A 58,194-nucleotide genomic window follows, 5' to 3' on the forward strand; every position below is an offset into this window, starting at 1 on the left:
GACCTGTCGTCGGGAACATTTTAGAGTCTGTCGACTATCGGGGAGGGTCGTTTAAAGTCCATTAGACTACGTAAGGAGGCTCGCCAGCCATAAGAAGAGACCATACCTGAGACTTCTTCTCGAAATGCTTCCGGGGTTGCGTAGGAGCTATGGTTAAGACCTAAGAGCTAAGGGTGAGACCTAAAAGATAAGTAAGGATTGGTACTAGGGTGTGGGACCCTAAAGGTAAGCATTGACGGGAAGGAGGCCTAAAGTAGGTTCAACTTAAGGGTAGCTAAAGCTTGGGTATAGGAACTCTATTGGTTTAGGAACTTCTGGAGAACGACACCTTTGTCGCACTCCGCGGGGAAACAAGAAATATTGTGAGTAGCAGGACACAGGCGGGAACTGCTGAGGAGAAAACTGTTTGGGTAGTCTTCAGGAAATAATTGCGAATAGCAGGACATAGGCGGGAACTGCTGAGGGGAAATCTGTTTAGGTAGATGTCAATCCTTGTGTCTTGAGAGAGACAGTACGTCTGCTTACTCTCGCTAGAGACACGATTGAGAATTATTCTTCTTGTCATGAGAGGGAAAGTATATCCGCTTACTCTCGCTGGCGACATAACGAAGGTGTGTCGAATTCTGTGAAGGAATAAATGCTCGTTGCGACAAGCAAAAGGTCTTGGAAGGAATAAATGACGTGCGACAGTCTGCTGCGGTCTTGGGAATGCGGGCCGGAACGAAAGAAAATCGCCAAACGGACCAAAAGAATGAAATAGCATCGGGGAAGAGGCGCACCAAAGATGGGCCCACAATTAACGGATTCATAACGAATTTTTGAAAATCCGTATAAAGGGAACAAAAGGAAGAGGCGCAGCAAGAGCTGCGTCTCTTGGAAGAGGCGCAGCGCCTGCTGCGTCTATTCCCCAAATTGATTTTCCTGCGTAAAAACGCGAAAATCAGGAGGCTTTGTATTCATTTGCTCGAAACATAAATCACACATTTCTCTCTCAAATCTTCACCATTTCCGCCAAGGTTCGATCCAAAAGCTTGCATTAATCATGACTAATCGATGTATGTGTCTCAATCTTGCATTAATCGTCTACATTTGTCCAATTTTGAGCCGAAAAATGTAGGGTTTATGACCCATTTGATCGAAAATTTGGGGCTTTTCCCCCAACCGCATTTGCCTTGTCAAATTGACATTAGAAATGGATGGTAGGTAATATTAGAAACATAACCATGTATTTGTTTCGAATTTTCATCAAGTTTTGAGCCTTTGAGTGAATTTTGAGACGGATTTACAGCTAAATCGTAAATTGCTTCAAAAATAGCCTTAGGATTGCCCATTTGCGATGAAACTTGATATTTGGGATCCTTGAATGATGGGTAAACTTTCTACCATTTCGGAATTTTGGTTTTTGACAGCTTTTTCAGGGCACTTTTCTAGGGCATAATCGCCATTATAGCGAAATGCTGCCGAAATTTCGGCTCGAACCCGGAACTAGGCTTCAAACTAGACTTGACTTGACCCTAATTACCACATGAGTGATCGGGTAGGTGGGGATATGGCCAAAGATGGCGAGAAAAGAGTGGTTTCAGGGCTTTGAAGGCTCGAAAATCCCTTAACCAAGGCTTGTCGTCATGTGACGCGGCCTAAATTTGCCTTAACGTTGCAGGTGATGAGGCTTCTACTTCTGGGAGAGCTCCCATGGAGATCGACGCTGCCACTGTCGAGGAGGCTTTAGAGCAGGCCTTCACCGCTGCGGTGATGGCTGCTGGAGACGAGTTTCACGAGGAGGAGGCCGTTGAGGAGGAGGAGGCCCCGAGACGATTCAACGTCGGACGAGGAGGTCGTCAGCTGAGAGGGGCTCCCGCGTGGGCTGAGACTTGGGAGAGCAGGCACCTGGTGTGGGCTGCAGAGGGTCACCTGTCCTACAGGACGGTGAAGAGTCTGGTAAATAGGAATTCACTACTCATTACCCATCCTCTTTCATTCTTTTATTCGAATTTCTTTCAAACTTCATTCAAAACTAAAGATGGCTTTGTTTTAAATCATAATAGGAGGCCGGGAACATCAGGTCGTTCTCGGGTTACACGACAAATATGGAGCACTACGAGCGGCTGTCGGCGGAGGAGAGGGCCATGATCGAGCGCGGAGCGTTCGGTCCTTTGGTTCAGGTTTGGAGAGATATCGCGAAGAGGAAGTTGCGGGCTAACCTTAGCCTGGTCCGCGCTTTCTTGGACCGATTTTGGGATACGACTTCCACGTTTCACATGCCTTTTGGTGAGGTGGGAGTCACTTTGGAGGATTACGACATGATTTCAGTCCGCCGTGTGGGGCCGAGGAGGTGGTGTGGCCGGAGACTTCCATGAGGGCGGACTCGGCCGAGGCGAGGAGATTGATCGGCTGGAACTTGTCGCCGAAGGTGTTCACGATCTTGGGTTTGATACCCACTTCCTACGTTCGAGACTACTTTGCGGGGAAGACCCCGGCGCTGGCGACGATTGACGGGAGGGAGACGGCTTCTCCTCCCTGTACAGCTGAGCAGAGGGCTCGTCTGTGGCTTTGGTGGTTTCTGTCTTCGATTTACCTCGGAGACAAGGGCGAGAGGCTGTCGACGAAGCTTCTCCCCTTCCTTTCTGACCTGAGCTCCCTAGGACGTTGGGACTGGGTCACTGCTGGTTTTGCGGTCCTCATCCGCTTCATGAGGGCCATGGTTCGTCCGGAGTTGATGGAGAAGGGGACTTCTCCTGGTGCTGTCGGACCTGGATTACTGTTGGAGGTATGAACCTACCTTTAGACCAAAGTAAATTCCTTTCTTTATCAAATCACGAAAGATCGTCATTGATTATTTTGTTTTGCAGGCGTGGGTGTACTCCTACTTCCCGAGCCTCGCGCCCAAGAGGACGGAGCCGCTGGAGAGGGCCTATCCCGTGGTGAGGGATTGGGTGATGTGCCGAACGAAGAGCAAGCGTTCTTCTCACAACGTCTACCGGCGGGACGTGAACGCTCTTCAGCTGAGCAGCATGAGTATCTCACTTATATTCACTTGCTTCTTGCTTCTTATATTCGCTTTTAGTTGATCATAGGAATGATCCTTGTTTTATTTTGTCACAGTGGGTGCCCAGACCTTGGGCGGAGTACGCTGGAGCGCCTCCTTTTGTGGCTGAGGTCCTTCGACCTAGGAGCTCGAGCCGCCGCCGCTGAGGACGTCGATGGGTCTGTGTGGTACTTGGGCGAGCGTTTGGCTCGTCAGTGCTCACGGGACGTGTTGACGGTGCCCGTCGATCCTCCCAGGACGATGTTCAGGGAGCCTTCTGAGGCTGAGAGGGAGGCGGACTTGGCTGGTGCCAGTGGTGACGACCTTCTTCTCTTTGGCGAGGACTACTCGGCGTTCCTTTACGGGAGGTTGGCGTACTGGCCAGTAGTGGTGAGTATCTTTATTTTGATTTGATTTTTGAGAATCATGATGAAAGATCATCGATTGATGAGAACCATTTGTCTTTGTAGGAGGTCGAGGCGGCGGGCATCGAGCCCCCAGAGTACCCCGAGACCCTTGAGTACACTGACGCGACCGGGAGGACGACGATCTCCGAGCCGCGTGACTTCGACGTAGAGCCGTGACGGATCTTGGCTCAGGGCGATCGGCGATCATCGATTTGGAGGGTGAGCCTCTAACTTGTATAACCTTTGTGTAAGAACACATTTGATTGAGTTTGTTCAATTGTTGAGAATTTCTTTTTGAAAATGCAGGTTGCGCCGTCTCGGTTTGTGGCGTTGTGGAGGGTGGCCAACCGGCTGCGAGCTACTGCCGTCGAGGCACTTGTCGGCGGTCGAGGTCGTCAGGTATGAACCTTACGCCTATTTCATTTTTGATTTTTTTGATTTTCTGATTTTGCTTGAAACGATTGACATGAGCCAATTTATTGTTTACGGGGGTGGCCGCGAGTCGGAGAGAGTTGGCCCAGGATCCGGAGGAGACGGCTCGCTTGTTGAGGGAGCTCGAGGTTCGGGACGCCGAGATCGCCGTTCTGGTGGCGAGAGTTGCAGAGTTGGAGGGCGCCCATCAGTAGTTTTGTGTAGCTTTTGTCGTATTTTGCACATTTGTAGATTGATTTTGAACATTTTTGGACTTTGTTTGGGGCTCGAGCCCCCAGTTTGTTGTACATTTCCTTCATTTGGTATATATACGATGGCCTGAGCGCCTTTGCTGCGGGATTGTGTTGCTGGTACCTGCAGGTTAGTTTCGAACAGGTTTGGTAGATGACGGTTTACGTCGTCATGCTGCCGAAAATTACATGGAAAACATGCAAAACTTACATTTGTATATACGTATGGCCTTGATTAGCGCAAAATGAGAGACTCGAGAGACTGCAAAAAATGCAAAAATTTTACCGAAAATGACCGGACGGTAGGGAGGGTTACCCCCTAAAAAAAAAAAAAGGAAATTTATAAGTTAGAAATGTAGAAATGAAATTAAGGAATTAATATGTACATGTTGAGCTTCGTTAAAATAAACGAATTAAAATAAAAAATTATTTCCTAAAAACGAAAATGAAATTTATAAAAAAAGAAAATGAAATTTATTTCCTAAAAATGAAAATGTGCACATGTGGTAAAATGGTGAAATATCGATGTCGTCTCGAAATGCGTGCCCGCGGAATTAGGAAACTTGAAACATGGTAATCTTCCCGTATTTACCAAAATAATAACCCGTAGGAATAGGAAATTATTCGTCATGGAATTAGGAAAGATCCAACGCGGGAAATCACAGAAGTGAAACTGAGGAATAGGCGCAGCATGAGCTACGTCCCTTTGAAGAGGCGCAGCACGTGCTGCGCCTGTTCCCAAAGTGATCTATTCTGATGGATTTTTGGAAACAGCAATTTGTATAAATAGAAACGTCGATAGAGCTTTTATTCACAAAAATCTTCCGTCTCTTCTTCGTCTAAATACATAAAATTCTCAAGACAAAATTTTCATCATGAATACTTTGGAGATCCGCTTGAAGGAATGGACCAATGAATTTTCAAATATGGAGAAGCATGATATGGGCTCTTATAATTTTGGGTCGTTGTTGAGTTTGAAACTCATTAAGGTTGTGAAACCGTTCTTGGATGCTTGCCTTGACTACTGGGACCCGAACTACCATGTTTTTGTGTTCCCTGGGGGTGATATTTGCCCCTTTCCTGAAGAAATTGCCGCTATTGGTGGATGGGACCCCGAACATTTGCCTGCTATTTCTTCTACTTCTCAAGGGTACAAAAGCAAATTTAGAGATTTGCTCGGATTGGCTAGGCTTGAGGTGGACCGTCTAGTTACCTCAAAACGTGTGAGAATGTTGGACTTCATAGATCGATTCATCAACAGGGCCGACCCCACCGTTTCTCATGTTGCTAGGCGGAGGGCATTTGGCTTTTTCTTGTTGCATGTATATGTCTTTCAAGGGCATGTTGATGAAGACTTGAGAGGTGATCCCCGCCTTCTGGGCCTTGTTGAGCAGATGGAACTGCGTAGGAGCCCAGCTTGCTTATGCTTAGGAGAGATTATTTTGGGCTTGGATAATAGGAAATCCAACCGTGATCTGCCATTCTTGGGGAGTCCCGTCATTCTGCAGGTAAAAGACATCTTTTTTCTTCTTCTTTTTCTTTTTCTTTTTCTTTTTTTTCGTGTTTTTTGTTTTTTGTTTTGTTTTTTTTTTTCGATGTCTAATTCCCGCTTTTGGTAGGTTTGGCTTATGGAACGGCTCCGATTGATCGAGCCCCCATTTCATGCGCTTTCCTATCATGCTCGTTCGATTGCGATGAGGACGCGGTTGTACATGGTGGACTTCACCCGGGTCTGTGATTATTGGAAGAACAAGCTGAAGAGCGATGATGGCCCGTTGATCAGGTGGGTCGTACCGTGGTGGCACCTTAAGTCCGTCACTGGAGTGTCTTCTTTGGATCCCACTAGGTCCTTGCGCATTCCTGGATTGGAGTTTATGGTGTACATCTTCCCGGAAAGGCTAATGAGGCAAGTTGGGTTGAAACAGACTATCCCGAGGCTTGATACTGTCCCGCAGACTGCCATGGCACTTACTACAGAAAGCCGAAGAGAATGGGCTATTAAATGGGCCCAAAGAAACATGTGGTTCTTGAATTTCTCTGCCAATGCTTTATGGGTGTCGGATTCTTATCTGAGATGGAGAAAGGCTACCACTCCGGAAGAGCGCGAGAAATTGAGGTAGCGCGAGCCCATCGACTACAAGGTGCGCGAGGGAGAGAAAGAGAAGGAGAAGCATCTGACAGAGGGAGAAGAAGAAGCCGAGTTTCAAGTCATTCATCCTTCGAAGAAACCAAAGACTACTCCTGTCGCGGAAATGGTGATTGGCAAGAATGGAAAAGCTAGGCCTCGAGAAAGACCGTTGGTGATTAGGTCTGAAGTGGCGCAAGAGCGTCCGGCTCGAGGTCGTGACAAGAAGTATGACACGAATGACAAGGGCAAGGGGAAGATGGAGGAATAGCCCGAGTCTTTATTTATTATTTGATTATTATTATTATTGTTGTAATAAAAAAAAGGTGGGGTTTTTAGAATCCTAGCCTACTCTATTTTTATTATGTAGCGTAGTATTATTATTAGAAAATGAATGAAAAAAAAAGGTTAAATGGTTATGAAACCGTTGTGATTTTCTTTTTATTATTCTTGTCGAATTTCAAATGCAATGCAAATGTCCTTCTATTTACATTTTAGATATGATGGGTTGAATCCTGTGAAGGATTGCCTACGTATTCACTTAAAAAGCAAAATCAAACCCTTGCGCGTAGTTCGAGTAAATGTAAAAGAATAATTGTTCTAAGCAAGAGCTTGTAATGAACTTAGAAAAGAAGCATGAGCCTTTGCTTACTCTGAAGGTGCGAATTTAGCTTATTTGATGATACGAGGATGAAATGCAAGAGCATAGTGACATTAGCTTATTTCAGCTTGGCCAGGGGCCGTTTATTTAGTGCCACAAGAGCGACACGTGGGGTTACGCGAGGCGCGTTTTTTGTTCCTATTCTAGGCATAGTATCGTTTCAGTTGGTCAAGGTTTGTTGGGTTTGAAAACTCATTCCCGTCTAGGTCTGTTATTCTTACCGCACCCCCTGGGAGTATGGATTTGACTAGAAATGGTCCGGCCCAATTAGGTTTGAATTTTCCCCGTGGGTCAACTGGTAAGAGAGCTTTAACCGATTTGAGCACTGAGTCTCCTTCTTTGATGTTCCTTGGCCTAACCCTTTTGTTGAAAGCCCGTTTGATACGTGCTTGATATGTTTGGACATTATGCAAGGCGCGCAGCCTACGTTCATCCAAGAGGATGAGTTCTTCATATCTATCCCTTTTCCAATCGGCTTCCGGGATTTGACTTTCGAGTAAAATACGCAAGGATGGTATTTCTAGCTCGACTGGTTGTACAGCCTCCAAGCCGTAGGTCAAATAGAAAGGAGTAGCCCCAGTGGGCATCTTGACAGATGTACGATACCCCCATAAAGCAAAGGGTATCTTGCTTGGCCAATCTCTATAGTTGTCGATCATTTTCTTGAGGATCGTGACAACATTCTTGTTTGCCGCCTCTACCGCGCCGTTAGTCTGTGGTCTATAGGGCGAAGAGTGGTGATGCTTAATCTTGTATTTGGCTAGCAATTGCTCGGTCTCAGCTTGGAAATGTGATCCATTATCGCTAATGATCTCATGTGGGCATCCATACCGACAGATGATGTTGTTTTGTATGAACTTTGCCACATTTTTAGCTGTAAGACTAGTGTAGGAAGCCGCTTCTACCCATTTGGTAAAATAGTCGATTGCTACTAGAATGAAACAGTGGCCTCCTGTTCCGGCTGGGGTTATCATCCCGATTATGTCAATTCCCCATGCAGAAAACGGCCAAGGAGATGTCATTGTATAGAGCAATGAAGGAGGGATATGTTGCACATTCCCGAAGATTTGGCAATTGTGGCAATGTCTTACGTATTTGATGCAATCGGATTCCATTGTGGTCCAATAATATCCCAAACGTGTGATTTTCTTTGCCATCATGGGCCCGCTCATATGAGGACCGCATTCTCCGTCGTGGACTTCTTCCATCACCTTTCGTGCCTGAGAAAGATCGAGGCAACGTAGGACTACACCAAGAGGTGTTCTTTTGTATAATTCTCCTTGCATGAGGACGTATTGGGAAGCTAGTAGGCGTATAACAGGTTGTCCCCTCTTGTCCATATCTGGTGCATAGGTACCATTAAGCTTAAAATTCAGGATTGCTTGGAACCATGGTTCCTGTGCGATTTCCTCTTCATCGGTGATTTGGTGGACATAAGCCGGCTCTGACCGTCGTTCGATGCACAAAAGCATTTCCGCCATGTGATCTGGCATATTAATCAATGATGCAAGTTTCGCAAGAGCGTCTGCAAATTGATTTTCTTCCCGAGGTAGGTGTAGGTAGGTTACGTGATCAAAGAATTGAGCGACTTGGTCTATTCTAGCCTGATAAGGTGCGAGGCTTTCGCTTCGGATTTTCCAAGATCCTGTAACTTGGTTGATGATTAGTGATGAATCCCCATGCACTCGGAGGTTTTTGATGCCTAAACTCACTGCCGCCTGTAGTCCAATGAGACAAGCTTCGTATTCTGCGGCATTGTTTGTCACCTCGAAGTCGAGTTTGACAGCAATTGGTGTATGCTCGCCTTCAGGAGAAATGAGCAACACACCTATTCCAAATCCTCTTAAATTCGATGCTCCATCAAAGTACAGGTCCCAGGAATCTACATCAGTTTGGAGTATATCCTCGTCTGGAAATGACCAAGTATCTATTGTTTGTGCGTCATTGATAGGATTTTCTGCGAAGAATTCGGCGACGGCGCGACCTTTTATTACTTTCAGTGGCATGTATTTGAGGTCGAATTCTGAGAGCGTCAGCGTCCATCTTGCTAGACGTCCATTGAGGACGGGTTTCTCGAAGAGGTATTTGACTGGATCCATTTTAGAATATATCTTGACGGAGTAGCTAAGCATGTAATGGCGTAGCTTCTTCGTTGCCCACACAAGAGCGAGGCATGTCTTTTCGAGTTGTGAGTATTTGCACTCGTACTCCAAGAACTTCTTACTAAGATAGTAGATAGCTCTTTCTTCACTTCCTACAGTTTGAGCCAGCATGGCTGTTTCAGTTACTGTGAGATATAAACCAAGAGGTTGATCTCGTTGTGGTGGCATGAGCACTGGTGGTTTAGCTAATATCTCCTTGATTCGATCGAATGCCTTTTGACAATCGTTATCCCACATGGTGTGGTCTGTTTTCTTGAGTTTCTTGAAGATAGGCTCACAAATCATCGTAAGTTTCGATATGAATCGACTTATATATTGCCCCTTTCCTAGGAATCCTCTGACTTCTTTTTCTGTTTGGGGTTGTGGCATTTCGATCAGAGCTTTGATGTTGGAAGGATCTATTTCTATACCTCTTTGACTAACGACGTATCCCAGGAGTTTGCCAGATATTACCCCGAATGTGCATTTCTGAGGATTGAGTCTCATGTTGTACTTTCGTAGCCTTGCGAAGGTTTGCAATATGCCCTTCTCTTTCCTTGGATTTGACAATCATGTCGTCTACATATACCTCAACTTCTTTGTGCATCATGTCATGTAAGAGTGTAGTTGCGGTGCGTTGATATGTAGCTCCGGCGTTGATCAATCCGAACGGCATTACTGTATAGCAGTAGGTTCCCCATTGGGTGACAAATGCGGTCTTATGCATATCTTCTATGGCCATTTTGATCTGGTTATAACCCGCATACCCATCCATGAAGGATAGTAATGCGTGGTCTGCAGTATTGTCCACCAATATGTCGATGTGAGGTAGAGGGAAGTCGTCTTTTGGACTTGCTTTGTTTAAGTCCCTAAAGTCAACGCAAACGTGGATTCTCCCATCCTTTTTGGGTACGGGTACTATGTTAGCTACCCAGTCAGAATACTCGGAAACTTTGATGAACCCGGCTTTGAATTGCTTGTCAACTTCTTCCTTAATCTTTAGAGCCCATTCCGTTCTCATTCGTCGAAGCTTCTGTTTCACAGGTTTGAAACCCGGCTTAATCGGAATCCTATGTTCAGCGATATCCCTGTCGATTCCTGGCATATCTTTGTAGGACCAAGCAAAAACGTCTTTGAATTCATTTAGGAGGTCTACGAAATCGGCCCTTTCGGTAGAGCTCAAGGTAGTCCCTATCCTAAGTTCCTGGGGTTCTAGTTCGGTTCCTACATTGATGGGTTCAGTGTCCTCTATTACTGGTCCCCCTTCCCCTTCCTGTAGTATTTCTTTGGCTACGTAGGGAGGTATTTCGATTGAGTCTGGGTCTTGGTCATCCTCAGTATCATCGTAAACAGAATTGCACTCAAGATAACACAAAGAGTAAGCAGAACCTGATTTATTCATATTAAAATTTGAGTAAAGTTGAAACAATGAAGCCAACTGATCCATGGTCAGTGGCGGCAAAGGGACAGTGGTTGGGGCATTTCCCGAACTACTGTGACTACTCGAGACTAAGCTAGGAGAAACAAAGGGAGTGGGGATGACGACAGGAGTAGACTCTCTAATGACTTCTCTAGACTCTGACTCTGACTCCGACTCCGACTCGAACTCATCGTCTTCTGATTCTCCTTTGAACATCTCTCCTTCTCCAGTGGTGAGCTTGAAGAGTCTTCCTTGACTGTTGGTCCATTTGATAGATTTTCTCCATCCTTTTGCTGTTTTGTGTCGGTTTCTGTGATCAACGCGGTGGGGTTGAAGCGATCGTCTTGAAGTATCATGGTAATGATCTCATCCTGCGCGGCCCTAACGAATCGATCTTCTCCAAACTGTAGGCTAACAGCTTGTTCGTCTAAGCAAGGTGCTTGACAGGTTTTAACGGTAGGAACCGTTTCTGGAGGGATGAAGTAGCAATCGTGAAAGATCTCGATTCCGGCTAACTTCCTCTCGAGATAATGCCAAGGTTCGGGAAATCCGTGAAAGAGTTCTAGACTTCCTTCTTGAACAAAGTACCCATTTAAATTAGGGAGATAGGGCCTCATTTGGACTCCTACGTGCTTGCAGTTTTGGACTTGGGCGAGCATTTCGAGAACCTCCTCTTTTGTGGGTTTGTACCCTAGTCCAAGTGGTATCCTTGTTGAGTTGCCTTCCTTGTATGGTGCGAAGGTATTCTTTCGAATGGGGTTCAAGGGCATTCCAGGGAAGTATCCCTGGGATTTGAGTGTGTGGTTGACCACCAAGTTAGAGTAGGGATTGTAGTATAAGGGTGCCAACTCACTTTCTATGACACTTACACTTTGGAAGCTCCCAAGTTCGTATACGGGATCCGCAAGGACTTGATTGTTCGATTGTTTTTCGATTATTGCCTTGATGGGTGACGAAGTGATCGTCACTACTTTGCCATTTAGTGGGATCTTGATCTTTTGATGAAGGGTGGATGTTACCGCTTTGGAAGCGTGAATCCATGGCCTTCCCAGAAGTATGTTGAATGAAGCTTCAATGTCCACTATTTGGAAATTAACCTTTCGTTCGATTGGCTCTGTAGCTATGGTTAGGTTAGCAAGTCCTACTACTTTTCGTCGTGTACCGTCATATGCACGCACACCTTGATTGGTAGGGGTCCAATCCGACTCTTTTATGCCTAGCTTGTATGCCGTTTTGAGGGGTATGATGTTGACCGCGGAACCATCATCCACCAAGGTCATTGGCACATTCTTCTTTAGACAAACGACAGTGATGTATAGAGCAAGGTTGTGACTAGCGCCAAAGGGTGGCAAATCTTCGTCCGAGAAAGTAATAGGATTACTTAGCTTTGGTGACTCTTGGAAGACCAAGTTGACTACATCTTCAGGAGTGGAGTTATGTGCTACATTTAACTTGGCCAGAGCTTGCAGTAAAGCTTGGCGATGTGGGAATGAGCTTGCTATTAATTGCCAGATTGAAAGATCAGCCTTTGTTTTCTGTAATTGCTTGAGCAAATGGTCAGTGGAGTCATCTTCGTTGTCATTTGGCGTGACAGCGTTGGTTGGACCGTTTTGAGTAGTGTTTTGATATGGACGACCCGAACGAGTTAGGTGGTCCACATCTTGGTCTTCACTATTTTGGACTATTTCCTTGACTAGGGAGTTTTCAATGAGATACTCGTCCTCATCATCATCGGCCCAAACCCCATTGATTGCAGCTAGTTCCCTCATTCTCATGATGTCATCCTCTAGTCGTATGATTTGATCGACTAGTTTATCAACCACGGTGATTATTTCTTGCATAGTGGAATTTTGAGAGAAGATTAGTGGCACATGTTCTTCGGGTATTGCGTTGGGATCTCGTAGAGTTGTCACCACATTTTCTAGTTCCCAAACTTGTCTATCCACACTCCTTGCCCATGTGATGAAGTCGGAAATGGTAGGGGAGATAGTAGAGTAGAGCCCTTCATTCTCGATTGCATGAATTTCATTTTCGATGGGAGAAATGAGGTGTGAGCAATCTAAGGTAGATTCCTCACTTGTGATCACTAGAACTCCAAGAGGATTCTGAGTGTTGTTGGGCTTACCTCCCGGTGGTATTGGCAATCGACCATCTTCAATCATGTCTTGAAGCACGTTTTTCAACTTGTAACATTTTTCTGTGTCGTGCCCTTTGCCCCTATGGTATTCACAGTACGAATTTTCATCCCAAAACTTGGACTTCCTTTCGGGTTCTGGAGTAGGTCGAATGGGTTGGAGTTTACCTTGCTTCATTAACCTCTTTAGAGCGTTGGAGTAAGTGTCCCCAAGGTTTGTGAACTTCCTTGGTGGGGTAGTTTTCTTAGATGGCTCGAGAAGGTTAACTTCATCGGTCTTGCTAGTAGAGCCGTATGAACGACTTGTGGACCCTTGATACCCTCGACCTACCGTTTTGGACAAGAGTCCTTTACGGATGTCATCTTCAATCCTTGTTCCTAGTACGGTCAAGTCTTTGAAAGTCTTGATGTTTTGGTATCTCAAATGATTGGCATAGATGGGCTTGAGATTATCCACAAACTTCTCCACAAGAGTAGCCTCATCCGGGCGTTCAACTAGTTGAGTGCTAGTTTTCCTCCACCTACTTAGGAAGTCGGTGAATCCTTCTTTGTCATTTTGGGTAAGAACCTCTAGAGTACGCATGTTGACTTGGATCTTGGCATTATTCGCATATTGCTTGGAGAACTCGATTACGGCATCTTCCCAAGTAGCGACCTTCTTGTGATCTAAAGAGTAGAACCATTGTCTCGGGATGGTATCAAGAGATGAAGGAAAGATCCTTAAGAACATCTCGGGTTTGATGCCTTTGATAGACATGTAATCCTTGAAGGCACGGATGTGGTTCAAAGGGTTCTCGTGTCCCTTGAACTTAGGGATATCCGTCATACTAATGTTAGTTGGCAATTTGGAATTGACGGCCTCATACTTGCGATTGTTCTCCCTATAAATGTCATCCCCCTTAAGGTACATCAATTGCTCCTCTAGGTATTGGAGTCTTTTCTCAGCTACAGTCATCCCTATGGGAGGATTCTCATCCCTAGATTCATCATCGGAGTTATGTAGTACTTCATCTTCAAGAGGAGGCAACCTTCCCTCTACGGCATAGATACGGCCTTCGATGAGCACAAGGCGGTCATAGGTTTGTTCTTGAGTAGCTTGCATTTGGGCTAGCGCGGCTAGGATTCGATCATTACTATTTTAAAGTTGGTTGAAGTTCGTTTCATCACTTGATCCGGGCATCTTGAAAACTGGATAAGAGATCGGCGACGAATCAAAACGCGATCGACCATTCTAACACACTTGCTAAAAGAAGAAATGTTTTGACTCGTGAAGTGGGTGTATGCCACTTGTGTTGAGTGGGTTTTGAAGAAAGACAAGGTCTTTGAAAATGTGTGTCCTAGTCAACTATAGTGTAGTTGTAGGAGTGGACTCGAAGTGAGGTTTTGAAATGGGCTTGTGACCCGAATTTTGACACGACAAATAGACAGAGTTTTGACCGGATTTTGCGCTAATTAAAAGCCTTTTTCGAAATTTTTGTTTAAAAAAAGGTTTTGATTTTTTGAAAAATCGTCATGGTTTTGTTTAGAAATGGTGATCACGTAACGTATACATATTTATACAAGCATTATAACGGGATCCTGAGTGCATTTAAAAGGGATTTGGTTTAAAAGGTGGGTTGCCATACCGAACCATCAAACCCGAAGTCTGTGGAGAGGCTCGTACCAAACAAGAGTAAGGCCGATTCCTAGTCCATTTCCTCAAGTAGTGAAGGCCCTTGATACAAACAAGAGTAAGCATCATGGTACGGATGACGTCAATCGCTATCCATCCTTAGGCCCAAATAAGAATTAGGACCGTTTAGACAGGACGATTGGTCGAATGGGTTGGGTTGGGCCTAGGAAGGCCGAATAAAACGGTCTAGGAAGACCGAGTTATGAAAACCGAAAATTGTCTTGTACAAACTATTCCCTAACCTTGTTCAAGTTTCACCATTGCTACACATAAGTGTATTATCCCCAGCGGAGTCGCCAAACTGTGGACAGCGGGCCGCCCACGGGGGCGCTTGGGTTGGAAAAGAGGAACAAGCGTTTGCATTTTTGTATGGAGTCGACACCAATTTTTATGGGAAATTGGAACCGTTCGAATACCTCGTGTCATGTCAAGACACAAAGTAAAGACATGAACACTAAGCAATCGTTACCCTTAGCATTCTATGTCTAGAATAACTCTCGTGGATGCCAATGAACACGGATGCTCACAGATATCTGGAGTAAGGGGTGAGGGTACGTATTGGGAAGCTCTTTTGATCGAACACCTAATCCCGCCCGCCTCGATAGTGGCCTCTACTAATGATTAGGGAAGTTATTCGTACTTGATATATCGTCGGCTATATGCATGCAATGCAACATCCAAGTTTTAATCCTAGCATGTGAGAATTAATACTAAGTCGGTTGACAATTAGTTTAACATACAATTAGGTCGAAGTAGGATTTAATGCTTATTTACATGTGAAAACATACAAGCAATGAAAGAAATACAATAATTATAAATTACAATAATGAAAATTACAATAATTACAACGGAATAGGCGATCTATGTCGAAAATACCTTTAAAACGGATAATTTGAGAAAAAGGAATAAAAGAATAAAAAATTAAAGGAATTAACGAACAGATCAGTAGGTGATAATACGGATAATAGTTGATTAAACGTAGACTAATTAAACTAGGTCAAGGCAGAAACGGAGTTCAGAGACATAACTCAGCCAGGAACAGGCGCAGCAGAGCTGCGTCCTTTGGAATAGGCGCAGCGCGACGCGCTCTTGCGTCGTGGCTCGATTAAAGGCCGTGAAGCCGTAATTGCAAGCCGTTAATGTTAATTGGTGATTTAATGATTAATTAAATTATTTACTCGGATGAAAGTGATTAATAGGTTATTTAACATATGAATGGGTCATGAAAGCAGTAAAACATGAGTGAGACGGATTGAATGAATTAACACAAGATGGAATAATGACAGAAGTGAAAAATATTAATGAGTCAAAACAAATTAATTCAATTGATTAGGTTATATACGATGGATTAGTGACGAATATGCGACGATCATGTGAATAAACAGATGAAAACTATATCAAAGACGAATTCCAGAAACTCAATATGAACAAATTGAATCTCCATAACCCGGAATTGAATTTAATGACGAAAACCCGCAAATATTGGATTATTAGGGATTTAAGTCGGATCTGCGATGAATTAAACATGTTAATGATGATGATAAATATACATGTGAATTATATACTGTTATGATGGAGAATTAACAAACAAAACGAAACAATACAAAAGGACGAATTACAGAGGACAAACGAAGAAGAAAGGAAGCGAGAATCTGGCGGCCCTCACGAAGAGGCGCAGCGAACTCGCTCCTTCCTTCAAGAGGCGCAGGCGATTCTTTGCGTCCTTTCTCGACGGTTATCTACTGGAAATCCGTAAAGAGAGGTTTTAAAGCATGGTTTTAGAAATCGGTTTTAATGGTATTCTCGACGTAAATCTTACAATTGTGATACAAAAAGTAAATACAATAAATAAAAGAGAGATTATACACCCTCAGACTTACATGTTGACGAAACGAGAAGGACTAAGTTATCGATTAGTGATGCTCGACGCGAATGCAAAGAAAGTGCCCTCGTAAGAGGAAAACGATTAATTAATTAAGTTGATTATTGTGTAGTTGGTCAAATTGGTCGGTCATGCAAACGAGGCTGGTACTCGAAAGATCCGAGCTTACGTGGTCGAATGTTCAAGCACGTAGACGCCAAAAAGTAAGAACAAAGTCTAGAATGCAAAGGGAGAAGAGAAGGGCGGACACTCGCGTGAGAAATATGAGGAGCGAAGGCTCCTATTTATACTAATCACGTGAAGGAATTAGGGTTTCGGAGACTCTTTGGAAGTGAATCTCGGAAAGATATGAAAAAGATACGAGAAACATGCAGAAAAGGGCCTGGGAAGAGGCGCAGCAGCCATCGTCTTTGGAAGAGGCGCAGCACCTGCTGCGTCTGTTCCCAAGTGGTTTCCTCCTGCAGAAGAAAGATCTCCGTGTTTGAGTTATGGTAGGACGGAAATAATTCGGTTTTCCTTAATATCTTATGTGAATATTACGGGAAATTGCTTACTAAAAGATAAAATTTATGAAATATGGAATAGAAATATCCGGAACATTCCAGAACATTCTGACTCAGGATTTAACGGTTATCAGAAAATGGAGACGGTTTTAGGCCCGGACTCCGAATGTACTCTAATTACTGTCAAAACGACCGTATCAGGACGTAGATGACAACTAAGAGGTAGACATTAATATTTGAGCAATCACTTGACAATAATCTTACGAATTGTCACAAATCGTTCCGCGTATCAAACATGCGGCCCAATCATCACCGGGTGGTTTGCGGGAGGTGCAGAAATGAGGTATCTACACCCTTCGACTTTCAGTAGTAAGCACCACAGCGGTCTGCGGGACGGTATCAAGCTTCGGGATCGTCTGCTTTAGTCCAACCTGTCTCATTAGCCTTTCCGGGAAGATGCACACCATGAATTCCAAGCCAGGGATGCGCACATATCGGGTAGGATCCAAAGAAGACACTCCAGTGACAGATTTGAGGTGCCACCATGGTACAATCCGCCTAATCAAGGGGCTATCATCACTCTTCAGTTTATTCTTCCAGTAATCGCAGACTCGAGTGAAGTCCACCATGTACAACCTGGTCCTCATTGCAATCGAACGAGCATGATAAGAAAGAACATGAACTGGGGGCTCGATCAATCGGAGACGTTCCATAAGTCAAACCTACCAAAAACTGGTATTAGACATAAAAAAAAAGAAAAAAAAAAGACGAAAAAAAAAGAAAAAAAAAGAAAGAAGAAAGTGTTCTTTTACCTGCAAGATAACGGGACTTCCCAAGTACGGTAGGTCACGATTGGCTTTCCTATTATCCAAGCCCAACAGGATCTCTCCTAAGCATTAACAAGCTGGACTCCTGCGCAGCTCCATTTGCTCAACAAGGCCTAAAAGACGAGGATCACCTCTCAAGTCTTCATCAACATGCCCTTAGAGGACATACACATGCAACAAGCAAAATCCAAATGCCCTTCGCCTAGCAACATAAGAAACGGTGGGGTCGGCCCTGTTAATAAGTCGGTCAATGAAGTCCAACATTCGCACTCCTTTCGAGGTCACTAGACGGTCCACCTCAAGTCTAGTCAATCCAAGCAAGTCTCTAAATTTGCTTTTATACCCTTGTGAAGTAGAAGGAATAGCAGGCAAGTGTTCAGGGTCCCACCCACCAATCGCAGCAATTTCTTCAGGAAATGGGCAAATATCGCCTCCAGGGAACGCAAAAACATGATAATTCGGGTCCCAGTAATCAAGACAAGCATCCAAAAACGGTTTGACAACCTTGATAAGCTTCAAACTCAACAATGATCCAAGATTATAGGCGCCCATGTCGTGTTTCTCCATGTTGGAAAACTCGTTGGTCCACTCCTTTAGGCGAATCTCCAAAGTATTCATGATGAGTGCTTGTTTTGAGAAATTTTATGTAATAAGATGAAGAAGAGACGGAAGAATTGTGTGAATAAAAGCTCTATCGACGTCTCTATTTATACTAATTTCTGTTTCCTAAAATCTGTAAGAGCAGACACACCTGGGAACAGGCGCAGCACCTGCTGCGCCTCTTCAAAGGGACGCAGCTCATGCTGCGCCTCTTCCTCACCAAGGTTTCTGTGATTTTCCGCGTTGGATCTTTCCTAATTCGGTGACGAATAATTTCCTATACCTACGGGTTATTGTTTTGGTAAATACGTGGAAATTACCATATTTCGTGTTTCCTAATTCCGCGGGCACGCATCTCGAGGCAATATCTACATTTTCGTCATTTTATCACACTTGTACATTTTCATTTTAGGAAATAATTTTCAACTCAAATTTAATTCATTTCAAAGTTTATATATTTATTTCATTTATATATTTCTTTTATGTCTTTTTCACCATTTCATTTCTGACTTATAGGGTTCTATTTTTCTTTTTTTAGGGGGTAACCCTCCCTACCGTCCGGTCATTTCCGGCAAATTTTTTTGCATTCTTGCATTTACTTTTGCATTTTTGCGTTCCTTTGAGTCGTTCGTTTTGCGCTAATTCAGGCCATATGTATATACAAATGTATGTTTTGCGTGATTTCTATGTAAATTTCGGCAGCATGACGGCGTAAACCATTATCTACCAAACCTGTTCAAAGCTAACCCGCAGGTACAAGCAACACAACCCAACAAAAAAGGCACTCAGGCCGTCATATATACATTCAAAAAGGGAAATGTACAACAAACTGGGGGCTCCAGCCCCAAGCAAAGTCCGAAATGTCCTAAATAAAGGTCTAAAATGTACAAATGTGCAAAATACAAACAAAAGCTAAACAAAACTACTGCCGGCCGCCCTCCAGCTCCGCAACTCTTGCCGCGAGAACAGCAATCTCGGCGTCTCGAACCTCGAGCTCCCTCAACAAGCGAGCTGTCTCCTCCCGAGACTGGGCCAACTCTCGCTCCAGCTTGCGGTCACCCTGTAAACGAAAAAATTGGCTCATGTCAATCATTTCAAGCAATTACAAGGAAAATCAAAATTCAAAAATGAAATAGGCACAAGGTTTATACCTGACGACCTCGACCGTCGACAAGTGCCTCGACGGCAGTAGCTCGCAGCCGGTTGGTCACCCTCCATAACGCCACGAACCGAGAAGGCGCAATCTGCATTTTTAAGAAAGAAGTTCTCAATAATTGAATAAGTTCAACCAAATGTGTTCTTACACAAAAATTATGCAAATTAGAGGCTCACCCTCCGAATCAGATGCTGCCAGTCATCCAGGCCAGCATCCGTCACAACCACGTCAAAGTCACGCAGCTCGGAGATCGTCGTCCTCCCGATCGCGTCAATGTACTCGAGGGTCTCGGGGTACTCTGGGGGCTCGATGCCCGCCGCCTCAACCTCCTGCAAAGTCAAATATTTCTCATTAATCGATGATCTTTTATCGTAGTTTTAAAATCAAGTAAAGAAGAAGATTAAAGATACTCACCACTACCGGCCAGTACGCCAACCTCCCGTAGAGGAACGCCGAGTAGTCCTCGCCAGGAATAAGGAGGGCGTCACCACCAACGCCAGCCAAGTCAGCCTCCCTCTCTGCCTCGGAAGGCTCCCTGAACATCGTCCTAGGAGGATCGATGGGAACCGTCAACACGTCCCGAGAGCACTGACGAGCCAAGCGCTCGCCCAAGTACCACACAGGACCCATCGACGTCCTCAACAAAGAAATGCCGGCTCGAGCTCCTAGGTCGAAGGACCTCAGCCGCAAAAGGAGGCGCTCCAGTGTACTCCGCCCAAGGCCTGGGCACCCACTGGGACAAGACAAACAAGGAATCATTCTTATGATCGATTAAAAGGAATGAAGAAGCAAATGAATATAAGTGAGATGCTCATGCTATCCAGCTGCAGAGCGTTCACGTCCCGCCGGTAAACACCGTGAGAGGAACGCTTGCTCCTCGTCCTGCACATCACCCAATCCCTCCCGATGGGATATGCTCTCTCCAGCGGCTCCGTTCCCTTAGGCGAGAGGCTCGGAAAGTAGGAGTACACCCATGCTTGTGAAGCAAGATAGTCAATAATGATCTTTCGTAATTTGATAAGAAAAAGAATTGATTTAAGTCTCATTGAAGGTTCATACCTCCAGCAGTAGTCCAGGTCCTATAGCACTAGGAGAAGTCCCCTTCTCCATCAACTCAGGGCGAACCATGGCCCTCATGAAGCGGATGAGGACCGCAAAACAAGCAGTGACCCAGTCCCAATGCCCTAGGGAGCTCAGGTCAGAAAGGAAGGGAAGAAGCTTCGTTGACAGCCTCTCCCTTGTCTCCGAGGTATATCGGAGACAGAAACCACCAAAGCCACAAGTGGGCCCTCTGCTCAGCAGTACAGGGAGGAGGAGCCGTCTCTCTCCCGTCAATCGTCACCAGCGCCGGGGTCTTCCCCGCAAAGTGGTCTCGGACATAGGAACTGGGCACCAGACCAGGCACTGTAATAGCCTTCGGAGATAAGTTCCAGCCGATCAACCTCCTAGCCTCGGCCGAGTCCACCCTCATGGCAGTCTCCGGCCACTCCACCGCCTCAGTCCCACACGGAAGACCAGAAATCATGCCGTAGTCCTCCAGAGTGACTCCCACCTCACCAAAAGGCATGTGAAAAGTGGAAGTCGTGTCCCAGAATCGGCCCAAGAAAGCGCGGACCAGGCTAAGGTTAGCCCGCAACTTCCTCTTCGCGATATCCCTCTAGGTCTGCATCAAGGCACCGAACGCTCCACGCTCGATCATGGCGCGCTCCTCCGCCGACAGCTGCTCATAGCACTCCATCGTTGTCGTGTAACCCGAGAACGACCTGATGTTCCCGACCTCTTGTTGTGATTTGAAACAAAAGCTATCTTTAGTTTTGAATGAAAATTGGAAAAGATATGAGCAAATGAAATGAAAGAAGGTGAATGATGAGTAATGAATTCAAAATTACCAAACTCTTCACCGTCCTGTAGGACAGGTGACCCTCTGTAGCCCAAAGCAAGTGCCTACTCTCCCAGGTCTCAGTCCACGCGGGTGCTCCCCTCAGCTGACGACCTCCTCGTCCAACGTTGGCCCGCCTCCGGGCCTCCTCCTCTTCAACAGCCTCCTCCTCGTGGACCTCGTCCCCAGCAACCATCACTGCGGCGGTGAAAGCCTGCTCCAAAGCCTCCTCGACAACAGTAGCGTCTATCTCCATGGGAGCTCTCCCAGGAGTATAAGCCTCATCATCTACAACATTAAAGCAAATTTAGGCCGCGTCACGTGACGACGAGCCTTAGTTAAGGGATTTTCGAGCCTTCGGAAGCCCTGAAATCGCTCCTTTCTCGCCATCTCTGGCTATATTCTCACAAACCCGATCACTCATGTGGTAATTAGGGTCAAGTCAAGCCTAAGTTGAAGCCTAGTTCCGGGTTCGAGTCGAAATTTCGGCAACATTTCGTTATAACGACGATTATGCCCTAGAAAAGTGTCCTGAAAAAGCCGTCACAAACCAAAATTCCGAGATGGTAGGAAGTTTACCCATCATCCAAGGTTCCCAAATATCCAGTTTCATCGCAAATGGGCAATCTTAAGGCTATTTTCGAAGCAATTTACGGTCTAGCTGTGAAACCGTCTCAATTTCACTCAAATGCTCAAAACTCAACGAAAATTCGAAACAAATACATGGTTATGTTCCTTATATCACCAATTATCCATTTCTCATGTCAATTTTACAAGGCAAATGCATTTGGTGGAAAAGCCCCAAATTTTCGAATTAATTGGGTTGAAAACCCTAATTTTTTCGATCCAAATTGAGCAAATATAGAAGTTTAATGCAAGAATGAGACACATACCTCAATTAGTCATGATTAATGCAAGCTTTTGGATCAAACCTTGGCGTAAATGGTTAAGATTTGAGAGAGAAAGGGATGATTTATGTTTCAAACAAATGAATTGCAAACCCTCTGTTTATCGCGTTTTTACGCAGAAAATACACCCTTGGGAACAGACGCAGCAGGCGCTGCGCCTATTCCAAGAGACGCAGCTCTTGCTGCTCCTCTTCCTGGTGTTCCTTCCATACGAGTTTTCAAAAATTCGTTATGAGTTCGTTATTTGTGGGCCCATCTTTGGTGTGCCTCTTCCCCAATGCTATTTTATCTTTTTGGTCCGTTTGACGATTATTCTTTCGTTCAGACCAGCATTTCTAAGCCAACAGCAGACTATTATACGTTATTTATCGCTTCCAAGACCTTGCTTGTCACAATGACCAGATGTTCCTTTACAGGTGTTTCGACACGCCTTCATTATATTTCCCAACGAGAGTAAGCGGATAGACTTTCCCTCTCGAGACATGGAGATTAGTTCCCGATTATGTTCCCCAACGAGAGTTCACGACCGACAGTCACTTCCTCTCGAGACATGGAGATCAACATCGACCCCGAATTCTTCTGATGTTTGTTTGAAGCTAAACACAAGCAAATTTCTCCCAACAGTTCCAGACTGTGTCCTGCTGTATTTCCTCAGAATCATCATTTCCTCATATCATTCAGATACCCCTTTTCAGGAATAAGCCTTCGTATCCAGCAGACACCAAGTTATATTCAGACCTCAAAGAGTTTTGCTGAAGCGCCTTCAGTCCCGTTTCGTCCAGAAGTCTCAGGTATGATCTCTTCTTATGGCTGGCGAGCCTCCTTACGTAGTCTAATGGACTTTAAACGACCCTCCCCGATAGTCGACAGACTCTAAAATGTTCCCGACGACAGGTCCTTGGCTCAGACCCCTTGAGCCGCCTCGCGTCGCCGTAGTCGTCAGGTTGTAATCTTCGATTGACCTGATGGCTATACTTTGACTTTCGCCTTGTCCAAGCCTCAGTCAAAGTGGGGGCTCTGTAGATACCTCATTTCTGCACCTCTCGCAAACCACCAGGTGATGATTGGGCCGCATGTTTTGTACGCGGAATGATTTGTGACAGTTCGTAAGTTTATCGTCATGTGATTGCTCAAATACTAATGTCTACCTCTTAGTTATCATCTACGTGCCAATACCGTCGTTTTGACAGTAATTAGAGTACATTTGGAGTCCCGGCCTAAAACCGTCTCCATTTTCTGATAACCGTTAAATCCCGAGTCGGAATGTTCTGGAATGTTCTGGAATGTTCTGGATATTTCTATTCCATATTTTATAATTATTTCACAATCTTTATTCTTTGGTAAACAATTTCCCGTAATATTCATACAAAATATTAAGGAAAACCAAATTATTCAGTCCTTCTATAACTTAAACACGGAAATCTTTCTTCCGCAGGAGGAAACCACTTGGGAACAGACGCAGGCAGTCTCTTTGCGCTCTTCTTCCAAGAGACGCAGTGACTGCTGCGCCTCTTCCCAGGTCCTTTTCTGCGAATTTTTCGTATCTTTTTTCATATCTTTCCGAGATTCACTTCCAAAGTCTCTCCGTAAACCCTAATTCCTCCACGTGATTAGTATAAATAGGAGCCTTCGCTCCTCATATTTCTCACGCGATTGTCCGCCCTTCTCTTCTCCCTTTGTATTCTAGACCTTTGTTCTTACTTTTTGGCGTCTGCGTGCTTGAACATTCGACCACGTAAGCTCGGATCCTTCTGAGTACCAGCCTCGTTTGCATGACCGACCAATTTGACCAACTCCACAGCAATCAACTTAATTAATCTAATCATTTTTCCTCTTACGAGGGCACTTTCGTCTACATTCGAGTCGAGCATCACTAATCGATAACTTAGTTCTTCTCGTTTCGTCAAACATGTAAGTCTGAGGGTGTAAATCCTTCTTTATTTATTGTTATTTACCTTTTTTGTATCATCATTAATGTAAGGTTTATGTCGAAAACACCTCTTAAAACCGATTTCTAAAACCGTGCTTTAAAACCTCTTTTTACGGATTTCCAGAAGACAAACCGTCGAGAAAGGACGCAGCAACTGCTGCGCCTCTTCGAAGGAGCGCAGGTCCTGCTGCGTCTCTTCGTGAGGCTGCCGCAGTTCCTGCTTCCTTTCTTCTTCCTTCGTCCTCTGTAATTCGTCAATCTTTTGTTTGTTTCGTTTGTTTTCTTTAATTCTTCGATACAATAGTCCAATAATTTCATGTATATTATCAATCATTCATATGTATAATTCATCACTTAAATCCGACTTAAATCCCTTATATTCTCATATTTGCGGGTTTTCGTCACTAAATTCAATCCGGGTTGTAGGAATTCGATTTGTTCATATCGGGTTTTTGGAATTCGATCTTTGATATATTTTCGTCATTAATTTGTCATTAATTCATCATGTTTAGCCTAATTTATTCACCTATGTCACTAATCAATCGTTCATTCATGTAAATAATTCGTTTGCATCCGTCTCATCCATGTTTTATTGCTTTTATGACCTTTAATCACATGTAAATAACCTATTAATCACTTTCATCCGAGTAAATATATTAATTATCCATTAAAATCCCCAATTTACATTAATGATTTGCAGTTCTGGCTTCACAGCCAGAACTCATCCTTGGAACAGACGCAGCAACTGCTGCGCCTCTTCCAAAGGGCGCAGTCCTGTTGCGCCTGTTCCAGGTTGAATTCTGTCTCTGACCTCCGTTGTTGCTTAACCTAGTTTAATTAGCTTACGTATAATTGACTATTACTCGTATTATCACCTACTGATTCGTTCGTTAATTCTTTCTCTTATTCTTTTTTCTCAAATTATCCGTTTTGGAGGTATTTTCGACATAAATCAATGAAACCCGATGTAATTATTGTAATTTTTATTGTAATTTTCTATCATTATCGCATTTGTATGATTTATTTACGTGTTTTCACTTGTAATTGAGCATTAAATCCTACTTCGACCCAATTGTATGCTAAATTATGTGTCAACCGACTTAGTCTAATTCTCACATGTTAGGATTAAAACTTGGATGTTGCATTGCATGCATATAATTGACGATATATCGAGTATAGATGATGTCCCTAATCATTAGTAGAGGTCGCTATCGAGGCGGGCGGGATTAGGTGTTCGATCAAATGAGCTTCCTAATACGTACCCTCACCCCTTACTCCAGATCTCTGTGAACATCCGTGTTCATTGGCATCCACGAGAGTCATTCTAGACATAGAATGCTAAGGGTAACGATTGCTTAGTGTTCATGTTACTACTTTGTGTCTTGACATGACACGAGGTATTCGAACGGTTCCAATTTCCAATAAAAATTGGTGGCGACTCCAACAAATGCAAACGCTTGTTCTCTCCTCCCAAGCGCCCCCGTGGGTCCCCGTTGTCCACATAATGACGCTCTAAACTTTTCCAATCATCTTAATCTCTTCCTAAGCCACAGGTGATCGATTGTGAGCTTTTAGATCTCGTTGTCTGTGTCGTGTATGTTAGTAAGTCTCTGGTATTTCTAATCGGTTTATTATTGTTATTGTTAGAATTGTGCAAACCTTAATTTGGTTAGTTTGGGGGAATGCTTTATAGTGATTGTATGTGGTTATCTGTTGTTGTAGGTGACGATGTGGTATTTGTTATGCATTTGTATGATTGATTGCAGCGTCGCGGATTGCAAAACGATAGGGTTTCCCTACTCAGTTTATTGTTTAATTGAATTAAGATGTGTGTTGTGATTGATTGATTCAATTGATATTGTTGATTGATTGTTGTTGGTGGATTGGATTATGGGTGTTGGAGTTGTGATGATTATTGATGATGTTCGCGAGGTGCGTCCTCGGCTGAGTGGAGTCACTTGCGGGAGTGGCTTCACGCCCTAATTTCGCCCTCTATGGAACCCGCCACATGCGGGGATGTGCACATTAATGGACAGGGTTATCTCTCGTTGATGAGCGGGGCTTAGGTTGGGATTAGCTGCGGTCCCTCACAGGCGGCGAGGATTACCTGTTGCGATAGGTAATCTGGCAGGGCTACACACTTTAGTGTGTAGTCGGTTACTGTGTGAGAACGGGAGACGGAGGTGGATGTTGATCAGCTGGTCATGTTTTGTACTTGTCTTACATTGATTATGCAGGAACTGACCCCGTTGTTGTTTTATAAAATCTGTAGTGATCCATTAGGGGATGGTGAGCAGGTTGTGACAGGTGATGCAGTTGTTTAGCTATGGGGCAGTCATGGGGAGTCATCACACGAGTTTAGCTTCCGCTGTCAAGAGACTTAGCTCTTAGTTTAGTTGTTTGTTGTAACGACAGTACTTATGTTTTAGATTTTGAGAATATGTAAACTTTAATCTTTCATACTTTAATAAATGTATTTTGGATTGTTAACTTTGATATACTAATCTTGGGCAACCGAGATGGTAACAGCCTTTCATGCTAGGGTAGTCCTTGGTAAGGCACCTTTGTATGAGGAGGTGTTATAAAGTGGTATCAGAGCGACGATTCTGGCACGTAAAACTAATGAACCCAATGAACTTAGGGAGTCTAAATAAAATGAACCTGGGGAGAGTTGTTTGGAGCTACCGCAAATACTTAGGAGACGTCCCGAAGTCGCATTGAGGCCCTTACGATCTCTAACCGGGCACATGGGGGAGTCTTGGAAACTGTTGTATGTCGAGTCATGTATGTGTAGTACTTGTAACTTGAATTTTGTGAAATGGTTGGATGAAATGGTGAAAGTGATAGAACATGGTAGTATATGAGGGGTGAAATATGAATTCGTATATGATAGATCTTCAGCATGAAGTATGTTGGTCATGTTACCTATTTAATACGATATTAAGCATGAAGTATGGTAGTGGTACATGTGCATATGAACATGATGATGTTAATGTTTGGTTGTTGGTAGTAGCATGTGGTTACGGTCATGCGTCTATATACATGAATGTCATGTTTAATTTTCATGTGGGTATGATAAAGGTTCATTTATGTACTGGTTTCTTGAAGTATTGGGTCGTTATTATTTGTTTTATTTATGTTTAAGTTGTTTTGTTAAGAAAAATTGATTTGTATAAAAACCGATTTTGGAAGGGATGTCTTAAAACTGTCATAAGTTGAGTTCTAGAAATGATATTGCCGTAATTCTAATTGGAGGTGATAGCTTGTCTTCTTACGATAGGTCAGAAACCGAAAATGACCAAGTAACAAGTGGGATATGACTGTTTTACGAAAACTGGATGATGCTGAGAACTGTGTTGGTACTCGACCGAGTAAGGGCTACTCGGACGAGTATTCCCAATAGTCGACCGATTAATCCTTCTGTGACAATTGGGTCGACTTCTGGAGTCTGAGACTCGTCCGAGTAATATAGTTACTCGACCGAGTATCCTATACTCGACCGAGTATGTCATGTACTCGACCGAGTACCTCTTTGAGCGGTCATATTGAGTCGGTGGCTATGTTCTTACATTTGTTCTGAGTTGTGGGGTATGTGCACACGTATGTTTTGAGTATTAACGAATTATTTTATATAGGTAACGGTCTTGATATGTAAGTTACCAGGTGCTATGATATGAAGAATGCCGGCTTATGAGGGACATGTGTTGGATAGGGAGGATATGTGTTATATGTGGTTATGAGGGATAGTGGAAAAAGAAAGGGAAGATTGATGAGCTAATCAAGGCATGGAGCATGTTTTGTGAGATATGGTGAGTGATATAGTCGTGTGTTGAGTAATATAAAAGTAAGTGTATATGGGCAAAAGTGATGTAAGTGCAAAGAAATGTGAGAATGAAAGATTGAGATGAGGGATGCGAATAGTGGCAAATTGGAAGGTGTAAGGATTTATGGAGGGAGACGGTTAGGATTGTGTTGCTTAAGGATATATGTAATGAAAGGTTGTTGTAGTGGGATGGAGAAGAGGGGGTATATAGTGAACTTAGATGGAGTTATGTCGCGACGTGGATTTGCAGATATTGACTGAGTTTGGGAGTTTGGATTATCAAGAGGTGAGTCTAGTGTATAATTCTTTGGGCAATTAACAGTATGAGGTGAATTGTGGGTTTTCTAGGGATATATACGAAAGGGAGATACAACTAATCAAAGGGTAACCGCTAGTTGTGGGGACTTGATGGTGACAAGTGTGAGTGAGTAATATGATGAGAGAGGATCGGTGATAAAGAAGAATGGGAAGATATTTATATGAATTAATGGAATTTGAGTTGTGAAGCAACAAGAAGGTAATCGGATAACTAAAAGAGTTAGGTAGAAGAAGGAAGGAGATGAATTATTAGTTGGTATTATTGGATGGAAGTAAGTTGGGAAAACGTTGATCAAAGTTATGGGACATGAAAATAAGGAATCATGGAAAGGCACGATAACATCATGAGCGGCTGTGAGCTAATAGTTATATAGGAGTTTAGGACGATATGTTAGCCGTGAGTTTCGAGGTATTAAGGGAGTAAGAAGCTGGCAGAATGTTTGCACGATGAGATTTTGGTGGAGAGTTAGGTGGCGATACAATAAAGGATAGAATTGAAAATAATGTTAAGGTAAATTTTGTTGATGAATTTGATGTTCGTTATTCGGGATGACAACAAAAAAGCGGAAATGGATTGTTATATAAAGAAGTGATAGTAAGAGAGCGGTCACATGAAGGATGGTGGTGTCGTATTGTTGTCACTAATGGTTGAGGATGGTGTTACATTAAAGAAGTTAGTTGTTCTAAAGGGGTTGATTTTGTGGAGACTGATTGGTATGTATGGTTGTGAGGGAGTATAAGATGTAGATATATGAGGTGTTCGCTCGTAGTTGGGTACTGATGATATGGTTACATTGTCAGGAAGTGATAGTTATGCGAATGGGAGAATGTAATAGGAGGGGCATACGAGTTAAGCACGGGTGAGAGGTAACCTTTTTCAGGTGGTAACTTACGTAATCAGGCTTGGATAGTTAGATTTAATTATGGGTCTATGATGTGTGTAAGTAATTGTGTGAGGTTCTGACTAGGGGTGTTCAGAATAAACCGAACCGCAATAACCGAACCGAAAACCGTCCATTTTTAAGGTTCGATTAACCGAACCGTTTCGACAAAGCGGTTCTTTGAACCGAACCGTTAACTTTATTATGGAAAAGGTTCGGTTAAGGTTCGCAATTTTAGATAACCGGTTAACCGCGAACCGAACCATTTCACAAAAAAGTAAGCAAAAAATTAAAATATTATATAAAAAACAGTTCGTTCATTTAATTTTCTTAGTGTATCCAAATTTAAAATTTCTTAAATTGATTAATGCTAAAGTTTAGCTTATTAACTTTATTGTTGGGTATAATATATAATGAAAAACTAATTAAACTATCAGAAAAAATTCCTAAAAATTAACGAAAACTGAAAAAAAAAAAGTAATATAGAACGATTATCGGTTAACCGGTAATCGAACCGCTAATAACCGTTTAAAGTGGTTAACCGAACCGTTTATAACCGTTTCTAATGGTGCGGTTTAGGTTCGGAGTTTTGCTGAACCGAACCGTGTGCGAACCAAATTAAATTAGAGGTTCGGTGAACCGAACCGCGAATGAACACCCCTAGTTCTGACCTCATGAGTAGTCGTATGGTATGATGTTCATAAAGTTGTTATCTAATTATTCTGTGTAATAAGTTGTGTTTTGGTGATTTAATAAGGCGATATTAAGAAAGTTTTCTTTTATCAAGGAAGTTGTACTGGGTCAGTGTTATGAGATTGTAAAAGTTGCGATGACTATCGATGTGGTTGTTATGCACTGGGCACGTTAATTCGTGTTGTGATACGAGTATTTTCGTGTTGTCATAGATTTTTGTTTGTTTACTGCTGTTTCCTGTCAGTGTCGGTCGGGGCATATAGATCGTTGTTTTGTTTCCCGATGTTTCTTACACTCCAAGAAAATTTGTATTGTGCAACAAAACTTTTCGGCGCCCAAAGTGAGATTTTCGTCGCCCATACACTTGTGCGACAAAATCTGGGTCGTCGTGGCTTCGACGCCCAAAAGTCGACGCCCTTTCATCTTTGTGCAACAACAATACCTTTCGTCGCAATTAAAAACTTTGTTCAACAAATTGTTGTCGCCGCCTATTAGAAACATTGTGCAACGAACTGTTGTCGCAGCCCAAGATGTGGTTTTGTGCAACAAAATTTTTCGTTGCCCAATAGCTAGTTTGTGCGATGACATGTCTTTTCGTCGCCCATTATAAATTTTATCCAACGAATTAAAGCTATGCAATTTCCAATTTAAATCGCATTAAAGATGCAATTTGCAATTATAGACACAATATGTAATTCCCTACCTGACTTATAGTCAACCCATATTTCTCTTGAGTTATAGTTGGTTCAAATTAATGAAAGAGATGACTTTGTTAAAATTAAAAAATTAACATTAGTAAGGTTATTACATACAACAAGCTTCTTATACATATTTGATGCACCTCACAATAACTTAATAAACCTCTAACTTTGCATCAATGCACTAGACTTCAGCAAAAAGGCTCTTAATGCATCGGTGGTAAACCAAAAAAGGGCTCCAAATATGTAAAAACAACCTCCTTCAACATCTCGTTTCTCCAAAAAATATCTGAGATCAACGACGCGTTTGTGTGATATCGTTCATATTAGCATGCCTCCTGTACGGAAAGATGTAATATATTGTAAAGCAAAGTTTGATAGCGCATAAAATTGCAATGTAAGGTATTTTAAAATGTTTTCTTCATGATGGGGTGGGACTTGGGAGTGCTAAACCTGTTTGGTACTAAAATTAAGCTACAATTGACAAGCAGTTATCAGTGTACTGCTCGTTTTGTTTCTAAAAGACTAAGCTACTGTGTTGTAAGTTTTGGTTCAGAAATGGCGTAAGAAAAAGACACAAGGAACAAGTCTTTCCTCATTTCGTCCAACATTCTTTGCATCATCTCTAAGCTTCTGCAATATTCAATTGCGCCTAAGTTGATTTTAGTGACCGATGCTTTAAGCTCTAAGTTTCTCCGATAAAATTTGTCTTTCTTCTGCATGAAGGAGGAATATGACACAAAATTGCACAAACGTAACCTAATAAATAAAGATGATATTAAGACAAGCTATAACATATTCATAACATAACTTGGATGTTTCAGTGCACAAATCACTTCCAAAATATTACAAGAACAATCCAACTCATATTACAATGGCTTGATCTGTCCAACTACGGAAAGAGAAGTAACATAAAAATTGAGAAAACAAATTTCAATTGGTAATCGCAAGAAAATGTCAAACACAGTAACAATTTCATGTTCATACATACAAAATTGAGACAACAAATTTCAGTGCACAAATCACTACAATTTTATGCACACATAAATGTCAAACACAGTAACAATTTCATGTTCATACATACAAACTTTGAGCCTTAATATGGATGATATGTTTGGGCTTACAACTCCGAAAGGGACTAGGCTGATCGTTGTGCCCACATATCGGCTAAAACACTCGCTGACATGAAACCATGAGTATCTGTAACAAAGCAAACATTCCTATAAAACTAAGCACACGGATGAAATATGAACACATTGAAAGCTATATATGAAGTCAGTTTCACTTTTCTATTTTCCAAATGGTTTTCTCAATTTGATGTTTTCCAAGTTCGACAACAAGATAAACTATTTTGAATTACAGAATATTTGCACTTAAAGTTTTACATAAGCATATTGTAGAATGATGATTTTACAGCCACGATAGTCAATTAGTCATCTTCAGTTTCACTAATGCTATAAAATGATGTATCTATAACAGGATTCTGATCATAGCAAGACTCACTACCGAAATGGATACTAGTGAACCAATGTAATATTTGATGACTAGATACTTTGCAACTTCTAGTTGAGCCCCTAAGGCATGAATTTCATGAAAAATATGTTTTTAAACCAAGTTATAATAGAAAACATAGGTAAAAATCTAACGGAGAATTTTCACTTGAGCGTTAGCCATCACATCTCATAATATCAATACTATAATAAACTTATCTGACATGGTTTTTAGATGTGTGACCAACCCATTAACCCTTGTAGACATGTGTGTTTCATACAAGATTATAGGAAGCCAGAAAACCATCGAAATACATTAATCAAAATATCCAATTCAATTACACAGAAAAATTAGGTTGTTCAAAACAAAAATATTAGCATAATAAGAGTCAAGACAACACATTTAACATATATAGAATCTTAAAACAGTCTTCAAAATTCCTTAATTAATGAGCAATTTAATTAATGAAAAATGAAATAAAACCTTAAAAATTACAAAAATTACCTGAATTGAAGCTTTGTTCAAAAGCACAAATACAATGAACCTGCAAAATAAATTGAATTAGAGTACCAAAAAGAAAGGGTAAAGACTTAATCCAAAGACTATACTATCGTTGCAATCTGGGTCATATGTTGCTAACTTGCTACCATTGTTGTATGAAATCAAATTCAAAAGAATTTTAGTAAAATGGAAAAAAATACCCGATTTTTGAGATGGTGAGCGAAAAATCATCAAAGCACTTGTTTATTTCGTTCGATTTCCTTCGATTATGCACAAAATCACTGAACATATTGAATTTTTAGGGTTTATGCCAGTACTTGATCGAAGAGAGAGATGAACAATTTGTATGCAGATGACATTGATAAAGATTGATATGACAATTCAATTGAATTTGGAAGAATATTTGAATTCACAAAAAGATGAAATTTCAATCTAGAGCATTTGATAAAAAAGAGAGAAAATTAGGTTTACTGGGGAAATAAGAATTGGGGATTTCTTGGTTTGGGCGAAAATTTTAAGCCAAATTTTTGCGCCTTTTCTTTAATCAAGGGCGACGATATGAGTGGTGTAAGAGCACCAATTTATTACTAGTTTTATACCCGTGCAAAAAAAATGCACGGGTTGTAACAACAGATATTAAGTGTTCAATGTCCTAATAATATATATTGTTCATAAAGACGGTATTGAATTTAATCGGGCCTCTTATTTATTATTGTAACCACATATAATGAATCGAGCTTCGTTATTCAAATGTTAAATTTAAATGGACGGTATTGAAATTGTAAATATGATATTGTTGACGATGCCTGATTACTAAATAAATGTTTTTGTCTCATAATAATGTTTTGTAAGACTTGTGGTTTTTTTAAAATAAGAAAATTAGTGCTGGTACTTTTTTATAATCATTAAAATCTTTACCATGTGTATTTTTTTTAACATTATAATTATATGAATCTTCTTTAAATTTTGCTAAATTTTGTATATTTCTTAACATTATGAATTATAATTATATGAATGTACTTTAATTCTTATCGAGACTTGCATTTTTTTTGTATAGGAATGTTATTTGGGTACATATCAAAAAGAAAACCAGCTCAAATAATTTGTAGTAATTTTGTTCATTTTGTAATTTTTTTAATTGTTTTAATTAAGATGTATTCCTAACATTTTAGGAAAATATATATGTATAATATGTTTATCAAAAAAGTTAAAACTAAAATTAAAATATCGTAAACTCAGTAATTTGAAAAGGAGAAAAAGAAAAGCAAATCAAGTGAAATAAAGAAAAGCAAATCAAGTGAAATATAGGAGAGATGGTAATTAAATGTGTAGGATGAACATGGGGGGTCCTACCTAATTTTTTTCTTTTTAATCTTTAAAAACCATGGACCAATAGGAGGACTTTATTGGCTTCAGCTTTTGTAGATAAGGAATTTCGTTGCTCCAAAATCAACGCTTGGGCGACAAATATCAATATTTGTTGCACAATAGAATATTGGGGCGACATAAAATTGTTTCGTCGCACAAAGGCTACGCTTTAGCAACGAAAAATGGTTTGTCGCCCATGTTAATATCATTGTGCGACAAGTCTAAAATTTGTTGCCCATATTAAGTTGTGTTGTCGCCCAAACCAATTTTTCTTCTAGTGTTACCAGTGTCGGTTTGGGAGTGAGAATAGAGTATGATATGAAAGAGAGTTAAGTATGGTTCTGTTGATGTCATGGTATAGTAATATTGTGTTAATGGGACACAGTTGTGAGAGGTTGTTACAGTACTTTTAATCTTGTTTTAGATAAGGCGTTGGTGGACATAGTTGTGGCAAGAGAATTATGGAACATGTGTGGTATCGAACTGGAACTACAGGTGGTTTATAACCTCTTTTATTGGGACCTAGTATCATGTTGAGTTATGGAGGAGTTTTCGGCGATAAACAGGAGAACTTGAGGATCTAGCATGAGTGTGTGTAACAATTGTGGATCGTGAGTTATGATTGTGGGATTAAGTGCATGTATAAATAAGTATGTCATTTGGCGGTAATGTTGAAGAGATGGAGTAGTGGTTATACTGAGGATTTTATGATAAAGGTTAGATGGAGTGCATAATAATTGGAGGCGCGAGAACTGTTAGGAAAAGAGAGCCCTGGATATAGGAATGGTTGTAAGTGTTGAGGTTATAGTGGGTTATCGTTGACACGCGGTGGTAATGGGGATTATGGGAGGTATAGCAAGGACCTAGTATTAGTGAGTTACGAGGACGTAACATTTATCTTAATAGGGTAGGATGCGACAAGAGAGTCTGATGGTCATAAGGTTGCAACTGGAAGTTTGAGTGTTGGTTTACAAGGATGGGTTGTGTGATGGACGATTTTATTACAGGTAATGGCCGTGCTTGTAGTAGTATGATGTTTAGGAGTGTGAGTGAATTTTGATAGTGATTGGGTGATGATGTTTATGCGTGTGAGTAAACTTTGAGGACGAAGTTCGTTTTAAGGGTGGTAGAATGTAACACTCCGTTTTGTGGTTGATCTTGTTTGGTGGTTTATCTTGGTACTGAGTTCTCTAGTGAGCGTTAGGGACGTAAGACAGAGTTGGCAACACTTATGATATAGGTATTCTATGGTATTATAGAGTTAGGTGAGTTATTCTACGGTTGATGTTATGTTCTGAGTTGCGAGGTTTAGATAGGCGTTGTTAAGCGAGTGAGCGTCGAGAATGTAGGATGAGAGTTGAGTGATGTTGGTTGGCTGAGTGGTATGTGTGTATGCTTTGTTTTGTGTATGGTATGAACTTCGGGGACGAAGTTCTTTTTAAGGAGGGAAGACTGTAACACTACGGTTTTCCTAAGCTGGTACTCGGCCGAGTATGGCCTACTCGGTCGAGTAAGGAGTGTCGTGTTTTCTGGAAAGTTTACTGCCAAGGAATACTCGGCCGAGTATGTGGAATACTCGACCGAGTAGAGGGTACTCGGCCGAGTATACTCTATACTCGACCGAGTATCTGGTCTGACGGAGATTATTTCCGCGGTTTGATTAAAATGATTAGGGAAGAATAAATAGCGTGTTAAGCAGTTTCTAATCAGTTCTATAGCATTATTTTACAAAACCTAACGACGTTCTAAACTTCTCTAATCATCTAAATGTCTTCCTAAGCCAAGGGTGATCGATTGTGAGCTTTTGGATCTCGTTATCGGTGTCGTCTATGTTAGTAAGTCTCTGGTATTTCTAATCGGTTTATTATTGTTATTGTTAGAATTGTGCAAACCTTAATTTGGTTAATTTGGGGGAATGGTTTATAGTGATGGTATGTGGTTATCTGTTGTTGTAGGTGACGATGTGGTATTTGTTATGCATTTGTATGATTGATTGCAGCGTAGTGGATTTCAAAAAGGTAGGGTTTCCCTACTCAGTTTATTGTTTAATTGAATTAAGATGTGTGCCGTCATTGATTGATTCGATTGATATTGTTGATTGATTGTTGTTGGTGGATTGGAGTATGGGTGTTGGAGTTGTGATGGTTATTGATGATGTTCGCAAGGTGCGTCCTCGGCTGAGTGGAGTCACTTGCGGGAGTGGCTTCACGCCCTAGTTTCGCCCTCTGTGGAAACCGCCACAGGAGGGGATGTGTGATGCGTGTCTTTTATATGATGTTTTACATTCCATTTTACACGCATTTCAGAGCTCATTCATGTAGTTTATGCTACATTTCTCCCTATTTCCGTCTACTTCCGTATTTTTGTACATTATTGCAGAAATGTGAAGAATCCAGCGGAAATCGAGCTAAATCCGTCCCCGAGTATCCCGCATTGCATTTGACGTGAAGTATTCGCTTAAGGAACAAGCTTGTGCGCAATTCAAGGCCCAAAAACAAATCCACGAGATTATAGAAGTCAAGTAGCAACTCAGCGATCGATCGACCACTACCATCGGTCGATCGACCAACCAACTGCGGTTCCGAAGCTATCAGACATCAAGAGCGATCGATCGATCGCCATGCTTAGTCGATCGACCAAGCTGCTATCCCATTTAGAATTAAAAGATCGAGGAACTTGAAGCCCATTATGTTTAGGTTTTGTTAATAAGTGTTACGTATGTTTGCTATATAACGTAACCTAGAACATCGATCTGACATCCGTTTTGATCCGATTTTTATCTAAGTTTTACACAAGAATATTCGATTTCTATTAGGGTTCGGAATATTTTTTTAGCATTGGAATTTCGTTCTTATTCTTAATCATTCCTCTGCAATCTCGGTATTCTTCTGCCTTATTTCGATTCACTTTTATTTCGTTGTTAGTATAGAATTGCTAGTTAGGTTCCCGAAATCGTTTTATCGTTGCATGTTAATTATTTATCTTACCGCTTTAATTATGAATTCATTACTTTTATGCCCTAGTTTTATTGTTGTTATCACCCTCAGCATGAGTAGCTAAATCAATTGTGTTAGGATGTAGGGGAATTGCAGTGTAGGCGGCAATATAATGAACACGGCCTGATTCGCGTGTTGGTCGATCGACCACCCTACCCGGTCGATCGACTGACCACGTGAGGTTTTATTTTCGTTTTAATTGTTTTAATTCTTTATTCGACGAATCGAGTGCACACGACTAGTTGAATGCTTAGGATATGACTGACCCATTAGATCGAGAGATAGGGACAGTTGCTAGATCACCAATTAAAATGACTAAACTATGCTGAGATCGAAAGATAGGTAAAGTTTAGACCGTAAATCACTTTTCAGGACGAAAGTTAGTATTAGTGATATTAGGGACCTATAGCGAGATCGAAAGATGCTATTTGTTAAGAGTGGACCGAGAGGACCTCTTTATTTCCCGCCTCATGTGTTTGATTTAGACCTGTTTAATATGCTGCCGTCGAAACTATAACGAACCGATCATCCTAGTACCTCTTTTATACTTGATTTTATATATTTCATTAGTTTACTTTTCTTTTATTGTTATTAGCTATAGACCAAACCCAATCAAACCCCCACCTTTTGTTACCTTAGACCGAATTTAAACAACTAGAAATTACGTCCCGCCTCTCGTGGTTCGACCCGACTGCCGCTAGCTATAGTTGTAGTTGGAGTTTATAAATATTATTTTTGACACCTCACGACGGGTATCAAATTTTGGCGCCGTTGCCGGGGAGGCAATTGTTTTAATTTTTAGTTGTTTTTATTCAGTCTTTCTTTAGTTTAAGGGACTTCCGTTCCTTAAACTTTTCTTATATTCTTTTTGTAGTTTCTTCTTATGCGCAGGTCACAGGGTGGTGAACTAGTACCATTAAATCCTGAGATCGAGAAATCCTTGCGCGATTTGCGACGATCACAAAGGGTATTACTGACAGAGGAAGAGCTGAGTACTCTGTCAAGCTACTACGAGAACGCTCTGTTCGAAGGAGATCCCCCTACATCTCCCGCTTCAATTTCTTCAGCGGAGACAGTTACTTCTCCAGAAATCCCAGTCATGGCTGAAGAAGAAACCATTGCTAGTCACTCAGAGCCTACAGCTGCGAATCTCTACAAAGGATTCGAACTACCTGGGGAGGCGATAAAATTCGAGCCAAAGCCTTCCTATATTAACCTGGTTGAGAGAAACCAGTTCGGGGGAGCTGCAAATGAAGATGCAGCCAAGCACATGGAGATTTTTATTGACTATTACTGCTCTATACCCCCGCCGGCCGGTGTGACCCAAGACCAGATCAAGGAGACCATGTTCATTTTCTCCCTTCGTGATGCTGCAAGAGAGTGGTATAGAGATATGGACCGAGCCGCCCATGGGATCACCGACTGGAATTCCTTAGCCCTGGCATTCTACAAAAAGTACTTCTCTGCCTCGAAGACGAATGCCATTAGAGCTCAGATCACGAGCTTTAAACAAGGGCCTGATCAGAACTTTCATGAAGCATGGGTCCGTTTCAATAAACTGGTGCGAACCATACCGCACCATGGGTTCGAAAAATGGAGTCTTTGCAACCAGTTCTATAATGGGTTGTATGACGATCAGAGGGCTATTTTGGATGCTGCAACCAATGGCCGATTTGCTGAGAACATGGGAGAGACTAAGGGGTGGAAGATCATCGATGATTTGGCCACTCATAAGGCTGAAAATGGGAATTCGAGAGGAAACCAGAGGAGAGCTGCTGAATCTTCCTCTGTTGCTGCACTAGAAGCTCTCACTGCAAGGTTTGACAAATATGAGTTGGGAGGAGCTTCTAAAGGAGGAATGTACCATGTTAACGCTGTTTCAGACGGTCCTTTCGTTTGTAGAAGATGTGGAGCTGAGGGGCATGTCTCAGAGAATTGTTCTGTTCCCTTTGAGTCTTGTGCTGCCTTTCAACACTATAGGCAGACAAACACGTACTATGAGCCGAATGTCCACCCCAAATTGAGGTGGAGTAGCCAGAATGTCCTGAATCCGACTCAACCTCCACAACAGCAGCAACATCAAGCTTATGTGCCCCCTCATCATAAGCAACAACAATACCAAAAACCTCCCTATGTGCCGCAGCAGCAACAATCCCAGAATTCCGATTTTACTGAGTTTAAGAACTTGCTGCTGAAGGAATCCCAAGCTAGAGAGGCCGGGATGAAGCTGCTAGAGAGCCAAATTGCTCAATTGGCTAGTAAGAGTACCACTCGAGCTCCCGGACACTTACCGACTCAAACTGACCAAAAAGAGACCCTGAATGCCATTACTTTGAGGAGTGGGTCTACCCTGGAGGGGCCTGCTATGGTCGAGGATGCCCCTGAAAAGAATGAGGCGGAACCGAGTCAAAAGAAAGCTTTAACGAAAAATAACAAGAACAAGGCGTCTACCGGGTATATCGATCGATCGATCGATATATACCGTCGATCGACGATATGCGAGTTACTGAGCTTCGAACTCGTACAACTCAGTCGATCGATTGAGCAAGGTGGTCGATCGACTGAGACCCCTGCTGATATTGAGTAATTTCGTCCTTCAATGCCCGATAATTTAAGAGACCATTTGTTCCGGGGTTCGACAACTCCGAAAGTATTGGGGCAAGACCCGAGTGCTGATGGGTCCTTCCCGATTCCGAAGTTCGACCCAATGTCGGTCAATGGCTCACATTTGAGACGGTCTGAGGAGGGTTCAAGCTTCAATAGGGAGAAGGTGGTGGACTTTCAGCCTAAGTCCACGGATGCCGGCATGCGAGACTTAGAAGAGAGGGCTAAGGTACTTCTCTCAGCCCCATATCCAGAGAGACTAGTGCCGACAAAGGAACAGGTATCTTTCAATAAATTTGAAAAGGTTATTCGTAGTTTGAATGTACAAGTTCCTTTCCTTGAGTTGGTCAATCAAGTGTCTGCCTACACTAAATTCATGAAACAACTCTTGTCTAAGAAAAAGTCACTTGAAAATGTGCATACTGTCGCATTAACCAAAGAGTCATGCTCTTATTTGTCTCACACTGCACCCCATAAGCTAGAGGACCCGGGTAGCTTTTCTGTTCCTTGCAAAATACGTACCTTCTCTATTGAGAAGGCATTATGTGACTTAGGAGCTAGTATAAGTGTCATGCCCCTGAGTCTAGCTAGGAAGCTCAAACTAACTAGGTTCGCATGATGAGATATGACAAGATAGATGGTGACCCGATCTGCGGTCCAGTCAATAGGAGTCTTAGAGGACATCCCTGTCCAAATAGGGAAGTTTTTCTTCCCCGTCGACTTCGTTGTACTTGACATGCCTGAGGATGCCCACATTCCCATTATTTTGGGTAGGCCATTTCTGCACACCGCTGGTGCAGTCATAGATGTCGGTCTAGGAACCTTGACTTTTAAAGTGGGCAAGCATTCTATTGTTTTTGCCCAGCCGTCTAAGAAAAAGGACCCCATGTGTCCTGTGACTTGTAACACGGTTTCTGACAAGAAATCGTACTTTGTGCTTCCTGATTTACCTATCTCTATTCTTGTTGTAACCCCTTCGCCCCAGATTGGGAGCAAATTGGAGGAAGATTTGTCTATTTCTGATATTGCAGGAGCTGGTTTGGGGAAGGAAGAGCTGCAAGTCACTCTAGCTGCAAAGAAGCCAATCATTTCATGAGGAGGTCTTGGTTGCCTTAGCTATGCCACTGATGAGGAAGTTGATGACGAACCGGTCAAGGCACGGAAGTCCGACTTGGACTTTGATGAGCAAGAAGAGGTCATCGACTGGGGAGATGATGAAAGTGTTGATCCGTTGAGCCATACGGACGTGGAAGCTAAGAAGGGTGCAGCTGAGAAGATAAGCACCGTTGAGGCTACCTCTAGTAGCCAGAAGCCGACGAAGTGGGCCATTCCGTGGCCGTTCTTGATCAACTACTAGTTGATCACATGTTTTCCAAACTTTTTATTTGCTTTTGTTAAACACTTTTTTTTTGCTTTTGTGTGCGCGAAACTTCGCATTTTATTTTGCTTGCTTAGGATTTTATACGTTTTAGACTTTATTTTGGGTTTTGCGCAATTTTGGGCGCGTATTATTGTGCCCTTGCAGGTTTTTAGACCTCTTTAGCTCAAGTAATTGAGCAAATACGAAGAAATAAGAAGTTACAAAGATATCTTGATCGATCGATCAGGCTATGTAGTCGATCGACCGATCTGCGAGTTCCAAGAGCTACTGTTCCTTTCACCCTGGTCGATCGACTGGGCTATGTGGTCGATCGACCGACCTGCACTGCTGTACCTGTTTACGACCTCTCTCCTGCTATGTTTGGTCGATTTGCGGAATTAAAGGAGTTTTCTACTCCAGTTTATCTTCCGTCATTTATTTATTTCTTCTATTTTTCTCAATTTTGCACATAATACCGCTTCATTATTGTCTTTCTCGATTTTATGCGTGGTATTTTGTTTTTATTTTCAGGTACTTATTAGTAGCACTGCTGGCTACTGAAACCCCCTAGCTCACGCTGGTTTGGGGAGGTTTCCTTTTGCTGCGCTTAAAGTCTTGTGAGTTCCCGATTTCCACTTCATGTCATGTTTTATTTGTTTAAATTTCTCGCAAATTCCCGTTTTCCTTGTTTATTTCCTTACATGATTTTGCACAATGGGGACATTGTGCAATTTGGTTTGGGGAAGGGTTTTGCGTCGCATATCATTTGCTTGCATTCACGTTTACATTCTGTTTTGCATTGTTTAGTTCATTTTATATATGTATACCAAAAAATCCAAAAAAAAATTGAAAAAATTCAAAAAATTCAAAAAAATGCACGTTTATTTTAGCATATAGGTCGAGTCGGAACGGTAGTATTTCAATGATGATATTGCATTTGCATCTGTTTTTTGCCTAAGCCTTGCTTGATTAACATGTTTTTAGTAGAATCATATAAGTGCATATCTACGAGTTTTCGTTAATTATTTGCTGAACTTGAGACTTGACTTTGAAAATTGGCAAACTACATCATATTTCTGAGATTAGAGCCTATAACTGGTGACATCCATGACCAGTTTATCTAGGATGTGAGTAGTACTCCTTATGAGGCATGTTACATAAATGTGCATAAATATGAACTCAATCTGCTTAATACTTGTATGCATTCGGTTTGTGGTTAGTTGACACATGTGGTAGAGGTTTCCCCTTATTCGTTTTGCCCATGAACTCCACACTGCCAAAAATATTCTTTTTGTCCCATTTACTACATCCTACATTTAGCCTGCCCTTGTCAAGCTAGTAGTCTTAGTTGTTGGGATTGTTACTTCGTTTTTGGTGGTGAATGCTCTTATTGAGATTTAGTTGGGAGAATGAGGGAGGAAAGAAACAAAGTTGAAAAGGAAAAAAAAAAAGTGAAAAAAAGATTCAAAAAGAAAATGAAAAAAGAGGTTCTGTACTGTTTAAGCGGTCGATCGACTGGCATCATAGGTCGATCGACTGAGGTTCGAGAGAAAGAAAAGAAATCAAATTTGCATAATTCAAATCCTTATCTTTTGGCGATTTTTGCTCCCATGTATTATTCATATCTTATGGGGAGTTAGTTGATTACCTTTATACCTGGAGATTGGAAGATTTGTGCTTGCTACAGCACCGTTTCTTTTATTTTGGAGCAAGAAGAAGGATGTTGCCATATGGTTCCGTTTTGGTACTAGCTTGATCACCTGTACCTCCACTTTTCCATAAATGTTTTGTCTCTTCTTACCCATACCTCACATATCCACATATATACCTCGGCAAGTGTCATGGTCTCTTGTTGGTTGGAATGCATATGTACGGTCATAGAGATTGTTTTCATATTATATTGCAGGCATGTTCTTATAGGCCGTAGTTAGGTGAGTGTCACTACAAATGAATTTTTTCTATCTTTACATTATTCACCTGTGCTTATTTGAGTGATATGAGCGACCCGTGAGAGTCCGATTTGATAAGTCTCTATGGTTGACGATTCAGCAGTTTCTAACGACCCCATAACTCGTTTGCATGATTCATTTGCTAATTAATTGTTGGTCGTGCATTAAATTGGTTTAGGCTTTACATGTTGCATTTCGCTCTGAGATTGAACTCGTTCCATTAGGTCATTAGATCGAGTCTAGTTCTTGCTTGGGGACAAGCAAGGGTTTGGTTTGGGGAAGTTTGATGCGTGTCTTTTATATGATGTTTTATATCCCATTTTACACACATTTCAGAGCTCATTCATGTAGTTTATGCTACATTTCTCCCTATTTCCATCTACTTCCGTATTTTTGTACATTATTGCAGAAATGTGAAGAATCCAGCGGAAATCGAGCTAAATACGTCCCCGAGTATCCTGCATTGCATTTGACGTGAAGTATTCGCTTAAGGAACGAGCTTGGTGCGCAATTTAAGGCCCAAAAGACAAATCCACGAGATTATAGAAGTCAAGTAGCAGCTCAAGAAGTCGATCGACCACTACCATCAGTCGATCGACCAACCTGCGGGTTCCAGAAGCTACTGTACACTGAAGAGCAGTCGATCGAATGCCATGCTTAGTCGATCGACCAAGCTGCTATCCCAGACGAGAATTAAAAGATCGAGGAACTTGAAGCCCATTATGTTTAGCCCACTCAGCCGAGGGTGCACCTCACGAGCCACAGACAAACAACAACAACCAACTACAACATCAACAATTGCCAATTCAAATACGATATAGATAAATGCCATTAACCAACCATCAACAACCAAACAACCATCTAATATACATGTAAACAATAACCGAGTTGGGAAACCCTACCTGAAATAAACAAATCACAGGATCGTCACAAAGCAGTTATTCAATATCGCTCCTCTACGAAACCACCTCCTATAAACACATAATCATACAATCATCATCTAATACAAACATTATACTCCCAAAACCCCCAAATTACCCAATTAGGGTTTTAAACAAAATCAACCAAACGGTATAAAAATTAAACAAAGATCTTACCCATGACACGACGAACTCAACGGCGTAAAGAACACGACGATCCGACAACCTTAGCCTTTGAGATTTGATAGTAACGCGAAGAACAAAAGCAACGTAACTGTTTTCTCTCTTGAAAGATTTTTAGAAAAGGTAAAAGTGATTAAGAAAGTGACAGAAAGCTTTAAATATTAATCATGCGTTACTAACAAAACCCGGCTAAAACAACCCGCAAAACCAACTTACTTGACCGAGTAAGTCACTTACTCGATCGAGTGACCCTTACTCGATCGAGTACCCATCAGACAGAACATTGTTTCGTAAAACAACTTACTTACTCGACAGAGTAAGCTCCACTCGATAGAGTACCCAAAGACATAGAAAACCGTAGTATTACACTTAAAATACACTTTTATCAAAAATTGTTTCATAACACCAACTTAAGTTACTTATTCCGTCATTTTATGAACTTATTTCGTTTGTGGCTTAGTCAATTTGTACTCTGAAGTGTATAACAATGAATAATAAGTTCAAAAACAGACGTAATAAGTCACCTAAATTGGGGTATTGAATCAATTGTCGATAAAAGTGCATATTAAGAGAGTAATTTTAGGAAAAAATTATATAAGGGAGTAATTTTAAAAAGCAGAATTTTAAAAGGGAGTAATTTTTAATTTACTCTTATATTAAAGATATTTGACATGTTAGATCCGTTGAATGTATGTAATTTGCAATAACTTATGTAAATTTTGACATTTTAACTTATGTTTTAACATAAGATTAAAATAGGATAAGAGAGGAATAAGAATTGGGTTGAGGAAAGAGGGTAACTAAATAGAATAGGAAACCGGTGGTAACCTCTCTAAAAACCCTCTCTAAAAACCTAGCCTCCATTATTATTCGGGGGCTTCCATCGATCATCCATTGATGGTAAGCCCCACAAAAGCTTTCTTAAACTAATATTATTATGCAGATCTATCTTATTTTCAATAATAGTCTCCCTTTTGGTGAGATCTGTTGTTCCGTCCCTTCTTTCGGGGTTTTTCCATTTTTTCGTGGGATTGTTATCAATATAATAAGTTTTAATCGACGGGGAGATTATCAGATTTGTTTCGTGGATGAATACATCAAGACGGCTACACTGTTTCCCTCCATCAAGAAGGATGCGAAGACATCGATTATTCATAGATTCAAGAAATTTATGATTTTGGAGCGGCAGCGCCATTACCAGTATTTAGATAGTTATTTTGAATGTATTTTTTACGTTAGCAATCTTGATTTTCCTTTGTCTATTTGCTATCTTCATTGTAACCTACGCTTAGTTGATTATTAATGAGATGACAATTTCAAAAAAAAAAAAAAAATAGAATAGGAAACGTGGGGGCCCACATATAGAAACTCGGCAGCTAATCAGAAGTCAAGAAAAAACTTGGCTTTTACACTATGTAGATAACAAATATAGTTGTCGGGCTGAGAAGCTCCAGCCTGTAAAAATGCGAGGGCGATAGCCTGGTGGTCGCCTACTTAGACAGACTTTGTGCGAGAAATAATGGCTCTAGCTTATACAGAGCATCAGCGACCTTCTCACTTTAATACATACCCGCTTGTTAAAGCAGAAGCGGATCTCTTATATCATAGGTATGCCAACCTCCCACTTATGCGCCCGTTGGACGGATCTCTCTCCATGAACCACCACGTTTGTTTTACATTATTTTTTGGTTAGATTAGTATTTTCATTTAATCTTTCAATATACTCTTCTATTTCATGAAATTGCAACATTTCTTCGTTCAACCTTTAGGCGTAATTTTAGCTGTTATGTTTTATTTGTACGTTATTATTACAATTTTCTTAATTTAAAGAAAAACATGAATATGTTTTGTACGAAGTCATAATTACGCTTTTTTTATTCGATTTTTAAATTACTTAAGTAATTTGGAGATTCTAAAACATCAAACCTAAAATCTACGTATTGTTAGTCATTAAAATATCTCGCATTCATATTTTGTTAATATTCGTTCCTTGCTCGTCACTTAATGTATCTTTGTATATATTTCCTTAGGTTGTCCTCTTTCCTATTTCTATAGTTTAGTTTAGGTAATTGCTTGTATGTGCACACCTATAAATATTGTACATTGTTTGATCAATAATATTATCACATTCAAATCAATTCTTCTCAATTCTAACATGGTATCGAGCTTGTAAGATCCGTCTTGCCTCCATACATCAAATTTTTTTTTTTTCGGTCAAGAACCCTAACCCACACCGACACCCTCCCCTTTCTTCTCTATGGCTCCTCATGGCAACCTTATTCCCAATCCTCATGACCCAAAATCTCCCTTCATTGATGTTAACCTCTCCCAATGCAAAGAACTCACACCTCTCACCTATTTCAACTGGAAAACCCAACTCTCCAACATCCTATTTGGCTACGATTTACTCAAATTCGTAGATGGTACGCACCCCGCTCCTCCCTCCACCATCACTGATGACACAAAGAAAACAACTTCCCCTAATTCTGCCTATCACTCTTGGCTATGCCAAGATCGCCTCATTCTTGGCGCCCTCATGGGCACACTTCCCACGAGCATAGCCTCGCTCCTCACCAATGCCACGACTTCTAATGAAGCGTGGTCAATCCTAGCACAAACCTATGGCAATCCTTCCCGAGGACATATCCTCCAAGTCAAAGATGCCCTCGACTCACTTTCGAAAGGCAATCTATCCATCAATGATTACATGACACAATTCAAAAACTACACTGACAAACTAGCTGCCCTAGGCAAACCAATAGACTCTGACGACATCGTCTCCAAAATATTACGCAGTCTTGATGACACATATAGACCCGTCATTGATGCAGTCTGCAACTGTGACACTGCTATATCCTTCGAAGCCCTCCATGAAAAACTCATCAACCATGAATTAACCCTCAAACAAACTACACCTACTCTTCCTATAACTGCCCATGCCGCTCAAAACCGCACCAATTACAACCGTTCTTACTCTCGCCAATCCTACACTGCCCCACTACTTCCAACACCATCTTCACCACCCACTGATGACACTCAAACACCGTTCAAAGGACGGTGTCAATATTTCAAACACATAGGCCATTATCTCACTGTCTGTCGAAAATTCAAGCGTGATTTTCCGAATGTTGAACTTCCCTCTTTCCCTCTACCACCATCGAACCGACCTCATACCCGTGCCTCACCATCTGCCCAGGCCCACACGGCTACTGCTCCTCCCCTACCTCCTCTCGTCCTTGGCTCGTAGACAGTGGCGCCACCCACCACCTCACAAATGACCTCGCAAATCTCTCCTTACATACTCCTTATGATGGTTCTGATGATGTGATCATAGGTGATGGTACCTCTCTTCCTATATCCAACATAGGTTCTTTCTCTATCTCCACTTCTTCCTCTATCTTAAAGTTTAACAATGTCTTACATGTACCTCGTATTTCCCGCAATATCTTTTATGTTTCCCAATTCTGCCGAGGTAATGCCGCTTCTATTGAATTCTTACCTTCTTTTGTCATTAAGGTTTTCCACACGGGCAAGGTACTGCTTCAAGGCCCTCTTGAAGACGGTGTCTATCTCTGGTATCCACCTTCTCCACAAGCACACCTAGGACTCCTCAATTCCTCAGTCGCATGGCATCATAAGCTAGGACATCCGTCCAAAACTATACTAGCCTATTTAAGAAATAATTTTAATTTAGCTATTCCTTCTCTCGATTATTCGAATTGTAATGCCTGCGATATAAATAAAAGTCACAAGCTAGCATTTTCTGATTCCACTTTATCATCTTCTTCTCCTCTTGAACTGCTTTTTTCTGATGTATGGACGTCTCCTGTCACTTCCTACGACAATTTTAAATACTATATTATCTTTGTCGATCACTATACGAAGTATATATAGTTTTATCCGCTCAAAAACAAATCCGATTCACTCCCTGTGTTTACTCGGTTTCAATCCCTTGTCGAGAATTTCTTTAATCGCAAAATAAAACAAATTTTTTCCGACAACGGGGGCGAATACCTAAAACTTCGACCTACACTGTCTACCCACGGTATCTCTCACCTTACGTCACCACCTCACACACCTGAACATAATGGCTTTGCTGAGCGCCGCCATCGACATATTGTCGAAACTGGTCTTGCCCTTCTCTCCCATGCCAATATTCCTCTCTCTTACTGGCCTCACGCCCTCACTGCAGCCGTATATCTCATTAATAGGCTTCCCACACCTTCCCTGTCTCACATGTCTCCATTCCTCAAATTATTCAATACATCTCCCAATTATTTAAAGCTTCGAAGTTTTGGATGCTTATGCTATCCATGGCTTCGTCCGTATACTTCACACAAGCTTGAAAATCGTTCTAAGCCTTGCATATTCATTGGCTACTCTGCCACTCAAAGCGCTTACCACTGCCTTGACCCTATCACGAACCGTATATATACATCCCGTCATGTAAAATTTGTCGAAACCGAATTCCCTTTTTCCAAACTCTCTGCCACTTCCTCCACCAACGACTACTCTATGTCTCGTTGGTGTTCTCTTCCTCTCCCACTGCTGCCTTCCGCACCTCCTAACACCTCGTCTCCCACCACCAGTGCTACTCCCTCGACCCCTGACCCTCCCACTCCAGTCACACCTATCAACCCCACAACCACTACCACATCTACTACCAATACTGCCCCTATATCCTCCCCTGCCTCCACCCCTGTTTCTCCCCCTTCTCCTACTCTTGCCGCCATCACACCTATCCCACCACCTCCTCCCCCTCCTCCACCACCACCGCGTACTGTCACTACTCGTCTCAGCAACAATATCCGGAAACCTAATCCCAAATATGCAAAAGCCGCTGTTCTTTCCTCCCCTCACTCCCTTCCCACCTCTGTCAAGCAAGCTCTTGCCATCCCTCACTGGCACACTGCCATGTTGGATGAAGTCACTGCTCTTAACAAAAATAAAACTTGGACTCTTGTCCCACCACACCCAGACCGAAATTTAATTGGATGCAAATGGGTATTTCGGATTAAATACAATCCCGACAACTCTATTCACAAGTATAAGGCTCGGCTTGTTGCTAAGGGTTTTCTTCAATGACCAGGCCTCGATTATTCAGAAACCTTTAGTCCTGTGGTTAAACCCGCTACTGTCCGCCTTCTTTTGTCTCTCGCTGTCAGTAATGGATGGTCCCTTCGTCAATTAGATATCAACAACGCTTTTTTGCAAGGCACTCTCAATGATACTGTGTATATGTCCCAACCTCCGGGTTTTATTGATGTTACTAGTCCCTCTCATGTTTGTCTCTTATCTAAAGCCATATATGGTCTCAAACAGGCTCCTTGCACATGGTATACGGAACTAAAATCAACACTGGTCCAATATGGGTTTCGCATTTCTCCTGCTGATCCTTCCCTCTTCGTTTGTGATGATGCTTTCTCCCCTATTTACTTACTGGTTTATGTAGACGATATTATCGTCACATGTCCCTCGTCCTCCTCTCTTGATTCGTTCATTGCTCGGCTCGCTGCTCGCTTCTCCCTCAAATACTTGGGTCCCCTGTCCTACTTTCTCGGAGTCGAAGTCACTCCGAATACTCATGGTATGCTCCTCACTCAAACTAAGTATATCCTTGATCTGCTTGAACGCTTCAAAATGCATGAGTCCAAGCCGTTGCCTACGCCAATTGCTACTCATCCTCCTTTGCTCCGCTCTCTTGGCACTCCATTATCTCCTTCATCCTCCACTGATTATCGTGCTGCCATAGGTTCCCTTCAATACTTGGCTCTTACTCGTCCAGATATCTCTTTCACTGTGAACAGGCTTGCACAGTTTATGTCTCGTCCTACTGATCTTCATTGGCTTGCAGTCAAGCGCCTTCTTCGATATCTACATGGAACCTTGACTGTCGGCCTTCAACTCTATCGTGATACTCCTTTACGTCTCCATGCTTTTTGTGATGCTGATTGGGGTGGCGACAAAAACGATAATGTCTCTACCACTGGTTACATTCTATATCTTGGTCGAAATCCTATTGTTTGGTCCTCTCGCAAGCAGCGTACTCTTGCCATGTCCTCTACGAGGCTGAATTTCGCGCTACTGCGGACACCACTTCTGAGCTCGAATGGGTTCAAGCTCTTCTTGTTGATCTCGGTATCTCTACTACAATGGCGCCTGTCATTTATTGCGATAATCTTGGTGCTACTCAATACTCGGCAAATCCGGTTTTTCACTCTCGTATGAAGCATGTTGCAATTGCTCTTCATTTTGTCCGTGAACGAGTTCATTCTAACAAGTTACGTGTTCCGCACATTTCCAGTGGCGATCAGCTTGCTGACATGCTTACTAAGCCTTTACCTCGTCCTTTATTTCAGTCACTTTGCTCCAAGATTGGCCTGTCTTTTGGGACGTCAATCTTGCGGGGGCGTGTTAGTCATTAAAATATCTCGCATTCATATTTTGTTAATATTCGTTCCTTGCTCGTCACTTAATGTATCTTTGTATATATTTCCTTAGGTTGTCCTCTTTCCTATTTCTATAGTTTAGTTTAGGTAATTGCTTGTATGTGCACACCTATAAATATTATATATTGTTTGATCAATAATATTATCACATTCAAATCAATTCTTCTCAATTCTAACACGTATTAGGTTTAATTCTTTGTGTACTCGTCGTATGATTTGTCTTCGTGATAGGTACATAAGTCTTAACTTCTACTCTGACCTAGTTAGTCTTGGCTTAATAAAAACCTAGAAATCTAAAATAAAATGAAACTTATTTTTTATGAAAAATAACACAAAATTTGTTGTAATTGCGTGTTATATGGGAATAGTACGTGGTGACTCAGCTATCTAAAAGACATATAATTATAGTGGTATTATTTACGTACGAAAAAATGCGTTCTCATACAACCAACTGAGAAATTTAAAAACTTAAAAAGTACGAATCTTCACTCCCGTATAAAAAAATCGGATAACATGTGCAAGTTTATACACGACCCAATAATTGAATATTCTAGTAGAATGTCCGTACGTCACCAAATGGAAATAAACAAATTACGTAACAATAAAATCAATTGTCGAACACAAGTTAAGTTTCATTGATAACGAACCCAAATAAATAAATAAATAAATAACATCAGTAACATTGCAGGTATATGTCATTGATGCTGTCAAAACCTGACATGGATTCATGTAAGTCCATTCTCTTTTTTCTAAATTACTTACCTAGTTCCTTCCCTTTGAGCTAAAAATCGCAACAAAACAAAGTAAACTCGTCATCCAATGAAGAGAATTACATACACAGTTCAATCCAAGATTAAATGACTAAGTACAAAGACAGGAGTTTTCTTACACCCACATGGGTAGATTAGTAAAATAATAATTCAGATTCATAATTAAGCAATTAACGAACATGATTGCCGAGTTGGGAAGCGTCAGCTTGTAAATCATGTGAGGGCAATAAATTAGTGGAGTTGGGATCGCCTAAGGCTCCGTTTGGCAAGGCATTTCAGGTACCTGATTTGGTCAAGGTAGCTTATTTGACCAAAATTTCAGGTATCTTATTTTTTTGTAAGCGTTTGGCAAGTAACTTATTTGTCCAAATAAGCTACCTGAAATGAAATGCTACCTAGAGTAGCATTTGAGATTTCAGGTACCTGATTTGGTTTGATTTTCCGTTTTTACCCTTTAAATCCATACTATTAAATAATTATCATATCCTTTTACGTCATTTCATCAAGATCAGTTACCTTTTCAGTTTGTTGCCAAACATTTTTTTATATAATCACTACCTTATCGATTCTAATTTTCACTACCTTATCGATTCCTTTTCGTGTTTCGCTTAACTTTTCGATTTTATTCTTTTTTTCGTGTTTTAGCTAGCTTTTCAGTTAGCTTTACCAAACAGAGCCTAAATGGACGACATTGTGCGAGACACAGTGGGGCTGGCTTATTACAGAGCAGCAACAACTATCTCTCTTTTGATTGTTATGCAATATGGTCATTTGTACGCGACACTTCTCCTGTTGAGGCCATTGGGCTAACTAGTAGTACACTAGTACCTCCGTTTGATAGGACTGGTTTGCATGAGCTTCAACATAAATGCAGTCGTCTAGCTAATTCACTACACTGGCGGGCGAATCTACATGTCACTTATAGTTTTACGTGGTGTTGCATTGAATAAATTGATGTCATGTTACGGTATCGTAGTTTATCACTATAAGACATGGCTTAGACTGATGCTCCTTACATAGAAATGTTGTTAATCTCGCGAATTTGCGAGCTTGTGTGATTTGTCGAATTAGCAGGGAAATTGCTTTTAATGTAAATACTCCAAACTATTACCGCTCTTCTTAAATTACTCCAAACTAAAATATAACTCACAATATACTCAACTATCACCACCGTCATCTTTTAATAGAATTGTCTTTTTTCTAACCTGAAGCAGCAGGTTAATTCTATTTAGAGGTCCCACTCATAGTCCTTTTCACTATAATTCATCTTCCTCATTCATACTGCAACTTCCCCTCTATCAAAACTTGATGGAACACCCTCTATCAATAGTTTGAAGATATCTGACCTTAACTTACCAAACAAACACAGCAAACTAGAAATGGTAAAAGAATCCAAGTTTGAGGCAACACAATCCTACTGCACCTTGAATCACTCTTTCCTTAACCCAAATAGTAAAAATTTTGGAAAAAACTTCAAGCTGTGAGAGAAATTAAGTGAGTTTTTTTTCTCCTTTTTTCTAATCTTTTATCTATCATATATTCATATAACAATTAAATAGAAATAGAGAGAAAAGTCAAAGTTTGTTAATTTAAATAGTTGAAATAAATTAAAATTAAAAACGACGAGATCCACAAATAGGTGATAGAAATTGAAATAGAAAAAGGCAAGATCTTTGGAATTTGAGTTTGATACGAATCAGGCCTTGTCAGCAAGCATGTCAGCAGCCAAATGTTATGCCATGTCAGAAAAGGAGCCAGGTGAGCGAAATATCCAAAATGCAAAGGTTCTAGGAGTAAGCAATGAGTCACCAAATTATCACAACAAGGGATAACTCATTAGTGACAACCCAACAATTCTGTGCTCATTTGTCCAGTAGCTAGTTTGTCTTTTTCTGCAGTATCACATCTCATAGCAGTACTATCTTAACTTGGGATGCAAGCACTAGCCGTTACCTAATATAGTATAAATAAGGACTGAGTAGGGAAAGGAAATCATCATGTTTTGTATTGCATTCTCATTCTCCAATCTTAATATAATTCTTCAGTCTCCCTCCTAATCACTTACTGGTCTATTCTCCTTCTCTTATTTATAATTTATCAGTTATTCCTTTGTATTACGTATTAACCCGTATCATTGGTTATTAGGGCAGCGGTTCCTTGACCTGTGAAGATGCCTAACAATGTGGAGAATCCATCTGATGTAGAAACCAGGCTGCTGAATGCAATGGATTTGAGGATATCTGCTTGGGGGGAAACAATACAGAAGAGGACTGATGAATCCATAGCTAGGCTGACAGATCTGGTGGCTGGGCTATTTGTGTAGATTGGAACCTCAAGCGCTAACCATGACACTGGTCAACCACATCAAATGGGTATGAATTCTTTTCCTGCGAGGCTAGCTAAGATAGAGTTCCCTAAGTTCAATGGAGAAAATTTGGAAGGATGGCTATTTAAAAGTGAACAATTTTTCTCATTAGATAAATTATCTGAGGAATTTAAGGTAACATTAGCTGTTGTGCACTTAGAATCTGTAGCCCTGAAATGGCACCAATCTTTTATTAAGAACAGAAATAGTAGGGGATTGGGTGTCCTGAACTGGACGGAATATAAGACAGCCTTACAAGCTAGGTTTGGTAAGGCCTTTGATGACCCCATGTTTGCTCTTATCAGCTTAAAACAAAAGGGAAGTACTGTCAGTACTTATCATGCTGCCTTTGATAGAATTTTGAGTAGAGTAGATCTGTCTGAAGAATATGGTGTAAGCTGTTTTCTTTGGGGATTGGATGACCATATTGAATACCCATTAAGAATGTTTAAACCAAAAACATTACAAGAAGCTTTCTGTTTAGCCAAACTATAAGAAGCTACCCATAACCTACCTCACAAACCACCCAAGACATCTATTTTTCCCAAAACACCCCCTTTGTTACCTACTCCACCAAAACATTCCTTCATCTCAAACATTAACCCTTCTACCAACAAAAACAACATGACCACTTATAACCAACAAAGAAAGCCTTTTGCCTTAACCCCTACACAAAACACACCCAGGAGACCAAGTCTCACTTCTGCGGAGATGGATGAGAGGAGGCTCAAAGGCCTGTGTTTTTGGTGCCCTGAGAAATTCACTTCTGAACATAAGTGCCTGTTCAGAAGGAACCAAGTGTATACCATGGAGGTCCAAGAAGTTGAGGGAGAAATAACTGAAAGCACCACTCTAAGTACTGAGGATGAAGAACACCATGAGGAAGGGCTAACCATGGCTCTGATCTCAGCTTGTGCCTTGGGAGGAGTGGAGAGCTTTCAGACCATGAGGGTTATAGTAACCAGAAACAAGAAGCCATTGCATGCACTCATAGACAGTGGCAGCTCTCACAATTTTTTGAACATAGAGATGGCAAGGAAAATAGGCTGCCATTTAGAGAAAGTACAACCTATCGAGATATCCGTGGCTGATAGAAGTTCCTTAAAATGTGAATGGATGTGCAAGAGCTTCACTTGGCAGCTGAAACAGGCTATATTCCAAGGAAATTTCTTTCTAATTCCCTTGGGAAATTGTGACATGGTGCTAGGAGTCCAATGGTTATCACAACTAGGACCAATTAGCTGGGATTTCCATAAATTAACCATGGAATTTAATTACCAGGGAAAAATGGTGTCATTACAAGCATTGGGGCTTAACAGACTTAAGATTACCCATTTTAAGGAGATGAAAAAACTTATAACACATGAGAAACAATTGGCCTTGCTGCAGGTCAATGCTGTTCCTTTAAGTAGATGTAACACAAGCTGTTACTCACTGCAAATGCAAGGCCAAGGGGGTGACAAGCCATCCCATGTGTCGGAAGAAATGGAGGGCATATTACAAACATATGCCAAGGTGTTCTCAGAACCACAGGGACTGCCTCCCTCAAGAGAGGGACATGACCATCAGATACCTCTCAAATATGGCAGCAATCCAGTAAGTTTGAGGCCTTACAGGTTCCCTGCAGCCCAGAAGGACATCATTGAAAAAATTACACAAGAGTTGTTGGATAATGGAGTGTTGCAGCATAGTAACAGCTCCTTTGCATCACCTGTGGTCTTGGTAAAGAAAAAGGATGGTAGTTGGAGATTATGCGTAGACTATAGGTGTAACACCCCCATACTCCAAGTGTCTTACCAGGACCACCCAGGTATAAGGATGTTACCATCTCGGTTACCCGAGGCAATGATAATCAAATAAACAATAATGAAACAACGTTTAAATAGAAATACTTTAGTGAAAGGTTACAATCCAAAAAACAAACCAAAATACGTATACATGTTCTCAAACCAACTGTCTACTAATCTAACTGAAATGTTTATGAAAACTACTAAGCTGCAGCGGAATACTCCTATCATCAGATCGTGGCACATCCCAGCTATCCCAGTACTCAACTCATACCTGCTCAATATCTGCTCACCATCCCCGAATGGATCACCGCAGATTTTAAAACAATAAACCGGGGTCAGTACTATTCACACAATCTATATAATCAACAGTACAGTAATCAATACAGCTCAAGCAGTTACACACAATCACCCACTCCAATCAATCTCCGTCACCGACTGTCCACTGGACCAACCCTGCCAGTGGGGGGACCGCAGCCGTACCCACCAAATCCCCGCTCATCCTACCGAGCGATAACCCTGTCCCATTAATGTGCACATCCCCTTCCGTGGCGGGTTCCACGAAAGGCGAAACTAGGGCGTGAAGCCACTCCCGCAAGTGACTCCACTCAGCCGAGAACGCATCTCGAGAACCAGAGACAAACAATCATAATTACACTACAACATCAACAACCATCTGAATCAATCAACAATCACTAACGACAGCACAATCACCACACATTATGTAAATACTACTGAGTAGGGAAACCCTACCTGGAAAGCACAACAATCAGACGATCTCACAGCTGATATCAAAATGCTTCCTCTACGAATCCTCCTCCTAATATACAAACATATAATCACTACCAATCATACAAACAACAAAACCCCCAAATCCCCAAATTAGGGTTTAACCAACTTTAAAAAAACATCATAAAAATGGTATATAGGTCTTACCCTCGACGCAAGGATCACAACGGTATAAAGAAAGGTGAAATCTGACCTTCCAAGCTCCGGGATTTGTCAATAATGCGATTAAAGCGAATGACGTACTTTGTTTTCTCTCTTGACAATAATTTAGGTTTTAAAAAGTGTTTAAGAACAATGACGGAAATTATTATATACTTAATCGCATTATTAACAAAACCCGAGAAATCATCCCTCGTAAACCGGCTACTCGATCGAGTAGCTAAGGTACTCGATCGAGTACCCCCTTACTCGATCGAGTATCCACGTTACTCGATCGAGTACCCAACAGGTCAGAAACTATTTTAATCTGCAACTCGCCCTTACTCGACAGAGTAAGGCCTACTCGATAGAGTACCCAGAGACTCATAAATACGTAGTATTACAGTCTTCCCTCCTTAAAAAGAAATTTGTCCCCGAAGTTCAAACCACAACAAAACAAAGACACATCCTACGCACTCCCGACTCAATAACCAAAACAAAACTCAACATAAAACATGTTACTAACCCAAACTCAACCCGACTCAACGACAACAACCATACCGACATAACATAAAAAGGGTGTAAAAACTCTTTGCGATCATCTCCTACCCCCCTAAAAGAAACAAGGTTACGTCCCCGTAACCATACATACCTGATCAAAAAGGAAAGGGTAACGCTCTCTCATGGCATCCTCTGCCTCCCATGTAGCTTCCTCAGTCTCGTGGTTAGACCAAAGGATCTTAAGCAAAACTGTCTCACCACTCCTAGTCTTCCTAACCTTCCGGTCAAGAATATGCTTAGGTACCTCAAGATATGATAAGGACTCATCTAGCTCTAAGCTCTCTGCCTCTGACACATGTGACGGGTCACTCACATACTTCCGCAGCTGCGATACATGAAACACATTATGCACTCTCTCTAACGCAGCCGGTAAAGCCAGACGATATGCAACTTCCCCAACTCGCTCTAAGATCTCATAAGGACCGATGAACTTCTGACTCAGCTTGCCTTTCTTCCCAAATCTCATAACCCCACGCATAGGAGACACTTTCAGAAGAACCTTGTCCCCAACCTGAAACTCTATATCCCGGCGATGTAGATCTGCATAACTCTTTTGCCTATCCTGAGCTGCTCTCATCCGTTTCTTGATCATCTTTATCTGTTCAACCATCTCATGTACCATCTCTGGTCCTAGAACCACTGCCCCAGCACTGTCGTCCTAACAAATAGGACTCCTACATCTCCTCCCATATAAAGCCTAAAACGGTGCCATGCCAATACTAGTGTGATAGCTGTTGTTGTAAGAAAACTCTATCAAATCCAACCTCTGTTCCCAGCTACCACCAAATTCCATCACACAATCTCGCAACATATCCTCAAGAGTCTTGATCGTTCTCTCCGTCTGACCGTCTGTCGCAGGATGAAAAGCTGTACTCATCTTCAAAGTTGTTCCCAAAGATTCCTGCAACTCTTTCCAAAACCTTGAGATAAATCTCGCATCTCTGTCAGATACTATGTCCTTAGGGACTCCATGTAACTTAAGCACATTCTTTCGATAAGCCATAGCCAATTGTGCTTTAGTCCATGTATCTTTCATTGGCACAAAGTGAGCTGACTTGGTCAGTCGATCCACTATCACCCAGATCATGTTGTTACCCTGTTGACTCTTTGGCAAACCCACGATAAAATCCATAGAAATGGATTCTCACTTCCACTCAGGTACCTCTAAAGACTGAATCTTACCTTGTGGTCGTCGCTGTTCTCCTTTAACTCTCTGACATGTCAAACAACGGGCCACAAACTCAGCTGTTTCTTTCTTCATCCCAGGCCACCAAAACGTGTTCTTCAAATCCTTGTATAGCTTGTCACCACCTGGATGTACTGAATACGGTGTACAATGTGCCTCTGTCATGATTGTCTTTTTCAGCTCCTCATCATTAGGGACACACCACCTACCATCGAACCTCAAACTACCATCTGTATGAATAGAGAATCAGGACACTGTCCCTTTCTCTACTCCAGCTCTCCACTCAATCATTTTAGGATCCAAAGCCTGTTTACCTCGAATATCATCATAAAGATCAGGCTGCACTATCAAATCTCCCACAGCATCCCCCCTCTGCATCATATGTATCCCAAACTTCCCCACCTCATCTCTCAACCTCATCAAAGATAGAGC

At 41.7% G+C, this 58,194-nt stretch overlaps 1 protein-coding gene and 2 long non-coding RNA genes across 5 annotated transcripts; 1 reads left to right on the forward strand and 2 right to left on the reverse strand.

Moving 5' to 3' along the window:
* Positions 1 to 30,902: 30,902 nt before the first annotated feature.
* LOC141609193 (uncharacterized) lies at positions 30,903 to 32,860 on the reverse strand. Its single transcript, XR_012527280.1, has 3 exons — positions 32,538 to 32,860; positions 32,341 to 32,380; positions 30,903 to 31,061 (listed from the first exon to the last, which is right to left on the reverse strand). It is a non-coding gene; the product is annotated as an uncharacterized LOC141609193 (long non-coding RNA).
* A 19,296-nt stretch (positions 32,861 to 52,156) lies between these two features.
* On the forward strand, positions 52,157 to 55,176 carry LOC141605963 (uncharacterized). Of its 3 annotated transcripts, none has more exons than XM_074424897.1 (2): positions 52,157 to 52,430; positions 53,082 to 55,176. In XM_074424897.1, the coding sequence occupies exon 2, from the start codon at positions 53,926 to 53,928 to the stop codon at positions 55,159 to 55,161; it is 1,236 nt and encodes a 411-aa protein (XP_074280998.1). In that variant the 5' UTR covers positions 52,157 to 52,430; positions 53,082 to 53,925; the 3' UTR covers positions 55,162 to 55,176. The 3 variants fall into 3 exon arrangements, with proteins under 3 accessions (XP_074280998.1, XP_074280997.1, XP_074280999.1); XM_074424896.1 differs by lacking the exon at positions 52,157 to 52,430 and adding an exon at positions 52,461 to 53,003; XM_074424898.1 differs by lacking the exon at positions 52,157 to 52,430 and adding an exon at positions 52,461 to 52,694.
* LOC141605964 (uncharacterized) lies at positions 55,161 to 55,910 on the reverse strand. The gene is made up of 2 exons (XR_012526542.1): positions 55,842 to 55,910; positions 55,161 to 55,373 (listed from the first exon to the last, which is right to left on the reverse strand). It is a non-coding gene; the product is annotated as an uncharacterized LOC141605964 (long non-coding RNA).
* Positions 55,911 to 58,194: the final 2,284 nt, after the last annotated feature.

Source organism: Silene latifolia, chromosome 10 (genome assembly GCF_048544455.1).
Source record: "Silene latifolia isolate original U9 population chromosome 10, ASM4854445v1, whole genome shotgun sequence".
Taxonomy (NCBI): domain Eukaryota; kingdom Viridiplantae; phylum Streptophyta; class Magnoliopsida; order Caryophyllales; family Caryophyllaceae; genus Silene; species Silene latifolia.

Bases quoted from the DNA above. Each gene is read 5' to 3' on its own strand.
- LOC141605963 (XM_074424897.1), top strand. From the start codon at position 53,926: ATGACCACTTATAACCAACAAAGAAAGCCTTTTGCCTTAACCCCTACA.